We start from the raw sequence: 66478 nt of genomic DNA, 5'->3' as shown, positions 1-66478 counted from the left end.
TAGTACTGTGCTATGGTAATTTTCTAAGATTTTTCTAAGCTATAAAAATAGATGTTGCTACGCAAACCTATTATTAATTAGGGTTTAATCAAATGTTGCTTTATGTATGATTAAGAAATTAGTGAAGCTTTGGTGTATCTTTGAAGCATTTAATGAGATGTGTTGACTTAGCATATTAGTAGTAGAAGAGAATGCAGTAGATGACATGTGCTTGTAGTACATGTTCTTGGATGATGTTGACTACCTTGCATTCAAGCATATCCATTGTGTTCATTTCATCCGATGCACCTTTTGCATAAGCACTTACGCACCTGCATCATACAGGATCACAAACCGAGAGCCTAGTCGTCATACCCGAGGAGCCCAAGGAGCAGTTCGAGGTGCAGCTGCAGGAAGTGACCGAAGCAGACGAGGAGGACGTTGAGGAACTTCCGGAGTGCCCCGATCACCGCCCGAGCTCCTTCGAGAGAGGCAAGCCCTGGAGCATTTTTCTCCCTGGTTTGCGATTATTAATTAAATGCCTTACTTTAATTGATGCATTACATTCAGGAGTTGTTTGCAACCGTTGCTGCATTCTACCTTGTCTACCTTTGTTATACTATATCCTTGTTACCGTGGTATTCGCAGTCGAGTCAATGCTTAGCTGGCTTAGACCGGTACAAGTCGGGTGATTTCCTGTCACCTGCGAGCTATAGGTGGTTACCTAGATCTGCTTGGAGAACTATGTAGTCATGGTATAACTAAGTGTTAATTGAAGTTGAGACCGGGCGAAGACTTATAGAGTTTTGGACTGTAGTGCTTTCCGTCTATGTTGATTAAGGACCGACCGTTGTTGGGCCTCAGGTCATGTTGAACGCATGCCTTACATTTAGCTGGCCGAATAAAGTACCTTTCAACCGTGAAGCTGGGAGATTATTCGGGCCGAGTAGATTGCCCATAGCGCACTGTACCGGAGCAGGTGTGGTAGGACACGGGGGCACGATGATAAGACCAAAGGGCAGTCGGTCGACCCCCAGGTACATGTGGTTCCTGGCAAACTTGAGATTTTGCTGGATAGTTGACTCGGTGACCGATACCTCACTTTAGCGGGTGAGTGAGGTTTGTGTAAGGAATAAATCACCAGCTGGTTAGGAATCGATTTGAATCGCCATCGCTCCTGGATAGTGAGCACTTGACTTGAGTGACTTCATCGTAGTAATGTTGATGGAACACTTGGATAGTTATAAGGAATATGACATTATGGAAGTTGTTAATGATCATTGGTTATCATTATTTGCTTAATCACATGCTTGCTCTAGTATAGGTGCAAATGTAGTCGACAGGTTAAGAGTAATTAACTTGACAATAATGCTTTTGGAAAGGTTCTTGAAATGCTAAAAATGCCTCTTTTTGCAAATGAGTCAGCTAACCTACTATAAAGCCCTTCATAATCCTTGGTGTCACTTTATTTTCGGTTATGTCGGGTAAGTCTAGCTGAGTACCTTCTCGTACTCAGGGTTTTATTCCCACTTGTTGCAGATGGGCAGATGTATTACGGCTACTGTATCAACTGCCTTTATCCTACGATGGGTGATGCTTAGGACCATGGGCATGGTCATTCCTTACGTCTTGTCTGATGCTTTTGTTGGAGATGATTATTAGCTGGCACTGTATTTGAACTCCGTGTGAGTGGGTGTGGTTTTGAACAAATGGCTTCCGCTACTTCTATTTGATCTTGTTTTGTAATAACTATGTTTAAACTCTGATGTAACTGTGATGCGAATTTTTATGTAATATGTGATGGTGACCGCTAAACTTATTACGATCTTGGCTGGTATGTGAGTTGGTTTGAAATCCTTCATGATTTCACGGACTACCGGGTTATACGGGCTTAAGTTTGCTAAATCGTCTGCTCTGGCGGGTGATTTTCTTACTTAATTTCGTATAATTGGTCGGTTCTGTTATAGGTTTGATAGCCGTACTATTAAGAGGGGTGAAACTCGTATCGGAATGCGGTTATCAAAGTGCCACTAGATGCTCTAACTCATTGCATATGTAGTTAGGATCTAGTGCAGTGCTAACATCCTTGAAAATGTTTGTTGAAATATGCTAACACATGTGCATAAGGTGATACACTTGGTGGTTAGCACATTTGATCAAGGGTAAAGAAAACAGAGGAGATGCCAGCGTCGGTCAAGTGACCGAACGCTGGATCCAAAAGCACCGGACGCTGACTGCCTGCGTCAGGTCGCGCTGACTGGTGGTCTAGTGGCTAGGGTTTACCACCGGACGCTGTGCTATGTCCGGTCGAGGTGGACCGGACGCGTCTGGTCGAGGAAAACCAGTTTTTGACCCTTACTGTACTCGACCGGACGCTAAGGCTCCAGCGTTCGGTCAGTTTTGCCGAAGCATCCGGTTAGGTTCGTAGCCGTTGTAATCTGACGAATAGCATTTGAAGCTGGTGACGCGTGGTGTCCATCAGTGGACCGAACGCTATGTCTAGGGTCCAGTCAGTATGACCGGAGCATCCGGTCAAAGCGCAGTGTACCCAGTGAAGGGGTACAACGGCCCTATTTCGTGGGGGCTTCTATTTAAGCCCCATGGCCGGCTATGGCTCATATCTTTGGCCATTTTCATTGACATAGCAACCTTGTGAGCTAAGCCAAAGCCCTCCCACTCATCTCCATCATTGATTCATCATCATAGTGAGATTGGGAGTGATCCAAGTGCATTGCTTAAGTGATTGCATCTAGAGGCACTTGGTGTTCGTATTTCGCTGCGGATTTCGCTTGTTACTCTTGGTGGTTGCCGCCACCGAGACGGCTTAGAGTAGCGAGGATCGTCGAGTGGAGATGGTGATTGTCTCTGGCTCTGATCGTGGTGATTGTGAGGGGTTCTTGACCTTTCCCCGGCGGAGAGCCAAAAGGTACTCTAGTGAATTGCTCGTGGCTTGTGTGATCCTCATCTTGTGTTGGTTGTGCGGCACCCTATTGAGGGTTTGGCGTGTGAAGCCAATTAGCGCGTGAACCTCCAAGTGAGTGAATCGCCACAACGAGGACTAGCTTGCCGGCAAGCAAGTGAACCTCGGTAAAAATCATTGTGTTCATCAATGATTCTGAGGTGATTGGTCTTCATTGTTATTCATCCTTATGATTGATTGGTTCACACCTCTACATGGTGGTATAACTATCTTGATCACTCTCTTTACATTATCACAAACTAGTTGACAAGCTCTTTAGTGTAACTAGTTGTGAGAGCTTGCTTACTTGGTTGGTGTGGCTCTTTAGTTAGCTTTTGAGAGCACACTAACATAGGGTAGTGTCATACCTCTTGTGTGAATCGACACTATCTAAACTAGAATTGTGGTAGGTGGCTTGTATTTTGAGTAGGCTAGCGCAACACTTGCTTTGCCTCATAATTGTCTAACCTTTTGTTAAGTGTTGTTGTAGAATTTTTTATTAGGCTATTCACCCCCCCCTCTAGCCATTAGGACCTTTCAGTTGGGTGATGAAATTTCCAATCAGGTGTTGATGAAGCACACCCAGGCGTATATATTAGCGCACATGGATAGATGTGGATGTATAATTATACAAAGTGGAGAAAATTCGATATCTTGACCATGAATCGTACCAAAGGAAGTGCGATGGGAAATTGGTCAAGGTCATTATAGCTAAAGTGATACAAACCTGCGTAGGGTTAAATCATGAATTCATGTCTTGTCTCTTGGATCAGAGGCTACGGGAACCTATGGGTGGCTCTTTCTCAAGATACAAGTGATAGTAGTGTTTTTAAACTAAAATGACTTTTTCTACAAATGTGTTATTTTGAACAGCAAGATGATATACATTTGATCATTTGAGATGACTAGATTGCATTGCATTGATATTTATATGCTTGCTGAGTACGTTGTACTCACTCTTGTTAACTCTCCCTCTTTAGAAGATCCTCAAGAATGTGCACAAGGGTCTCTAGATGATGGTTATGCCTATGCAGATTGGGATGATGTAACACCTCGGGTGTTTAAATACTAAAACCTGCCATGTCATCATATGTATTGCACCTCATTTAGTGTTAGTAAATTTTTTTGATATGCATACATTAAAACAAGTTTACATCTTTGGATGTGTGTTGACTTGTATGGTTTGAATTAAGTTCAAAATCTTTGTACTGCTTTGAAATTTCCAAAAACCCTAATTTTCAGTGTTTAAATTCTACCCTAAAAACCTAATTCTAAATCTAAGCACATTTTGGGGTTGAGCCTAAAAGCAAAAGTGTAGAGCTTGTCAAGTTGTACAAAGTTTGTTTTTGGAGTTTTCAAAGTTGTTATATAAATTTTGAAGTAATTTGAAAAGGCGAAATGTACTTAAAGTGTCCCCTTTTGGATTTTAAACTTGCATTTCAAAATGTAGACATAATTTGGGTATGGTTATTAAAGCAAAGTTGTAGAACTTTGAATTTTGAACAATTTTTATTTTTGGAGATTTTTGAGTTGCCACATAAATTTGGGAGTAATTTGGAATTTAAATCGAGTGGCAATTCTGTAATTTTGGTGAACAGTAACCGCGGAAGACACCTCACCGCTGGCGACCTTCTTCTGGTTTCCAGGCGCGCCCGTGGCCTTCTCTGGCTTCGCGCTGGCACGAGCAAGCTGCTACGTGTCATCTCCTCGCTTTCTGGCCGCTCTACAAAGCTTGTGCCATCGTCGTTCTTCTCTTTTCCTCTCCTTTGTTTTTTCCGACGCCGCCGCCATAGCTCCGTTGAGCTCGCGCCGTCGCCGTAGCGCTGTTCCAGTCGCAGCAAAGCCGTCGTAGCTCCGCTTGTTCCTTGCGCACCCAGCCAACCAGCTCTGGTCGCTTGACTTCACCAGGAAATGCCGCTCGTCGCCTTTCCTCCTCACGGTCGGCAGCACCACCGTCGAGTGAGCGCCGTCGTGGCCAGCGCTCTATGGTGAGCCTTTGTCCTTGCGAAGTATTGTTCTAGCTTCACCTTGTTCCCGTAATGCTCTATGACCGGTTGATTGATCCTTTTGTCCACCGCAGTCATCAGAACACCACCGTCGATGTTGCTCGCGCCGCCATGGCTGCTGTGACCGTCGACCCACCTCTCTGCTGCTCCTTTGGTCCCGCTTTTTGCTCAATCGCGTTCGGGGTGAGCTGCTGAACCTTCCCATGCTGTTTGTTTAAGCTCTACCGGCCTTGTTTCGCCGGCATAGTGCAGCCGCTTGGCCGTGTCCGCCATGGCCGGCGTCATGCTCTGTTTGTGCAGCGAGCGATGCAATTAGTGCTACCCCTAGGTGCGCCTTGTCTTGGTGGTCATGTTGGTGCATTCGCCGTCGCCGTTGATATCACCGGCGGCGAGGAATTGCCGGTCAGCGCGCATCGTCGCCGTGGTCAACACGGGGATCGATGCTGACAGGTGGGGTCGCTCTGTCAGTGGCGGTTTGATTTGAAAATGGAAATTTTTCTTTTTCAGAAATGAATGAATAGTATGAGTTTTTGTTATTTTTGTGTAGAATTATTTAGAGCTCCAAAAATTATGAAAATTTTTGTGTGACCTCCCTGTGATGTATAATATTTAGGAAAAATATGAAATGTTGCTTTTCAGTACTTTTTGAATGTGATAAAAATTACTCTAATTAATTAATAAATGAGCTTCCATGATTTTTCTAGACTGTATTATTTATCCATAAATTATGAAAATTGTTTTGCCACTTAGTTATCATGTGATAAGCCTTCATAAAAATTTTGAGCTTATTTGGAGAAAGTTGATTTATTTCATAATGTTGAATTAAATAATTAATTCATAAAAGCAAATAGTAAACCTTAATGATTTAGGTTTTTGTTTGAATTTTGGATTGAGTGATGACCTTGGGTCATTAGTATAAGATGATCCTTGGTACCTTAAGTAAGTGTTTGGGTTATGAGAAATGTTTAGTAGTTGTGGATTTGCAACTGTACCGCAAAGGAAAGTTGTATTCGAATTATTAATTTTTGCATCCATCATCAAGCATCATATTTCGTATCACACATCATAGTAAACATGGCATTGTTACTACGTATAGTGAACGAAAGCGAGAACGTGGTAGTGAATCAGGTTGAGGAGGAGGTTAATCCGTCTATTGAGGTCGGGTTTGATAATTGTGGAACGTCTTCGGAACCTGACTTTTCCGACAACCAAGGCAAGCCCCGGATGCATTTAAACCTACCTTGTATTTTACAAGTTTTTATCGCTTTTGCTTTTCAATACTGCATTAAGTGGTTAGGAGTTGAATGAAAACCTAATTGGTGCATTACCAACCTTATTTTTCAATATCAACCTTGATACCTGTTTCAATTCGAGAATACTTATTTATGCTTAGCCATGCTTAGAACGGTACAAGTCGGGTGATCACCGGTCACCTGCGAGATATAAATGGTTTCTTGGATATGACTGGTTATTTATATGATCATGAGATATGAGCATGTGGAGTAATAAATCTAGACCGGGCGGACTCGGTGTATGAGAGCCACGAGACATGGAGGTCTTGTGAGCGGGTTCTTTCCGCCTGTGTCGATTAAGACACGTCCGTTGTTGAATTGCATGAGGTGAGACTTTGTAGTACCGATCACATACCCCGGTAAGCCTTAACTTGGCTATTCTATTACGAGAATGGCTACTCGCGCACTGGGAGTGGAGAGATGACGAGAATAGCGTGTACCCATGTGGCCATGTGGCCATGGGCTGGAATGGTGGAGTACTGTATTCTCGGGTGGCGCGGACCCGTTCTTGTTTTAGAGGATCTGAGGGTAGGTTGGTATATGGAGGTCGGGGACCTGCATATGTCGTGTGGTTGGGAATCCCCAGCTGGGTTATAATCGGTTCGAATCGTCGTTGCTCCTCGGTTATGGAGACTCAACTCACTGTTCATCATCGTAGTTAATAAATGAAACTTGAGGAAGATTTGAGAAAGAGTTTTGATATGAAGTTCATGATCTCATTACGGATCATGGCAGATTCATATCTGGTCTGTATGAAGAATTAAATGTTGAATGAATCTTTTTAAAGAGCTTTTACGCAAAAGAACTTTGAGTCTTGCTTAAGCCCTACCTTGAATCCCTAAGCCTGCATTCTTAAGTATACTCCGTTTATATTTCGGTTAAGTCTTGTTGAGTACTTTTGTACTCAGGGTTCGTTAACCCTTGATGCAGGCGAGCCTCATGGGCAGGTCTGTCTTGGACCGTGCTGCATGACTGTTGTTCAGGTCGATGATGATAAGTAAATGTGTGACCCTTGGGCAGGGTATTTCCTTTGTGTGTTATATTATATGTTAATTATGCCACTCCACTACTATGGTTTGTAATAATAATCGTACTTAGTTTGTGAAACAACTGTTTTGTACATTAAGTTATTGTAAGACTTCCGCTATTTTACTCTGATGTAGATATTTGAATAAATGTTGTAATACTGCAATGACTCTGTAATGGGATCCTGCTCGGAAATCGTGGATGATTCGGGGTTCCCTGGGGACACCCGACAGTTTTCTTAAGTTACCGGGAACATATGCATAGTTGTCAGAGGTCATTGGACAGTGACAGGTGCATGTGGGCCCTATAATTTAGGAGGTTCTGCCACAGATGACTATGAAGAAGCTAGTCGGGTTGCTGCCACCTTCTATGGTGGATGGGATGAATAAATGATCCCCTTAGTTCGGTTATGTATGTCGGTGGCGATATGTCTTTGTTGCTCACCTAGTAATCTAGTTTGAACTTCTATATGTCAGGCTTGTAATAATGTACAAACACGTGACGTTTCTTTAAAGACTTAAGTGCGTAGGATGGTATTGTAATAATTATTGGTACCCTCTAGCTATTCTCTATTGCCAACTTTATTATGGTTTATTCTTCGACAAATTCTATATCCGTGGAGTAATAAATCATAGGCCGGGGTTATTATGTAAAGTGATAATGACCCGGGTCGTCACAGCTTCTCACACACTATTGGAGATAGCAGTTTTTAAGGCCCTGATTAGTTCCCAAAATTTTTTGCGCAGTACCCATCACATCGAATCTTGCGGCACATGCATGGAGTACTAAATGTAGACGAAAAAAAACTAATTGCATAGTTGGGTAAGAAATCGCGAGACGAAACTTTCAAACCTAATTAGTCCATAATTAAACAATAATTGCTAAATAAAAACGAAACTACTACAGTAGTCAAAACCCAAAAAAAATTTTTGACCTAAACACGCTCTAAATATCACAGCACACCGGTGTATATAGCATAGTAAAAAAAGAAAATAGAGATAGTACTATTATCCTTTTGCCTGCGTCCTGTTTGTCTTTACCACCCGTCCGCCTTTCATGAATTGACACAAGTGATCCTGACTCTTGAGTGTTAACTCTGCACTCTTCTACAAAACAAAACAAAAAGCGCATGGCGGCCGTGATATTTGTGACCCGGTGCCTTTACCGTGTGGCACATCAACACGAGCTCGTAGTCATGGTACAAGCTCACGTCGTTTTCTATGGAAATATCCACCGCAGCTCAGCCAGCGCGGTTAAGATATTATACAGTGCACATCATCGACACACCTGAAAGCTGTGGAATTCGGCTTGTGTTTTGCCCAGTTGATCACATCGACTGGTCACGCATATATGGGCGCATGGCCGCCTCTTGCTAGTGGGGACAAAAAAAAAAGAATCTTCCTAGACTGTCTTCGACAATCATTACTCAAAATATAAGACTTATTTTATGTTTGGGTAGCGCAACAAATAAAGAGTTTATTATTTTTTTTTGTCTTCTCCAACAACAAGATCCAAAAGAAAACCATTTCTACAAATGGACCTCCATGAAAGAGGATACTCAGATTTGAGTTATACCTCTCTCCTGACACCTAAAATGGATCTTCCATATAAATACTACGTAGAAGACTATAGATATTCTATTGAAGATCCATTTCAGATTTGAGTCTCCTAGCGGGTCTCTGGGAAAGCCTTGTCTGCAGTCACCTCCTTTCCGGTACCGTTAGCCCCGTAAAGATGGGGGAGGAGGCTAGAAGCCAGAAGGATAACAAGTGTACGATCGGCAGGGGGACATGGGGGCAGCTGGTCGATAGCGCTACTATGGTGGCCAAACGACCAGCAGTGGGTGTCAGCGAGAAGGTCAGCCGCCGGGCGGGGCGGGCACGCGGTGCCCGTCCATGTGCCCATCTCATCTTCCAGGGCAAAGGAGTCGCAGGCCGCACCCGCCCAGGAGGCTCCAACGAGTGGCGGACGGGCGGAGTCGGCGTCTTCCGGCCATACGCGACGCCCCAGCTGGTGTCTGCCACTGCTCGGATGGAATAGCACAGCAGAAAGTCAGAAACTACAGTGTGCACCATTGTAGGAGTGCATTGAAAATGGACAGTGAAATCTGGAATTCTGTGCATAGGGATACACTGTTTTCCTGCCGTGTCAAAAGCAGGCTTGCAGCTGCCAATGTTGCCAGCACAAAAATTCATCCGGGTTGCTGTACAAGCAGCCTCCAGCCGCTGATCAGGGGCTTGGAGACTACAGATTACTCACTCTACTCTTTTTATCTGTCGTTCACTCGTTCCCAGTTTCGGAGAAGTCAAACTTACTTAACTTTAATTAAATATATAAAAAATATTAATATTTATGATACATATTTAGTACTATCGTTGGTTGAATCTATTTTCATAATAAATTTACTGAAAATATAAATGTTACTAGTATTTTTTATAAACTTAATCAAAGTGAGAAAATTTAGACATGTTTCTCGCTAGGACAAATAATAATAAAGGACAGAGGGAGTAAGTAATTGAACTACGATTGTCGCACATAAAACCAGATAGTACATAGGAGTACACGTTCCAGACTCCAGAGAGTACAGAAGTACTATTTACACAGTTCCAGGGCATGCGTGGAGTATGTACGAAGAGGGATGACGTCAGTAGTCAGCGTCAGGTGTTACCTGCAGATAGAGAGAACCACAAGCTACGGGGACTCCTGTACACCATTGATCGATCCTGTGCTAGTAGTGCGCACGCAACACCTGCTACATCGTGGTCTACAACTGGTCTCTCCTGCCGGCTTCCAACGCATCCAGTTCATGGCTCGTGCGGGCTCCGGCGGTTTCCGTAGAGCGCTGCGTCTGCGTTCGGCTCTCCTCTTCCCGCTCCTGCTCGCTGACGAACCTCAAGTGCGCGTGCGGCCACAACCCTGCCATCACGCAGACAGTCAGGTCAGCGGACGCGTTTGGTTTTAGCCTGCAAGACAGACGATGGGACGTGCAAGTGCAACTAGAGAAGCACAGGCACTGGAGTGTTTGTGCTGCAACTCAGGCGGTTTGCGTTTTGACAGTCAGGTCAACTGCACTGGAGTCAGGTTTGCGTTTTGACAGACAGCCGGTTTGTGCTGCAACCTCAAGCACAGGCACTAGACAGACATGTCAACTGCACTGGAGTTTCAGAGTTCTGCGACTCAGGCGGTTCGCGTTTTGACTCATATATAGCGGTCGTTATGTTTTCAGAGTCTCATTCATTTCATCAGCCAATTTGTTCGTCTGCAGAGGTCTAGTATATCCTTGATACAGCGCTCAGCCAGGATATTGTGAAATGTGAAGGGACTGCATTGTATTCAGGCAAGGGAAATAAACGAGGTATACCTTTCTCATCTGACGGAGCTGGGAAGAACTGGAGGTAGCAGACTGAAGCAACCACCAATCCTAAATAAACGAACATGACAAAACTCGTCATCAGCGTCAAGGAGATAGCTAGCTAGTTTACGAGCAGTTAGCAAGGCTTGTCGTCTTGTCGAGGCCCCTAAACGCCATGCGCTCATTCAGTATTCACGAAGCCCTGCACCTACCGAGGACGCCGCCGGTGCAGACGTCTTGCCAGTGGTGCCAGTAGTCGTCCACCCGCGAGATGGCGATCAACGCCGCGACGAGCAGAGGCAGGAGGACCACGCAGAGCTTGGCGACGTGCCCCCTCCGATCGAACACCGTGATCTTCCCCGCCAGGTACCACGACAGGAAACCCAGCCCGGCAAATGACCCTGCCACACCCACGGAACAAACATGGAAAATGTTGGTTAGCCACACTGCACAGCATCACAAGGGACTAAGAATATAAGCCTTGGTTCACTGGACGCAAGGGTTTGCTCTCCAATTGTGAGTAAAATTTAGCGTTAGTGTGTTGTTGATGCGTAACGTGAATTGCTTGCTTTTCCCATTAACTTAGGCTTTGGGTCATTGGGTGCAACATGTATATTGGGCATGTAAGTACTTCCACATTCTGTGGTAACAAAGGCAACCACCTAGTACAGCTCACGAGTTTGAATTTTAGCTGGCTAATTTAGTAAAGGAATTGTTGCCTGCATATTTTTATGTCTGAGGTCTGATCGTTAGAAGTTAGAACAAGCTTAAAAGAGTGATGGGTCACTTTCTGAATATAACTGTTAGTGCATAGAACTCGATAGTTTGTACTTGTTTTTTTGCCTAATTGGACTTTTATCAGAGTGTGTCCGGCTATTGTAGACCTGCCATTAATCCCAGTCATTCCCACTGTATACCAAGGCTATCTTTCATCTACTCCCTCCATTTCAAATTATAAATCATTCGAACTTTTATAGATACATACTAAAAGCTGTGTATCTAGATATAATGTATATCTAAAAGCTATTGTATCTAGAAAAGTCAAAACGACTTCTAATCACAATCAGAATTTGTAGCTTCTCCTAGTATTTAACATTCACCATTTAGCATGAGCCTTTCTCTACCAAATGCCTCCTATGGAGAATTCTCATGTGCTTGGACTAGTGTAGTGTTCTTATTACTACTTAAAACACTAGGAGAACTCCACCATTTTGTTAGTGAATTTGAAATAGAGGAGTAAAATAGAATATAAACCTTGGTCAATTGCTACGCTAGTTTTTGAATGCACTTGCATAACTCTTGAGAGCATTATCTTGTCAAGGTGTACAATCGATGCCATTTCACTTCACTATGCTATTTGAAACTAGTCGGTGGGTTTTTAGTGCAAGTGTTCGCCAGTACTTGTTCATTAGTAATACGAAGATTAATGGGTTTTTTTATGAAGAAGAGTTAGTTAATGAATTGGTAATGATATGTCATCTATATCTATATAACTTATATACAGATTGGGCCAATAGCAATCATTGATTGCTATATAAAGCTGAATTCTCAGCGTGCCATGTCATCACAAAATAGTGCCCGTTAGATTAGCGATTGGTTTTTGAACTGACGCACACAGCTTCCTACAGTCACTATGGGTGTCTTTGGTTCCCTTCTTCGGTCCTAGCCTGGCTAGGAAATAAGCCCGGCTTGTCCAAGCAGGAACTCCTTGTTTGGTTGTTGTGTACTAGGTAAGCCTGGCTTGGTAGATTTTTGTTTTGTTGCCTGGCTTGGTACGGAGGACGCGGAAGAAGGGAGCACGGCGGTGCGGGGAGGACCGGCGGAGACAAGCGGAGGCGAGTAGAGGCGAGCGGAGGAGGTGACGGGAATGGGCATCGGGCTGGCCCGAGCCTGGCCCCCAGAAAACGATTTGCATTTCCATTCTTCTGGAGCGCTAACAGGCCCATTTGGCTTATGGGGGGCCTGGCTAGAGGGCATGTCCAGACAACCAAACATGTCTAACTTAGCCCCGTGGAGCCTGGCCAGAGTGAAGACAGGGAACCAGACAGGCCCTATATAACTTATCACAAAATAGTGCCACTATATAACTTAGACTCATCTGGCCGTCCATTATCCTCAACCAGTTATGCTTAGCTTCCTAGCTTTTGAACTGACGCACACATACAGCACACGTTAACTTCAGGCACCCTCCAAAGCCGGAACAGCCGCATATGCCTACATCCACTCCATATAGGCGTTGCCTGCTTTCCTTTGTCTGTAGCTTTGTCACCTCCCCAACCAGGGACGAAGCTAGGAAAAAATTTAGGAGCAGCTAAACAACGGCAATTAGTAAGAAAAGAGGTTCAGCAAATTTCAGCCCCTCCTACCTATACATCTACAGCTAAAATTTCAGACGGCGGCTCTACGGGGCTTCGCTTGCTTGCGAGCGGTAGGGGGGCTAGCCCCACCGCTGGCTCCGTGCCTGTCCCCAACAATGGTAGAATCAATGCCAAGGGTTGTCATTCAACGGTAGAATATCATGTTCTCTTCAGTCCTGGATGCATGCCTGGTTTGGTCGATGGCTCTACGGTCTACACAGGTCCAGTACTCCAGTTACAGCAGCATAAATGTCAAGAGCCGTGACAGTGCCTGGTCTCTGAACAATTTTGTGTCCAAGTTGATGTCGTTCCTCCTTTTAATCGGAGTTAATACGTAATTAATATAATCATGAATCAATAAGTAAAGCTCTGTTAGGTTGCCGATTCTTCATATGGAACCGCTACTTTATCTCTCGGACAGGATTGGAACTCCAACGTCACAACTCACAACCCTCCATAGACGACAAGAAGCCACCATGCCGAGCTATAGACTGCAAAGTCCCTCCAATGCAAGGCTTCAGCCATTGTTCTTCACCTTCAGCTACATTGTGTCTGATTCTCTCTCCCAATCTCAGATCTATCTAGCTTTGGACTAGCAAAGACTAACGTTTTTCTTTGGTTTTCACTCTACTTTTTTTTTAAGTGCAACTTGCATCGTTTATCAAACTTCATATTAAAAATGATCTCTAAATGATGATTCACAACTTGCAACGCGCGGGTTTTTTACATAGTTATTATGTGGTTGCGAGTTGCAATGATGACTCACATGAGGTGTGGCCGCTGGGGAAGCTCTTGTGGCCTTCCTTGATGACGCTAGGATCACCATGGCATATGACTCCCGTTGTAATGTTGTTGTACACCTAGTAGATGGGACACCAGGTGGAAGTACTCTCAGGTTGGGTGGAAAACAAGTCCATTTAGTAGGGTGAGTTCGAGAGCAATATAATCGAGTTGCGACTTGTTACCGCTTTTCCATCAGGGAAGCAACGCCAGAAGAAGTTGGGGCGCGGCCGGCCGACGGCGTCCTTGATAGCGTCGGTCAGGACGCTCGTTATCAGCACAGCGAATAGGATGCCTGCACTTTGCCGGAAGGTCACCATGTGTAATGTAATGTATCCCTGGCTAGAACACAGTTCACAATATGCCGGAAAAGACAATGGCAGCAGTGAAGTTACCTAGAATCGCATGGTGCAGATCGTACACGTTCCTCCTCCTGATGTAGATGATGACAAAGATGATCATGGGCCCAATGACAGCGACGATCTGAGACAGATTAAACAACAGCACGATTTATATATATATAGTATATATCCTTGACCCTGACAAAATTGGTGAGCGAGCGAGGGTCGGAGATAGAGAGGAGTATTGTTGGCCGCACGTACCGGCACGGCCCAGACGGGGACGGTGTTGCTTTTCATGGGGTATCTGAGGTCCGTCATCATGCCGGCGCCGACGAACCGGTGGAACGGCTCGATGACGTTGAGCAGCACGTCGACGGCGACCAGGAGGAGCAGCGCGACCCAGTCCCACGCGTGCGACCGCGCCACCTTGCGCATCGTCGGCAACGACGAGCACGCCGGGGCGGCTGCGGCGGCGGCGGCGCCATGGGAGGCCTGCATCTCCAGGGGGACGGCGGCAGCTGCAGCTGCAGGTTGATGATGATGATCTTCGCTCGGGACCTCGCGGTACGAATAATGCGCCGACCACGAGCCCCTGAAGGAGGCGAGATCGAGCAATGCCGGCGGCGCCGGTGTCGTTGGCTTGCTCTTCACCTTGCTGCTGGATCCTTTTATTGGGCTACGAATCATGATGTTGCTTTTATAGGACCCCAGATCTGTGTGCGTCGATCCAATGCTAGGCAATGACGGTGATAGTGCGGTGTTGCGGTTGCGCGCGGGCAATTATTTTGGTGGTTGATTTGGGGAATTGCTTGGGAGTTTCCTTCTGCAGTTACGCCCTGCCTATAGATAGTTTTTATTGACGTGAATCGAGACCGGCATGTGAGTTGGTTTCGGGCGAGAAATTAACTTTGGCGCGCGCGGGGCGCGTAGGACGGTAGGAGTACGTAGAAATGGTAGGTTGGTAACTGGGGCGGGCAGCGCGGCCTGTTACGCTAGTGGTATTACGCAAGTTGGGATCGAGGTGAGCTACTGGTGGCACCGCGTCCAGAGCGTGTCTGCACCGCGGCAGCCGGCAGGTTCGCTGTTCGCGCCCCCACACGTTCGATGGACGATGGGACTGCCACTGCATGGAATCAGCTCAGGTTTCTGCGCAATTGCATGAATCCAAAAGCGGAAGACCCATCGGAGCCATGCGAAGTCAATGTGAGCATTTTCTCTCTCTTTCGAATATGCATAAACTTTACACATCATTTTAATTAAGAATTAAAGGTAGAAGAGTTTGATCGCGAAGTCAATGTGAGCATTTTTTTTCTCTTTCGAATTACACATCATTTTAATTAAGAACTAAGGTAGCACGCGTGAACAGTATCGCGTGAACAGTACCAGACAGAATAGATTAGACTGCGGAGCCAGCCCATGGACCGCGCGATACCGCAGCATGTGTGAACAGTACCCGATTAGATTAGATTAGATTGATTTGGTTTGTCAGGAAAGAGATAAGTTAAATTGATTCGGTTAGAATATTTTCTTAGAGGTAAGTTGTCTCTATAAAAGGGATAATCATGTATCAGTTAGAGTCGAGCAAGAAGAAAGCCTAAGATAGTCCCCATGGAAAAGCAGCTATCTGAGGTCTCTCTGATCCATCTATCTATAGCCATTCCATATCACATAGGAAGGGCATACCTAGTGCTATGCTAAAAGCTTAACATATGACCACTTCCGTTTAGCCATTATTCAGATAAAACAGCCACTTAAGCGAGCATATGGCCGTTTAAACGGGATAAACAAATGATTAAATTAAAGCAATGTACCACCATGCAGAATTCAAAACGATGAATATAGAAGCTAAATGACCATTTAGACGTACAGTAGGCATACCATAGCAATGAGATGGGTGGCATTTTTGTTGTGTGGGTGGCCTTGTTGTGTGCTAGTTCCTCCATTTCAAATTATAATGTGTTTTGGCTTTTCTAGATTCATTGATTTTACTAACCCGTTCGCTGGTCTGAAACTGGCTGAAAACACTGTTCCGGCTGAATTGTTGTGAGAGAAAAACACTGTACCGACTAGAAAAAGAAGCCGAACAAGTCGAATATGGGGTAAACCGAATAGGGCCATATGTACCTAGACATAAGTGTACATTTTAGATGCATAACAAAACCTATGCATCTAGAAATATCAAAATGTCTTGTAATTTGAAATTGATGGAATACCTTTTGTTGTAAATATCTTAAATCTAAGGAGCAAACTCAATAGCATTGAGGTGTGCTGCATTTAATTGCCATAGGCCAATCATAACCGATTCTTTTTACTGGCAAATACTCAAAAGTTAGTTTCGACTGATTTGAGTTGTAGTTTCATGAATTTAGCAATCTAACCAAACGGTTCCATGAAGCGATTGACTCAACAAAGAAACGTTTAGCAATCTAACCAATACGGTTCCATGAAGCGACTAACTCAACAAAGAAACGTTAGAATCGTTTCTAATCTAGTGACATTTTTATCGTGTGCCACTTTTGTTGAGGTGGGTGAACATTTTTGGGTGCCCTACCGCCTACCCTAAAGGACCATGCTCCCAAAACAAATTTGTTTATGATTGCCTAATTAAACCATACAACAGAAAATATCCTTGTAACATTTTTTATTTAGGACTGTAGGGTTTTCCCACCTTCGAAAAGGAGGAACCCTTCCAGAAATTCTCAGTGGCCCGAGGGCCAAAGAGGGGGTTTGGAAATAGTTTTCAACCAGCAATTGACGCGCCTCGGTATAACCTCATAAGCTGCGTCATTGCCCCAAGCGCAAAGATGAGTTTCTTCTGATCCCTGACCCCTCTTCTTATGGACTAATCCCTCTCTCGCCGGTTCCTCGCCCGTCGGTGTGGTACAAAATCACACAAACCATCAGTCATCAACCACCCAACCATTATTTGGGCCGAGTGGAAGCCCAGTCAGCACTATGGTCTAGTGGGTCACACGTCCGGCCCACCAGAGGCGGAGAGCTCAGCGGCCAGGTCGTCTTCCCTTCCCATCCCTTCCCTTGCGCGTCTCCTCCCTCTCATCTGGCTGCCGCTCTCCACACTCTTGGAGTCCTGGTCCTGGGGCTCCAAACCTCGCGTAAACCCCAACTGCCACGCGCATAGCCGAAGTGGTTTGCCTTGCCGGATGAAGACGAGGTCGCAGACGGCGCCGAAGCCTCTCAAGACGGTGGCGATGGCTCCCAGACCGAGCAGCCCCAAGCGGAAGCCGAGGCCCAAGCCGGCGGGGAAGGGCGACCCCCGCGCACCCAAGAAGCCACCCACCGCCTTCTTCTACTTCATGTATGTTCTGTGTTGTCCCCTTCCCTGTTAATTTGCCTGCTACGGGTTTCGTGTCTGCTGGGTGTTACTGCTCTGAACTCGGCTAAGCGATTGATTGGTTAGGGGTTCCAGTATGCAGCTCTCACCTATCAGGAAATTCTAGTGTATGCTAGTGTTAGGTGCAAGGTTACTACTTGATATCTCTGATGTGCATCGGTCGCTAGTCGCTGGATGGGCTCACCATTGTAGCTCAGCTTGTGCAATCAGGCTTTTGCCAAGTCTTTTTTTTTTCTTTTAACAAATTGCCATTTCTTGCTTTTGATTTGGGAATTGGGATGCTGGGAGGTTAGGTTTCAAGGCATCCTTTGGTGAAACAATTTGAATTTTCCTCGTTCGTGGCCAGATTTGCCCGTATGTGCTACATTTCTAAGAGTCAAGTAGGTTTATGTTTTTTTGTGCACTGTGATTTTGTCTTTCAGTTTCATTTAGGATTGAGATTATCAGTTAATGTCATTGCTGAACTTTCCATATGACGCTGGTGTGAAGAACATTTGATTTACCAAAGTAATCAGCTTACTGTACTCAGTCCAGGTCGACTTTACATGGGTTTGTAAAAAACTCATATGTGTTGTTACTTATCGAATTCTTATTTAACATAACTGTTTTATGCTGCAACCATATCGACACACCATCATTGAACATATTGTTTGCTCCTTGAGGTTTCTCCCATATTTCTAGGTGTAACACGAATGCGAAAGCTCTTTCAGTTGTTTGCCTTTGTGTTATACACCAATCTATAATGAAACTCTATGTTGTGCTGAAGGGAGGATTTTCGGAAGATTTATAAGCAAGAAAAACCAAGTGTAAAATCAATGCAGGAAGTAAGTTTTCATTGCTTGAATGTTGGACCTTCAAATCTTTAGTCTTGTAGTAATACACCTTGCCCTGCAGATAGGGAAGGCATGCGGCGAAAAATGGAATACAATGGCATTTGAGGTCAGTATTTCCTCCTTGCAGCCTGATAGTTGTGTTTCGTTAGTTATTTACCACCTTATGCTGCGTGCTGATGTAAATTGCTTGATTCCATAGTGGTGATGTGAATTTGAGTACAGTGGACTTGATATGTAGTTTGGTTTTTGCATATACTTCTTTTTTTCCTGATCAACCATTTTATGGGAAACACAGTATATAGGGATCAGAAGGTCTTGGTATTATGCTTTATTTGGTTAATATCCAGTTCAAAGAACATGAGCGATTGCCACCTTTTTATTCTAATGGTGAAGAAGCGATTTCCCTTGGTGCCCACGGCCCATCTCTTATTTAAGTTCTTTCACGAGTTTATACTTTAGAGGGTTTGAAGGGACAGATTGGCATGGATGCGTTAACTATGAACTTTTCTGACCTACATAGTCAAAATGAAGTTTTTGAGTACTGTAGCTTTGGTTCATTTGGATTATTGTACATCATTCACGTTTGCTATTATTTTGTATTTTACAGCAAGTGTATAGTTGCTACTTACTGTCTCAGTATTTTAGCTCCCCACTTGTGAGCTGCTTTAGGGGTCTTTACTGATAGTTTGACCAGTTTGGTCAAAGCAGATCAACACTCATAATTAACTTGGTGTGTACGCTGTTTTGTTGGTACTGGGCAGCTAGATTGCTTAGCGTGTATGGTTGAATGGTTTCAGCCGTTTTGGAACAAACCGGGATGTTCACCCCTATTTTCTGTATAGTACATCTCACTCAACCTTGGTTTGGTGCCCACAGGCCATTCTAGCTACTCTTACCGTGCATGCTAGCAAATGACTGGAAAAACGAAAATAGTAGGATTTCTGCGAATATAAAGATAAACTATGGATTCTTTAAAATTACAAATACTGAGTGCTTCTGCCTTCTATATACAACAACAACAACAAAGCCTGTCAGTAATCATAGTTTTCACTTAATTCATATGGTTATGAAATTTGACTTCTAGAAAACAATAGTTTTCACTTAATTCATTTCACAGGAAAAGGTCAAGTATTATGATATAGCTACTGAGAAACGTGCAGAATTTGAGAAGGCGATGATTGAATATAACAAGAAAAAGGTGTATATTATACTTTCCCCCCTCTTGGATAGTCTCCCCAGCCCCTGTTTTCTTATGGGTGAAAGCATAATCCTCGTTCATATTCTCATGCAGGAAAGCGGAGAAATGTCTGAGGAATCAGATTACGACGAGCTGATTAGCTGAATATTTATGTGTTCCAAATTCCTGATGGTTCGCCGTAACTGGATGAATCAATCAACTGTATATTATGGAACTGTGATTTGTAATGGAATCTTTAGATACTACTAGTTGGAACCATCAGCTCATGCAGATATGTATCTTCTGTAGTTGAGGTTGACTGACGTATTTGGATGACACCGAGTCTTTTACCGGTGGTTCTCATCTGGACATAATTTGTGTTTCATGCTAACTGCTCGTTAAATTGCTTATTATGAAGTTGTATGTATGATTGTGTATAATAATGTCCTCCAAGGCAATAATTTATCACAGGTAAATCAAATGACATCTCTACTGTCAAATATACTACTTAGACTACCAGATATTGATACGAAGCACACTTATATCGAATTCATTTATCCAGAAATCTGAGCTGCTGTGTCGCTTGTGCTAAATTGGTATGGTGGGTTTGCATGGATCATTTAAATGAGTCAATGAACTGTTTCATCAACGACTCCGTGGCCCAATGGATAAGGCGCTGGTCTACGGAACCAGAGATTCTGGGTTCGATCCCCAGCGGAGTCGCTTATTTTTTTATTCAGATTTACCATTTCTTCTTTTTCGTTCAGTGTTCATCCTCCATTCGCAATCCCATTTTTTCTACTAATATACTTTGGTGTCATCCCCAGCGGAGTTGTTCAGTGTTCATCCTCCATTTACAATCCCATTTTTTCAATAGGTGAAAACCCTGTCTTGTTGTTGTTCTAGACCAACGACGATGGCACAAATGGTGTCAAACCCCTCCTTGGAGGCGTCGTTGAAGTTTTCAATTCATGTTATCGCAAAAGCCTCTCGGGGCTTATGCATCAGCTGGGTTGGTTTCGGGGCGAAAACCCTTCAAGCGTGGTGCTCTGATCGTCGATGGTGGCGTCTGTGGACGTCACTCTCCTTCTTGAAGGCATCGATACAAGCAGGCCTGCTTCCTTCCGCGCCCGCCGTACCCTGGTGCTCTCTTCGGTTGCTCTCCCACCCCATTGTGTTTTTGTCTGGCTACCCTGCTACCCTTGGCTTTTGCACCCACCACTTGCTAGCAGGTGCTCGCCGTCAATGGCTTGCTCTGTCGTCCTCTAGATCACTTGAGCGCTTTGCCTCATCATATACTGGGTTGCGGGGACCTTGATCTCCTTCTCTGGATCTCCTCGTTTTCCTTCTGACGATCCTCCCCCTTTGAGGCTTTCTTCCCTCAAATGGCGTTGGTGGGCGTCGGTTGGAACCCAGATGCGTTCATAGGCGATGCAACTCACGGCTGCCGCCTGTTGGCTCCGACTCAATGCCTTACAATGTTGTCTGTTGGATCCCACTCAATACCTTACAGCTGCATGTGGTTTTGAGTTCTTCAGAGTCTGTCATTGGTGGTGGCATATGTTAGAAAGTAGTGTTGCACTCGCTCCGGTTAGTAGGCTGAGCTAGTAGCTGAACCATGTTGTTCTAACTGTTGTAATCCTTCTCTCTCCCACTTGTCATGTACTCTGACCTGAAGGGTCACCCCTGTATTAGGTGCTCGACACCCTCCATTTTTGACTTTGCCGGTATCAGTGGAAAATTATTTAGGTGGGGATCCCCCCCCCCCTCTGTTGACGTCTTCAAAAAAATACTTTTATTCACCATTTCTTCTTTTAGTTCAATGTCGTTCATCCCGCATTCACAAACCCATTTTTTCTACTTTTATCACCATTTCTTCTTTTTGTTCAATGCTCATCCTCCATTCAAAATACTATTTTTTCTACTATATTTTGGCGTGATCCCCCGCGGAGTCTTTCAGTGTTCGTCTTCCATTTACAATCCCATCATTTCTACTTTTATCCACCATATCTTTTTTTCGTCCAATGTTCATCCTCCATTCACAATCCTTTTTTTTCTACTGTATTTTGGCATGATACCCAACGCAGTCGTTTTTTTATTCACCATTTCTTCTTTTCGTTCATGTTCATCCTCCATTTGCAATCCCATTTTATCTACTATATCTTGGCGTGTCTCCGTTCAATGTTCGTCCTCCATTTGAATTCCCTTCTACTACTATATTTTGGCTTGGCTCCGGTCAATGTTCATCCTCCATTTACATTCCCCAAAACATGAGGGCAGGCTTTACTTTACTTTCGTGCACCGTGCGCGCTTAGTCCAGTCTCAATGGAAGTTTCATTGTATTAAATAGGCTAACATGACATGTAATAGATGAGGAAATGATCGACGAAAGTTTCATGGAATGAAATGAGTTTCGTAGAGATAAAACCCATCTACATTGTTCCCAACAAATAGAATCTTATAAACTGAGATAGGAAACGTTTCACTAAAATTTGCCACAACCATTCATTGTGTTGTGTTTGAATCCGAAATTTTCACATCGACCTGGGATTTGGGAACGCTCATCATCCGTGTGCTCAGCGGAGCATCACGCACCAATGACCGATCCATCAACAGCATCACACATTCACACTAGCCGCAGTGGCGGCGTCGGCGTTGCTTTTTTATTTCTCAGCTGCTACACAACTACACAGGCACACAGCCTACAGGCTCACTTGCGGCGAGACCGGCTGCGCCTGCGCGGCATAGAGCGACCTGAGCTGGCGGTCGATGAATTTGCTGTGGTTGAGCGCCACCTGCAGCTCCACATCGTCGGCCCACCACTGCTGCAGCCCGTGCGCATCGAGGAACTTGGTCGGCCCCTTGGACACCGTCACCATCCTCGCCAGCCCCGGCTTGCCCATGCCACCGTCCCCTCCAGCAGCCTTACTGCTCCCGCTCCCTCCTCCTCCTCTCGCCGTCACGGTCGCCGTCCGGGCCGCCGCGTCGGTGTAGTAGCAGCAGATGTAGTCGTTGGTGTTGATGTACAGGTGCGGCAGCCACTTGGCCGTCCCCGCGCGTTCCAGCGTCACTTCCTTGGCCTCGCCGCTCGCGTCCGCCGCCGCGGCTGCTGAGCCCACGTAGGGCAGCCACGCGCGCACGCGGTCCCACATCTCGCCGGCCGTCTCCGCGAAGCCCCTGAGGCTGGTGGCCAGCGACACGGACGGCGGGTTGAACACGTGGCACTCCACGAACACGCCTTCCTTGGCCAGCGCCTTGCCCACCTGGAGCGCGAACCCGGCGCCCAGCGAGTGCCCGCCCACGCACACGCTCCCCGCGCCGTGCCTGCGCGCCGCGGACCGCAGCGCGGCCAGCGCGCCGGCGAACCGCACGGAGCCCTTGAGGCTGTCCCAGGCCAGGAACCGGAGGTCGTCCACGACGTCGCGCCGGAACGTGGCCCCACTCAGCAGCGTGCCGCGGAGCGCGACGACGGCGGCCGGCGCGCCGGCTGGGCGGAACGGCGCGTAGCCAGCTAGCAAGGCCCGGCGGTCCCATTCGAGCACGGCGCCGTAGATGGAGCCGTCGCGCTCGTCGATGAGTGTCTGGGAGAGCCTGTACATGAAGTGGCGCCACCACTGCGGCGCGAGGCCGGTGCGCTCGTCGCGCTTGTCCTGCCGGTCCAGCTCCAGCAGGTACACCCCCTGGATGAAGCACGCGATCACCATGCGCCGGTAGTTGGGATCCTTCCTGAGAAAACCCAAGGCAAAGAGTGACACGGAGCTTTTGTTGTGCGCTTCGCAGAAACGAAGGTGTGACCGTGAGAGCAACTGACCAGCTTGAACGGAAGAGATCCCACCAGCTGGGGGACGACAGGTGTCGCGGGCCGTACACATGGAACTCGAACGGATTCGGCGTCGCCGTGACCTCGCCGGCTTTCTGGCCTGGCAGTGCATTGGCCATTGTTTTCCGGTGAGGTCGCGGTCCGCGGTTTTTGCTTCTCGGCTTTAATAGCGAAGAGGAATAGTTTGGAGGCGGCATGACATGCAGTCCAGCAAGAATTGCTTTGAGCAAGTTGGAGAAGAATCACAGAAAGGGCGAATGTACTTTTTATCCAATCAAGGGAATACAGAACCTGCTTCTTCCTCCACTCGTCTGTGAGTTATTTTTCAACTTTCAGACGACTAGAACCAAGACAACTATGCGAGCCTACAACATCCGTCTAAAATGGAGACACCCTAAACACAATGGGAATATATCCTCTACAATAGCCAAACATATAATGGGAATAAAGCTGAAGAAATATGGATTGATGGTCTAGCGAATGTCTCGGAAAATCATGATGCAATTGCCTAGATTTGTGTACAACAATATTCTGCAACACCAACTGTACTTGCAAACGTTATTTCCTGAATTTGACTGTACTGGACCAAAAGAGACTTACAGTAACCGTTCCATGATTGCATGAAAACACAGACTATTACAGCTGCTAGACTGCTACTTGGGAAGAACATGCAAGCACATATACTAGCTAGCTGGGTAGGTCATCACTAGCTGAAGAGGCCTGTTTTTCGGCAATCAACTTCTCCAACCGTTTCTTCAGGTAAGCTTGCCTGAGTTTCTCTCTACGAGCAGCATCCTGTTCTTGTCGTCGAGATCTTACTGTTGAAGCCTTCTGCCTTGCCTCAGTTACTTCCTCATGAACTTCCCTGCAGCGTGAAAGTCAATCAAAAGGTCACCACACATCATTGTGACATTGTAGAAACTAATAAGTGGGCACATAATATTGCAAGAGAAATCAAGGTGTTGAAGTCGAGAAGTTCAATGGTATATTACAAAGAGAGAGGAAAAATGTGTTGAAATCAAGAGGTTCAGTGATATATTGATATCACTAGTGGCAATGAAGTTCACTGTTCAGTGATCTCACCGTGTCACAAATATTGTCTGAAACTGATATAAGGAAGTACCAAACAATAGATATGCATGTTTTTTTTGGCTTGAGATTTCAAACCAGGTATCTAATAAATCAATCTGAAGTGACTGAACAGAAAAGTTAGTATGCCAAGGGCACATAACTTAGATGGCCCTTAACCCAAGCAGTGAAACTATGCCAATCCCCAGCAGCTGCACCACAAGGACATGGATAGAGAGGGAGATATAAAGTCTACATATATTTCTTGATTAACCACAATCCCATCTTCATATGGATGGGGTGACTCGACTTTTAAGAAACCAATCCCTAAATCAAGGAACCAACTAAATCTAATCTTATCTTTAAATAACAAATTTAATCCTAAGAACACCATGAACAGTACCTCACGGCATGAAAAATGTGCTAGCCCTGGCATAGACTAGGGCTGCTCCCTATCATGCGCCCTAATGGGCTGCACATAACATACTAGTATACAATAACCCAACACCTAAAATCTCAATAGCTCATGATGAAAGCTCAATTCATATTCATCGTGCTGTCTGCCTATGCACTAAATGCTCAGGTGCTAGGAATATAGTACCATTTTTTATTTCATTCTTCACCTGTCCTAGAGAAAGCTAAATTACTTTGATTTCTACATCTATAAAATAATAAAGGGCAAAATAAAAGTGCTTCATGCAAAATAACTTGATAAGAGTGTCAGCGCAGACAGTGCCCATAGAAAACAGTACCTCACAAAGCGCTTGTGCTCATCTCTGTCGATTGTAGTACCTGCTCGGCCAAGGCCCAACGGTTTCGCATTAGGCATAGAATCTTCATGATCATTTACTGCCTCTGCATCATCAGTGGCTCTGTGGCTACTCTCTGGCATCTGAGGCTCATAGACACGATCGAAACTTTTTTGGAAGAAATCCACACAGTATTTCTCTTTGTCTTCTTCATCAGGCAGCTCACCTCTGGATAATTTTTCATACAACTCTGCTTTCTTTTCTAGAGCAGCATAGCTCACAGAACCGTCTTTCACGGCTTTAAGCTCCAGCTTATCCCTGTGCCCAAAGCGCAATGACAGAGGACACATTTAGTTCTGGTCAATACTCAAAACTCAACAGCATGAAAAAAGGACTTATGGTTGCGTGAGGCTGAAAACAGAAGACAGTTGCATTGAAACCATGGCAACTGGAAATGCTGTATAAAGAGTCAAAAAACAACACAACTCATGTGGAATGGAAATACTTAAACTGTGAAGTAACAGAAAATTGTGGCCAGGGTAGCAGTTAACTGAAGAGAACAACATCAGATTTCTTTTTCTATATATAAGAAAAGGTACTTCATGCTATCTCTTGTTAGTTTAAATTCTAAACTGCCAGAGAAAAACTGGACTGTGGTTTGGGATAAGCATTGACAACAGCTCCATTGTTTTCTTTTGAGTTGGTTGTTACTAAGAAAATGCTTAAAAGGTGTTCACTTCTCATTCAATAAACAATGTGAATCACATTCCCTGAAATCATCATGTTGCAGAGTGATCAGGGTTAATTAGTCCTCGACCATCCTATTGGAGTAGACAAGTTTACAAGGTAACATATAATACTGATATGAAGAAATACTTATTTTCTTAGTTTTGTACATAGGCTACATAAAAAATCTTTGGTAAGCAAAAACTGCGAAATGCAACCAACTATTGTTTTTGGCGGTTCGAAAGTCCTCACATCACAGATATAAATTAGGGATATGTTTTTATCGTGAAAGGAGCTATTTGTTCCCCATCTTTACCAAAGCTCTCATAATACCATCTAGTCTAGGGCATCGAATTCCTAAATCAAGGGCACGACACAGGTTAATCAATTCAACCCAAAACTACAATCAAATAGTCATGGTACATCTGCACCAACTGACTGCAAATCGATACAAAGAGCTAACGAAACATACTTGTGGGCCCGGGATTCAACGCCGGAGTTCTTGGCCCCGAGGGGGTCGGTGGGTGCGGAGCGTATCTTTGCGCGGCGGAACTCCCCACCAGAAGCAGCGGCCGCGACGGCGCCGGGGGCGGTGGGGTTCCGGGCCTCCTCCTGGGTGCGGTAGAGCTGGGCCTTGAGGTCGAGGATGGAGGCGGCGCCGACGCCCTCGATGGCCTTGTGCTTCTTCGGCATCACCGCCGACTCCGTCAGCCACCCCAGCGACTCCATCCGCCGCTCCCTCGAGCCTCCCTGCTGCTCCGTGGGCCGGGGCTGGGGCTGGGGCTGCGTCGCGCCCGAGGAGGACGGCGCGGTCGCTGCCGGCGACGACATCGCGGCGGTGCCGTGCCACAGGGGTGGGTTCGTCGGCCGGCAGGGGAGAGGAACGAACCAGGTCGGTATGGGCTGGGCTGGTAGCTTCCGACGTCCGAGAACGAGCGATTGACCAAATATTAGTTGGGCCGCACTTTTTTCGGTCGATTTTAGGCCCACGAGGCATCCAATCGAGAAGGCCGGTGGTCGTTCCAGAGAAATATTTTGTGGCCCCGCCGTCCGCTAGATCCAAGGGGAGCTCGAACATGTGGTGCGCCGCGGCCGTGCCAACTCGCCGGCCACGGGCGTTTCTGTGGCGGAGACAGGCCGTGCCAACTCCCTTCAGCGTTCTTCGGTCGTTGCTCTGTAGTTTCCATCTACCTTCGTGGCAACCTGTGCCAGCGGCCTGAGCGCGTTCTTCGATCCTATCAATACCATGGCGCGCAGCTTCTCCCCTTCCTCCTCCGCCACGAGGCTCCAGGCCGTGGACGCCGCGGCGGCGGTGGCGGGGTGAAGAACGGCAGGGTCCCCCTCAAGGCCAACGGCGGAGCTACGTGGGGCCATAGTCCCCCTTGGTTCTGAAATTTTTCTTAAAGTCCATGTATTGTTCAGAGGGAATAGAAATACAAATACAAGGCCATGACTTAATAATAGTGCAGAGTCATGGTTGCGAGTAAGCAATCAGTCCATCCGTAAGCATGATAAACAACGCAATCCATATTCAGTCTCTATTTCTCTCTTTTGCTTTTCTTCGTCAGAGTGACGGTGCCTCCGTGGCTATATATCTCTCACCGTAGATGGCTCTGCACTTGCATACCACAACCACAGAGCTCTTGCCAGCCTACAAAGCTCTCGCCGCAAGGTGTCTTTACCCCCCGGGCTGCACGCTCCGCCACTGCTCAAGGCCTCCGTCGCCCCCGCCCAGAGGTCACTCGGACTCGGTTGCTGCAGGGCGACCCCGCGACAGGAAGGCGCTACACAGGAACCCAATGTTGCAGGTACTTGTTGCACTCAACTTGTCGTTTGATTGTAGTAATCCGTGCTTCCTGCTTAGCATGATCTGCACAAAATATGGTAATTTACACTTGATAAAAGTGTTTCCATGCTCGACATGTACTGTTATATGAGTGCACCACTGCCTCAGTATGAATTCTGTTTCCTTTGGAGAAAGCAAGTGAATGCCTGAAAGCCTGCAAGTACAGTTTTGTTTGTATCACATGTTTGATATATGTTTTCTTTCAATTGTAAGGAATCATAACTTCTATTATATTAATAATTTAATAACACAACAGAATCAAAAGAAGCTCTGACGTTCCTCGAGAGGGTCTAGAAATTTCGAGATTAATCGAAAAAGCCACCATTGGATTATGAAGATCTAACAGTCTATATTTAACCAAAAAGTTCATAAAAAATTATGCATGTTTTCCCTTTTCGTAACCGTTTCACCTTTTCCCCCTTTTTCCCTTTCCGTGACTTTTTTCCAGTTTTCTTTCATTTTCTGTTTTTTTCTTTTCTTTCTACAGATTATCTCCCGTCCGTTTTTTTTTGCTCCCATTCCATGACTTGTTTTTCGTTTCTTTAGTATCTTCCAATTTTTTTAATAAACATTAAAAATTATGAGATTAATTAAAAAAGAAAAGAATATGTTCTCCTTTTTTTACGAACTATCTCCCATCTTTTTTTTTCGTGCCTATTCTGTGACTATTTTGCATGTTATTTTTCGTTTTGTGAGTATCTTTCCATTTTTCTTATAAACATAGAAAATAAATAATAAACATAATATTATGGTCTTTGAATCCTTCCTTCTTCCTTGCTGTTTGGGCAACTACAAATATGTGAGCTAGGTACATCAAAATTTAAATTTATAAGAGGGCCAAAGAATATTAAATATCGTTAGAGATTTAGGCAAGAATTTTATTGAGCTAACCAAATAACCGAAGGATACCTGCACCTCACCATAGCGAAAATTGCATTTGGGCACTAGATATGAGTGAAATAAAAAGGATGAGGGGGAATCTTTGAGCAAAAGATTTGGTTGATGATGTATGGAGTTCATGCATATAGATGTATTTGGGAAGCATCAATAGAAAACAATTACCATCAAATAAATAAGCAAAAAAAATTCAAAAAAAAGTAATGTAAAAAATCTAATGTCTACAATAAAAAAAGAGTTAAATGCAATCAACTTGTACCGAAGTTTCACTTAGGTCCATCAACTCTGAAAGTGGATTTTTGGGTCCATTATCTTTGTCAGTGGCGCATTCCTGGGCCATACTGCTTTGTTCCAGTTTTTTAACCGACGTGGCTGTCCATGTGGCGTCCAGGTTGGATTTGGCGGGAGTTTTGGCGCCAGAATGGTTGGTGGAAGAATGCATTTAAGTCCTTACCTGAGTTATTAAATGGCAACCCATCCTCCTGTCTCTCTTCCTCACTCTCCACCGGCTGACCAAATCGTTCTCCTTCTCTCTGTGTGCTTACCGCCGGCGCCATTCACCATTTCATCCACGAGTATGGAGGTTGGATCCAGTGCATCAGCTTCAAATCCGCTGACATCAGTTGGTATACCACTGATTATTTGCACCGATTGCAATCGGAGGCGAGTGGTACGCCGGGTTTCAACGAAACCATGGAGCAAAGGAGAGGTGTTCTTCTGTTGTCCAACCCACAAGGTCAGTGTAGATTGTGTTCCTTGTGATTTCCTTCATTTTTGCTGTTTTGGCGCACTGATTTTGGATTACCACTTCGCATTGGTGATGGATCTGGTTTCCTGCAGCCCAATGGAATCGGGTGCCCTTTTTTCTACTGGAAGGATGAGTACGTTGCATATCTGGAGCAACTGAGAAGAGAAGGCAAGTTGGTTGATGATTCAGTCAATGTTAAGGACATTGGTGCAGATTCGAACATAAATAAAGCAGCAATGCTTGACACTGGTGGTGACTCAAATATTAAGGACTCAATAGCTGGTGCTTTGACTGAGATAAAGAAGCTGGTTGGCTTGTGCAAAGTGTTGGTTGGCCTGTGCAAAGTTGCTTGCCTTCTCCTATTATGTATCTTGTTTGTGCTTTTGTTGTTGTTGTGTGCCATTCTTGTAAAGAACTGAATGAATGTTGTTTGTAACTGAAGGAAGGTCATTGTAACTGAAATCATTTGTGAATGAAACCATATGTTTCAGCATACTACCATAACCAGCAAGCAAATTAGTCTGACAATGCACATTACTGCAGTGTAGTGGCTGATATACAAAAGCTGCTAGCAGTTAAGTTACTGCTGCACAAAAGAAGGAAGCAACAGACAGTGTTTTGCTGCTTTACAAAAGGATTACATATCACACATGCATGAATTTAGTTTTCAGCTTCAGTTGGAGCCTTCTTCCTTCCACCAGTAGCCTTCTTCTGCAAGTGTAGTTCTTGTGCCTTCATGGTTGCAATCCTTTTTCTCCCAGATTTGGAAATTGTGGTTAGAGGCACAGGTCTTGTTGCTGGAACGTTAGAGCTAATGAAAGCTAAGTCAGGAGAGGTTGGTTCACTTGTATCCTGCTCTGGGTTGATTGCAACATAAAATTATTTCAGTTAGAAATATAGCTATTGAAAGGCTAAGATGGGCTGGTGACTGACCTCTTGTTCCATATGTGATACCATGGTGGCACTGAGTTGGCTCATCAAAGAAATAGTGGAGTCTGACCACATAACCACCTATACAATAGTGTGCACAAAAATGTCAGTACACAAAGTACCCTTTCACATAGAGCATGGCAAAAAAAATTAATAGACCTGGCTCTGTATTGGCCCATCATCATACATCTCTTCTGGTTGGCGTCCTCCTGGATGGGCTTGTTCTTCTAGTTGGGCATTGCTTGTCTACCTTGGTGGCAGGACACCAGCCTTTTTCAAGGTACATCCCTTTTTATTATGGCCTGCATCTCCACAATATCTGTAGTGCATGGTGACACCATGTTTTGACAATCTTGGACCTTAGGGGCCTTGAAACTCATGTGGCTGCTTCTTTCTGGACTTGGGAGGCCTGCCCACCTTCTTGTCATAAATAGGAGGAAGTATTTCTGTTGCTGCCACCTTGTCCCATGTACTTTTGTCCCTACATGGTCTTATATGTTGTCCATAAGCAAGTAGGTAGGAAGTAGTGGAGTAGCATTCTGGTAGCACAGATTCAGGTGCAACTCTTTCATGCCTCAGACAAGAAATGGCATGTGCACATGGAATTCCAGTTAGGTCCCATCTTCTGCATTCACACTTTTTCTCCTTGATATCCACAATAAATTGGTAGTCTCTGTCCTGAACCTGGAAAATACCTTCTCCAGAAGGCATAGCATAGCATGTGGATGCCCACTCTGTGTTCTTGTTCAGTTTCTTCCTAATCTTGGGACAGGTGTGTCCTAGCCACTCTTCTCCCACCTCCTTCTGCTTTGTATAGTGCCTTGTCATCAGCTGACCCTTGATCTACTCAAGCATGCTTAGGATGGGCATTTCCCTTGCCTCCAGAATGTATTTGTTAAAAACCTCACACATGTTGTTTAGAAGAACATCACACTTTGGAAAGGTACTAAAAAATGCTCTAGTCCAAGTTTGTGGTGGCATCTTCTCTAGCCATTCATAAGCCTTTTTATCTAGTGTCCTCATCTTATCCATGTTTCTGTTCCACTGAGGAACTGAACTAGATCTAGCACAAGACCAGAGTTGGTTTTTTAGATTCTCACCTTTGAAGTGTTGTTGGAAATTTGAGTATAAGTGCCTCACACAGAATCTGTGCTCTGATTCTGGAAACACCTTTTGCACTGCTGGAATGAGGCCCTGCATAGCAATAAGATGGTTAGAATTGCAGTGCAATTGATTGTGGCACTTGAAATAAATAGATGCAACTAGTGTCGTCATCACCTTTTGTTTGTCTGTCATTATGGTCCAGGGAAAGGTGTTCGCAATACCAAGATCTGTCTTCAATGTCTCTAGAAACCATGTCCAAGATGAAAGTGATTCAACCTCAACAATTCCAAGTGCGATGGGATACATGCAGTCATTGGGGTCTATGCCTACTGCAGTAAGAATCTGTCCCCCATACTTAGTTTTTATGTGACAGCCATCCAGAAATATCAGAGGCCTACAAGCAGACAGAAATCCCCTTTTGCAAGCATCTAAGGACAAGTATAGTGTACTGAAGATGTTACCATCAAGTGTCAGAAAGAAAGAGGTACCAGGGTTTGATTTTCTAAGCTCATTGCCATAATCCCATAACAACTTGTACTGCTCCACCTCATCACCCATAACTGTTTGCATGGCCAGCCTTCTAGCTCTTTGCAACTTAGACCGTGATGGAGTTAGGTTCCACTCCTTTTGAACAACCCTTCCAAAGTTTGCTATGCTCATCTTCTTGTCAGCCCTGAATGATTCTAGGTACTTCTCTGCTAGCCACCTGGAGGTGCACCTCTTGACAACCCACTTCCTCTGGCAGTTGTGGGTACCTTGGTAGGTTTTTATGACCATTCCATTTGACCAGTTGTCCACTGATCCATACAGCAACCAAGGGCATCCATCTGCACACTGTGCCTTCAACCTCTTCTGCTCATTCCTTGAGAACCAGATGTCCACTCTTTGCTTCACACTATACTCAGTGACAGCCTTCCTAAGTACATCAACCGATTCAAAGAGCATACCCACCTTGAATATTGGATTGCCCACGTCCTGGTCTCTAAAATTAATGAACCTCAAGCCTCCTTCACCTTCTCCATCTGAGTCTGGCAGCTGCAAATCTTCATCATCAGTTGACATATCATCAACAATACTATGAATTTGTTTGCCCTTCTATGCCTTCTTGCCTGTGGCAACTCCCTCATCTGGCACTTGGTCATCCACACAATCTTCTAACAAATCATCATCATCCTGATCAATTTCATAGTCTGAGCCATGGAAGTCAGAGTCATCATCAGTCTCACTAGGAGATCTCAGATCGCAATAGAACTCTGGAAGTTTTTCACCTTGTTTACTGGGAACTCTGTCAACATTGCGAGGGCTCAGACCCTTGGGCAAGGATGCAATTGGGTTTACAACTAGGTCATCCCAATCTAGCCCACTGATAGTGTCATCATGGTCTAGATACAGAACAAAATTTTTAACCTTGTGCACTAGTGAAGCCATCACAATTGTGTCTGTATCTGTACTAATTTCTCTAAGTCCTTGTTCAAAAGTCAGTCCTGGTAGCAACCAATAGACCTTCATTACTGGATTCCTTGGGTAATGCAACTTAAAGGCTAACTCATCAAACCACCGGGGAGACCATGTAGCTACTTCACAGTGATCGAACCAATTGACCTTTTCATGAGCATAAGCTTTATCAGAACCTTGACCAACAAAGTACCCACCATGGTGAACCTCAACCGTGAATTCTTCATCATCATCACCTATATTATGAACGTACTAACACATCAGAAAAAACCCACTACAAAACCCCAACCCATCACCTCAAAAAAATCACAAACCCTAACAGCAACAAAATCATGATTTTTCGTATCTAAGCTCAAGCACAGCCAGAGAACAACAATCTACAACCATTGAATCCAAGGATTTGGGCATCGATACAGTACTTACCGTATTGGGGCGGTGCATCCCCTTTTCTACGGAACGTAGCCACCATCTTCTGGATTCTGCGAGATCAGCGTAGGAAGGCGCAAGCGGGAGGCGGATCGGATCCGAACTCGATGGTGAATCGGCGCCGCTCGCCGACGGCCACCGCTCACCACGCCCGTGGTCTCTCCTACCCCTTCGAGCTGCACCTCCTTGACGACAAGACGAGTGGGGAACGCAAGCGGGAGGCGGATCGGATCCGAACTCGGTGGTGAATCGGCGCCGCTCGCCGACGGCCACCGCTCGCCACGCCCGCGGTCTCTCCTACCCCTTCGAGCTGCACCTCCTCGACGACAAGACGAGTGGGGAAAGAACTGGAAGCGGAAAAGTCTAGAGGGGCTGCCTACAATTTTACCCAATGCCCTCCACCCTCACGTGACGAGCAGATGCTTATTGATCCACCCTGGACGCCACATGGACAGCCACGTCGGTTAAAAAACTGGAACAAAGCGGTATGGCCCAGGAATGCGCCACTGACAAAGACGATGGACCCAAAAACCCACTTTCAGAGTTGATGGACCTAAGTGAAACTTCGGTACAAGTTGATGGACTACTGTTGCATTTAACTCATAAAAAAAAGCCTAGCTAACTGTGCTATTTGCGCGGGTCACTTTGCTAGTTTTTTTTTTGTTTGTTTGTTTCAAGCATATGAGATTTTGCTATTGACGATGTACTGAAAAAATAATGTGAATCCAAGAGTAGAGATTGTGCTACTCATCGAATATGAATTCATTTATGCAAAGCTATATTTGAGATGAGACAAAAACACATCAGCTAAGTGACACATGTTTGAAGTGCAGTTATTGTTTCGACTTACTAATGCCAGATGTTTCAAGTATGACAATTGCTGTTTTGATTTACTGAATGAAGTGGCTAATAATGTTACCATGTTGTGTTCTGAAGTTTCTTCGGCCCGTGCACAGCTGGACCTCCTGGAACAACTGACGTCCCCTACACCTGATGGCATTGCTGATAAGCTTATATTGCACACAAGACTATAATACTTTGTTGTCATACCTGGTCCAAATCAACTCTCACGACAACTGCTCGTCAGGCCTAGAGAATGGCATGCCTACAGAACCGCGTCAGCGTGCTGCTACTATCCGTGAGCAATTGTCAGCGCTAGCCAATGGTAAGGTGGTCGACGAGTTCACCCTCCCACTGGGCAAGAAGCTGAAGGAAGGCCTGAAGAGCCTCAACAAACTCACCGTGTCACAGAGGAGGAACATCAAGAGGCAGGCCCTGCTTACCCAGGTCAGTGGGCGGAATGACTCGTTCTTCTTCGCGACTGTTGGGGCGTTTGTGCTTGTCCCGCCTTTCGCCATTCTAGCTATTGCTGTCATAACTGGTTATGTCCAGCTCGTTCCATGATCACAAAGATGCATGTTATTTAACTAGTTATCTCCAGACTGGCATATAGGAACATGCTTTTATGCTCTATATAATCATATATACATAGCAATATTTTGTGTGTGGGGTCAGTACGAAATGCAGAATACTGAATACCAATACAGATAAGGAATTAAGGAGAGTTATATAGAGGTGCAACTGTATCGATACAAAGATGCCATGTGTGTAACGCCCCAACTCGGGAAAACGGCTAAAATCCATTCTACACGTTGAATGGACCACGCCTGCTAATTAACTCTCTTACGCTTTCGTCCTCGCTTCGCGTAAAAGGTTCAAACCGAAGTTCTTTTAGCTTTCCAGACCGAGACAGGAAAACGGCTAAAATCCACTCTACACGTTGAATGGACCACGCCTGCTAATTAACTCTCTTACGCTTTCGTCCTCGCTTCGCGTAAAAGGTTCAAACCGAAGTTCTTTTAGCTTTCCAGACCGAGACAGGAAAACGGCTAAAATCCACTCTACACGTTGAATGGACCACGCCTGCTAATTGACTTTCTTACGCTTTCGTCCTCGCTTCGCGTAAAAGGTTCAAACCAAAGTTCTTTTAGTTTTCCAGACCGAGACAGGAAAACGGCTAAAATCCACTCTACACGTTGAATGAACCACGCCTACTAATTGATTTTCTTACGCTTTCGTCCTCGCTTCGCACAAAAAATTCAAACCAAAGTTCTTTTAGCTTTCCAGGCTGAGACTTTTAAGCTGGTTTGGCCCCCGTCCAGGTTGCAACGTGGTACTAAAGGCGTGTAGCTACAGTGCCCACGTGGTACAGTAATCGACAACCTTCCACGCCACAGTACCAACGCCCGAGCTACAGTGTTCGGCGGCCCAGCCCACCATCAGACCGGCCCGAGGCCTATTAGTGGGGTCTCACAATGTGTTACAATTTTTTAAGGTGTTAACTTCCTGTCTTTACCACAGTGAAATTTCACATATCCTACATTTCTGATGTGTAGCAAACCTGGGGAAAAAATGTATGTGCCCATGGAACATATACTTAGAACATGGACACAAAGCACAGTTCTGATCATTTCGTCCTGAAAACATGGTAGTATCATGCAAAATAAATGAAAAGTCGATGCGCAAGTTTCAACACCAGAGGCTCCGATCCTCTGCATTCTCAATTCAACTGTAAAAAACTGTACAATATATATTCTGGAATGCACACTCTCACATGTTCTAAAGAACGCCACACCTCTCAAAGCAAACAAGTCACCAAACCATTAGCAGCATTTAGCATCTTCTTCAGCAAATCTGAAAGCACCTCGTCTTCCTGCATTGCCTTTCTATCTATTTGGAGATTCACTCCTGCACCAGAGCCAGCTCCTTCCGAAGAGTGGTTGGATAGGTTCTGCGATTATCGGTTGGCCTTAGCTGCTCAACAGTGGCGTGGCCTTGCTTCATCATGTAGCTCCATCTGTCTATCATGAGGTAGAAGAAAGCCAGGAAGGTGACCTCAACGGTGAGGAGGCCGGTCCAGAGCCTCACGCTCTTGGTGGTCCTCTCATGGTAGGTGCGGAGGCCAATGTAGACGTTCACGATCCCCGTGGTGCAGATTGAGATTCCGAAGAGCCAGTGGATGAAATACCATAAGCTCCTCACCTTAACGCCTCTGCAGAAATGTGAGAAAGGAAATGGTTTAGATGGTGTAGGTAATTAGGTATAATAAGCTTTGTTGAAAATAGAAAAGGTAGCTTTTTTTATCCTAAATAGAAAAGGTAGCTGTGGTACAAATGGAAAGTCATTTTCTTCTACCTTTCTGGCCTGAAGAAACCGATAATTGGCTGAAGCCACATGACTCCATATAGCGCCAGTCCCACTCTTTGGTGACTGTTACTGAAGGAGTTTTCGAAGTTCATCAACGACAGAACAGCGCCACCGGTAGCAAGGAGGACAGCCACAGTCTGCACACTCAGTTGAGTACATAGTGTTTATCCTCTGATGCTCTACAAGAAACAGTAAAACAGAAACATTTCTAAGACAAAATATTATGTCACGTGGAAGATGGAAACCTGTGAAATGGCATGGCAGTAGAAGAGGGCTCTGATGCATCTGCCATTGTGACATTTACTTGACATTCTGACTAGTATTATTCCTAGAGGCATCAAGAAACCAAACGAAGACCAGTGGAACAATGCGTGTAGCTTGAGCTGAAATGATCCTTTCGGTGTCATCTGGAAGAAAAGCAACCTGTGCAATCAGTAATGAAGGTTTGTGTTTCCCAACATGACTCAGAACCAGAAATCCTAGAGTGTAACTGGAAGACCTAAAGACGAACGCTGGAAATTACGCTTATGCTGAAATTTGGCTTACGCTGATGTTTATGCTGAAACGTTGTGAGAGAAAAACACTGTTTCATGACTGAAAAGTGTTCTAAATAAGCTCAAGCGAACAGGGTGTAACTCTGATTTACCTCCAAAGTATGGCTGGTCTTGTTGCGGCTCTCACTGAGATTCTCCGTGGAATTCGATGCGCCATTGGATGGTCCAAGAAGTGAAAGAAGCACAAAGCTTGCGCACAGAAGGAGAAGCCTTCGTCTCCCAGACTCTAGCATTTGTGCTAACCAATTTGACCACCCCTCAAAAGCCACAAATACAAACCCCTGTTGCCTGTACTAATCAATGGCAGGAGAAGAGGAGCAGCAAGCTGAACCTGTATCTCTGCCTTCCACTCTCCACTCATGCCACCTCAAACTTGAGAGGCATCCTTCCTTCCAAACTTCTGAAATGCTCCGGGTCCGGCCTTTACCTCGCAAACGCTCTATAACTAACCCCAGTATCAGGGAAACAAAACACACCAATCTGAAAAATGAACAAAAGCAACAGCAAGCTGGACGGAGCACAGGCTTGTAGCGGGTTGCCCTGTGGGCTGTGGCTTGTGGAAGGTTTTGGTATGGTATGATGATCATGGAAGAAGCTCCCCTTTTGCTCGGTGCCCTGCAATATATTATGGTGCGCTCCGGTAGCTCTGCGTGGGGGGACCGACCGGGCCGGGTACGGTGCGAAATGGGAGGAGGGACGAGGCCTTTTGAGCGCATTTCGCCGAGCCTTTTACAGCCCCGGCCGAGGTGTAATGATGGTGTGGTAGGGCGACGAGGAGGAGGCTGGGTTTTCCTGTGGTCCGGCGCGGCGCGGCGCGGTGCAGTGGTGCGGGACGCGGCAAGGAACTGATTGCTCCGATCCGTTTTGTGCGGCTCTAGCTGAAATGCACGGTTTGGTTGGGTGCTCGCAGCTCAAGTGCCAGCCAGCTGTTCCCGGCGTCGGTCGGTCGGTGCCAGTGGAATCCGGCGGCCGGTTCTGTTCTGTCCCCGTTCGGAGCCGGTGGTTTCGGCTGGCGGCACGTACGCGACGTATGGGATACTGAACTTGCCCCTATGTGCCATTGCTCCCCTCTCACCAACTCCATGTCCCATCTTTTGATGCTCAGTTGCTCATGCATGGGCTTATCCAACCAAGATACCTCCTGGCTAGCTACAACTCAGATCTGGAGTTGCTGTCACTTTGATTCATGTGATTCTCCCTGACTCCTGACTCGTTGAGCAAAGAAGTTTAGGCAAAGGTGAAAGGAACAGATTGACAGGGGTCGGCAGATTTGTTGCATGGCGTAAGAGTCCGCAAAGCTAGTAGTCGTTGCTAATGGGAAGTTCTGTTAACGAGTCCTTGTCATCTCAACCTGGAGAAATTCCTTTTTCTGAATCTACCTATCGATTGCTTTTGCTTCCATTGTTTGGGTGCTATTAAGGTTTCAGTATACTAGCAAGACTGCATAAATAATACTATGATGGTCATGAAACAGTACAGAGCAATGTGCCGTTTATAATGTTATATAGGTTTCTTGATGCATCAGTGACTTATTATGTCCAACACGTGGTAACTGTGTTACCAAGATGATGTGACAGGTCTTTATCATTTCTGAATCTCAGACCCCGTTACCGTTAATGGGACTTACTGATTGTTCTTAACGCTTACTCGTCCTAGGCGAAACCTAGACTGTTCTAGATCGCATCACTCATTCACTCTGCACCATCTGCTGAATATACAGAAACTTTTGGAGGTTTGGAACATATTGTGCATTTAGCTTAGTGAGTTACATTAACGCAAATTGTACGTACCCTTTAAGCATTGAAACTTGCAAGGTTGTAGGCTTGTAGCTTGTAGGTCTAATTCTACGAGTGAAAAATGTGTGATGATTTTGCCTTTTGGATAACCACCTTGTAATGGAGCGAACAGTCCTTTTTCAGTTTAAAAATATGTAACCAAACTGGACCATGCCACCCTTTCCCTCTGAATATTTAACCCCGAGATTGCTAATGATGTGCTTTTCGAGGGAGATAATTAAAGCGCTAATAGTAATAACTGTTAGCAACTTTGGATCATCTCGTAGTGGATCCAGTGGGTGAGTCCTTTTTCTAATTGAATCATATAGACCTAGAGTTTGCTTCCGGAGTAGGAGAGAGAGAGAGAGGGAGATGTAGGAGCATCTGACCGTCGGAGGAGCTCCCTGCATTCGCTGGTTCGTCGATGAAGATCTACGCACGGGCAGTGACGTTTGGTGTAGCTGTGGAGACCGGCGGTGGTGGAGGCAGTGGCGCTTCCCGCCGCTGGCAGTGCCACCCTCTGGATCAGATTAGGGTTAGGATAGTGGGGCTGTGGCGGCGGTGAACCTCGTTTCTTGAGCCGTTTGCCCCACCTCCTCTTTATAGGCACTGTGCGATGGGGGCCCACTAGCTACTAGATGGCTGGACGTCCCCGATCAGGACGCGGTCAAAGGGTCCGTCTCGACCGTTGGGTCAAGACGGATGAGATCAATTCTAACATTCCCCCCTGATCTCAACTCATACTTTAACTTTAAACTTTGACTTTAATCTCTTTCACTTTTATTTGTTCCATCACAGATAAGTGCACAGAGCATGCTTCATCGTCACGGTCAATCGCCGATAGACTTAACAACTACAATACGCGTCTCTGTTCTGAAACAGATTCTTTAACTTTTGGGCCCTTTATTGTCCGGAAATCATAGGCTATATCATAAACCCATATTGACTGTGTGTTCTCCAAACACACTGGGTGGTAAGCCTTTTGTACGCGGATCCGCAAACACTTACTTGTTACTTTTATGTTCAATACTTTCAGTATGATTCCGGACTTTCTCCTTCACAACGTATAACTTTAACGTCAATGTGTTTGGCAGCACACTTGACCCGTTGTTATAGGAGCGGACTACTTAAATGGTTATTGCTGTTGTATACCATTATCAATTCCGGGTGTAAGTTCTTTTAACCATTTCGCCTGTCCTTAAGCCTCATAACAAGCTATACTGTGGGTATGCATCTTTGATGACACCACAACTGTTTCTTTGGAGCTTTTCCATAATAAAACTCCAACTGCGAGTGTTAGCTACTATGTGAGTTTCACTAAACATCTCGCCAAAATTTAACATTTGTACCACAACTATTTGAGAGTACTTATTCTTTCTTACTCACCATGAGGCATATAAATCTTTGCACAATTGCAAAACATTCTCAACTCCATTCCAGTGATCTATATCTGGACTAGACTTCTGCCAAAACATCCCGGATACATGAACTATGTAACAGAACCGATCAATTATACGAAATTAAGTAAAAAAATCATCCGTCAGAGCAGATGATTTAGCAAATTTAAGCCCGTATAACCCGGTAGTCCGTGAAATCATGAAGGATTTCAAACCAACTCACATACCAGCCAAGATCGTAATAAGTTTAGCGGTCACCATCACATATTACATAAAAGTTCGCATCACAGATACATCAGAGTTTAAACATAGTTATTACAAATAAGTTCGAATAAAAGTAGCGGAAGCCATTTGTTCAAAACCACACACACTCACACGGAGTTCAAATACAGTGCTAGCTAATGATCATCTCCAACAAAAGCATCAGACGAGACGTAAGGAATGACCATGCCCATGGTCCTAAGCATCACCCATCGCAGGATAAAGGCAGTTGATACAGTAGCCGTAATACATCTGCCCATCTGCAACAAGTGGGAATAAAACCCTGAGTACGAGAAGGTACTTAGCTAGACTTACCCGACATAACCGAAAATAAAGTGACACCAAGGATTATGAAGGGCTTTATAGTAGGGTAGCTGACTCATTTGCAAAAAGAGGCATTTTTAGCATTTCAAGAACCTTTCCAAAAGCATTATTGTCAAGTTAATTATTATTAACCTATCGACTACATTTGCACCTATACTAGAGCAAGCATGTGATTAAGCAAATAATGATAACCAATGATCATTAACAACTTCCATAATGTCATATTCCTTATAACTGTCCAAGTGTTCCATCAACATTACTACGATGAAGTCACTCAAGTCAAGTGCTCACTATCCAGGAGCGATGGCGATTTGAATCGATTCCTAACCAGCTAGTGATGTATTCCTTACACAAACCTCACTCACCTGCTAAAGTGAGGTATCGGTCACCGAGTCAACTATCTAGGAAAATCTCGAGTTTGCCAGGAACCACATGTACCCGGGGGCCGACCGACTGCCCTTTGGTCTTATCATCGCGCTCCCGTGTCCTACCACACCTGCTCCGGTACAGTGCGCTGCGGGCAATCTACTCGGCCCGAATAATCTCCCAGCTTCGTGGTCGAAAGGTACTTTATTCGGCCAGCTAAATATAAGGCATGCGTTCAATATGACCTGAGACCCAACAACGGTCGGTCCTTAATAGACACATACGGAAAGCACTACAGTCCAAAACTCTATAAGTCTCCGTCCGGTCTCAACTTCAAATTAACACTTAGTTATACCATGACTACATAGTTATCCAAGCAGATCCAGGTAACCACCTATAGCTCGCAGGTGACAGGAAATCACCCGACTTCTATCGGTCTAAGCCAGCTAAGCATTGACTCGACTGCGGATACCAGGGTAACAAGGATATAGTATAACAAAGGTAAACAAGGTATAATGCAGCAACGGTTGCAAACAACTCCTGAACGTAATGCATCAATTAAAGTAAAGCATTTAATTAATAATTGCAAACTGGGGAGAAAAATGCTCTGGGGCTTGCCTCTCTCGAAGGAGCTCGGGCGGTGATCGGGGCACTCCGGAAGTTTCTCAACGTCCTCCTCGTCTGCTTCGGTCACTTCCTGCGGCTGCATCTCGAGCTGCTCCTCGGGCTCCTCGGGTATGACGACTGGGCTCTCGGTTTGCGATCCTGTATGATGCAGGTGCGTAAGTGCTTATGCAAAAGGTGCATCGGATGAGATGAACACAATGGATATGCTTGAATGCAAAGTAGTCAACATCATCCAAGAACATGTATTACAAGCACATATCATCTACTGCATTCTCTTCTACTACTAATATGCTAAGTCAACACATCTCATTAAATGCTTCAAAGATACACCAAAGCTTCACTAATTTCTTAATCATACATAAAGCAACATTTGATTAAACCCTAATTAATAATAGGTTTGAATAGCAACATCTATTTTTATAGCTTAGAAAAATCTTAGAAAATTACCATAGCACAGTACTACCCTAAGTAGTCTACCATTAAATTTTTATGACATTTGAATAAGTGGAGTAGCCTACACAAAAATGACAAGCTATGGCATAATTATGAACATGAAAATACTTTGTATTATGAAAAGTGTCAAACAACAGATGTAATATTTTTCCTATGTTCTATACAGTAAATAATCATTGCACAAAAACTATCACATGCATGTTTTATACAAATTTTGCTCTCTAGCAAAAATAACAAAAATAAGCCATTGAAGGCACTTGAACTACATCTCACAATTTTTCTATAGGACATGCATGGCATATATTTTTCCTAGGAAGTACATTACACAAGAAGAGTAACAAACTTAGAAGCATATTTTTCTGATACATATAGGTTTTACTACACATTTTACAAGATATCAGCAATATCAAGAATTAAATAAAGCTCTACAGAAAAGTATCTCAAAAATGACATGCAATATTTTTATCATGTAGATCTAGTGACAAGGAACACAACAAAATTTGTTTGAACAAATTTGGAGCCAAAATGAGTACACAAACATTTTCCAAAGTATTTCTCTTCCCAAATAATAAAAGAAAAACCGAAAACATTTTTTCCTATTACTACTGGGCCGGCCCATGGGAACGACTGGCCCACGGCCGTTTTCGGCCTGCATAACCGAGCGGAGGGAAAGGCGATGGCCTGGCTCGGGGCTCCGGCCCAAGGCCGACCTGGCCCAGCACGGCCGAGGCGAGACGGCCACGCCACGCCGGCGTTCCAGGTGCCACGGCGGTGCGGCTACTGCCAGCGGGCCGACGGCCGTTGCCGGCCATGACCGGGGAAGTAGGCGTGCGTGCTAGGTCCGCAAGAAGATGGCGAACCCGAGCATGTCACTCAAGGGGATAGAGAAGGGACGGGGAAGCCCTTCCACGGCAAGGTCAAGCGCGGCGGCGCCATGACCGACGGCGGCGAAAACACGCGAGGTAGCTGTACCTTGCTCAAATGGTGTCCCTGCAGCGAGCACCGGGTGCCGGGGAGCGAGGCAGAGCGACGTGTGCTCGATTGCGGGCAATGGTGGACCACCGGCGACCAATTTCATCGGTGGGGCTACGGTGGCGAGGGCGGCGCGAGCATAGCTCGGTGCGGGGCGAGGTTGAGACACAGCGCGGGAGAGGAAGATGAGGAATGCTAGGAGAAGCGGAGCTGCGGGGCTTGAAAATGGGTGAGGCGCGTGCTCGCGGGGGCCACGGGACGCCACCCGGCTGGCGTCGCCGGCATGCGCTCGCCACGCGGCGCGGCATGCCTGACGTGGTCGGACGCGTCTGCGCGCGCGGAGGAGAAAGAAGACAGCGCGCGTGGTGGGCTGGGCCGAGGCGAAGGCGCGGGCGCGTGAGGATCGCTGGGCCGGCTTCGGCTGATGGGCCAGAAGTGAGGCGGCGGCCCGTTAAAAGAGATAAACAATTTTTCTAATTCCATTTTCAATGAATTTTCAAATATCAGTTTTCAAGTACCCTTTTGAGCAAGAAAATGGCTTCTTTTGAAAATGGCCCAAAAATAAAAGTTGCTTAGAATTTAATCCTCTACAACTTTGCTTTAGGGACCAATTTTCAAATTTTGCATAGTTTTTCAGTCTGACCATCTGTCTGAGGATGATAAGCGGTACTACGAATCAAACTAGTTCCCAAGCCTTTGTGCACATGTTCCCAAAAGTGAGCTGTGAACTGTGGCCCTCTATCAGATACTATAGTCTTTGGTATACCATGCAACCTCATAATTTCTGCAATATACTTCTCAGCATATTGAGGTGGTCGATAAGTTGTCTTGACAGGTAAGAAATGAGCGGTCTTGGTAAGACGATCCACAATCACCCAAATCGAATCATGTCCCTTTTGAGTAGTGGGCAAACCTGAGATAAAATCCATACTTATATCATCCCACTTCCAACTAGGTACGGACAAAGGTTGCAACAAACCAGCAGATTTCATATGAATAGCTTTCACTCTACAACACGTGTCACATCTGGCAACATAGGCTGTAACTTCTTTCTTCATTTTGGTCCACCAATAACGAGGCCTTAGTTCTTGATACATCTTACTACTTTGCGGATGGATAGATAGCTTAGAAAGGTGAGCTTCATCCATGAGTTTATTCCTAAGCTCTCGATTCTTGGGAACCACAAGACGGTCATCAAAACACAACACGCCCTGATCATCCACTTTAAAGTGCTTAGACGGATTTTCTTTTATTTTCTCTTTGATGTAGAATATTCCCTTGTCTATTTTCTAGCCTTCTATTATCTTACTCTCCAAAGAGCAACTAATCTGAATACTATGTAACACAGTAGGATGCATCAGATCGAACCCATCTTCAAGTAATGGCTGCATATTCAAGCAATGTGACTTTCTACTCAAAGCATCTGCCACTACATTGGCCTTTCTAGGATGATACTGCACATTCAAGTTGTAATCTTTGATCAATTCTAACCACCTTCGTTGTCTCATGTTCAGCTCTAGTCGGGTAAAGATGTACTTGAGACTCTTGTGATCTGTGAAAATATTGCACACATTACCAAGTAGATAATGTCTCCAAATTTTTAGGGCATGCACAACTGCAGCAAGTTCAAGATCATGTGTCGGATAGTTGACCTCGTGCTTTCTCAATTGACGTGAGGCATAAGCAATGACTCTTCCTTCTTGCATAAGAACACAGCCCAATCCAGTTTTCGATGTGTCGCAAAACACATCAAATGGTTTCTCGATGTCCGGTCATGCGAGAACAGGAGCAGTGGTCAACAGTTTCCGCAAGGTGTGGAAAGCTGCTTCACACTCCTCTATCCACATGAACTTATGATCTTTTTGTAGCAGACTTGTCATTGGCTTGGCAATCTTCGAGAAGTCCGATATAAAACGACGGTAGTAACCGGCTAATCCTAAGAAACTTCTAACCTCAGGAACTGTGGTCGGTGCCTTCCAATCCATAACCTCTTGCACCTTACTTAGATCGACTGAAACTCTATTTTCTGACAGAATGTGACCAAGGAAAGGAACTTTCTTCAACCAAAATTCGCACTTGCTAAACTTAGCATACAACTTATGATCTCTAAGTCTGGTCAAGACAATTCTTAGATGCTCTTCATGATCCTTCTCGTTCTCGAAGTACACCAAAATGTCATCAATAAACACAACCACGAACTTATCTAATTCTGGCATGAAAACTGTATTCATCAAAAACATAAAGTATGCAGGAGTATTTGTCAAGTCAAAGGACATGACAAGATACTCATACAACCCGTATCTGGTGGAAAATGCGGTTTTCGGTATATCTTGTGGCCTAATCTTGATATGATGATAACCGGATCTCAAATCTATCTTTAAGAACACCTTAGCCTTGGCTAACTGGTCAAACAGAACATCAATATGAGGCAAGGGATACTTATTCTTGATGGTTACAGCGTTAAGTGGTCTGTAATCCACACACATTCTCAACGTGCCCTCTTTCTTCTTCTTTACAAACAAGGCGGGACATCCCCATTCAGACTTGCTTGGCCAGATAAACCCCTTTTTCGATAACTCTTCTAGTTGCTTCTTCAGCTCAACTAATTCATCCGGAGGCATCCGATAGGGTCTCCTTGAAATCAGAGCTATTCTGGGGAGTAACTCAATTCCAAACTCAATATCCCTATCTGGCGGAAGACCAGGTAGCTCATCCGGGAATACATCCGGAAACTCACACACTATTGGAATCTAATGAATAGGAATGACTTCAGTAGCACATGTCACACTTATAAGGTCTGTTCTCCGAGGCAATGGTACTTGGAAAGTACCCTCACCCAGGGGATCCTTAAGGGTAAGTACCTGACTTCCTGTATCTATAACTGCTCCCTAATCCTTCATCCAATTCATCCCTATAATGACATCCAGAACTAGTCCAGGCATAACTATCAGGTTCACTCAAAACTTCCTGCTACCTAATTCAAGGGTCGCCCCTCGAACCATCTGATTGGTCAAAACATCAGCCCCTGCTGAACTTATATGGTAACCATAACTCAATTCTATGCATAGTTGTTCATATTTCCATGTAAATGCTTGACTCATAAAAGAATGCGATAATCCAGAATCAAATAGAACAACTGTAGGGTTTTGGTTGATAGGAAACTTACTAGCGGTTATGGGCTCTCCCTCAGGAATCTCATCCACAGTCGTACCATGCACCCGAGCATTATAGGTTTGCTGCTTCTTCTTGGGTGGATAAGGACAGAACCTTGAGAAGTGGCCGGGTTGGTCACAATTGTAGCAGGGTCCCCTTACTATACCAGCAGATCCCACAACTCCCTTGGAACTGCCCTGTACCGCAGTTGCGGTTGCCTTGTTAGACTGTACTGCCATCTTGTAAGGCTTCTGGGGTCCTCAGAAATTTTGACCTCTCTACTGTGGTGGCCTGAACCTAGCGCCAGGTGCAGATGGACGATAGGGAGGACGACCTCCCACATGTGCTCTTGCTTGGGATAGACCACCTTCTAGGGCTCTCTTGCGAGTCTTGGCTGCGGTGCTGGCGTTGTTGTTCTTTTCCTGCTTCAGACAATCACTAATAAAGTCATTGAATCTGGCGCGGGTGTTGGTACCCGCATGCTTCATCATCTTTGGATTGAGTCCTCTCTTGAAACTGGCGATTCTCTTAGCATCGGTGTCAACCATGTCGGGAGCATAACTACACAAGTTGTTGAAGGCATGCAAATATTGCATCACGGTTTTGGTGCCCTGATTCAACGCCAAGAACTCTCCTAACTTCATCTCGGTCAACCCGGGTGGAATATAAACTCCATGGAAGCCCTCAGCGAACTCTCTCCATGTAATCTGAGCATTTGGAGGGAAGGTGGTGCGATGGTGCTTCCACCACATTACCGCTGGTCCTTGCAACTGATGTGCAGCATACTCAGTTTTTAATACCTCAGTCATCCTCAACACACAGAATTTATCTTCCATAGTGTTGATCCATTCTTCAGCATCAAGTGGTTCTATTGCTTCCTTGAATATTGGTGGCCTGGTGTCCATAAAATCTTTGAAACTGCTATACTGATTCACCCCAATGCCACCACTCTGATTGTTACCGCACTAAACATTGTTGGCGATAGTACATAGAAAATCCTCCATGTTCTTCTAGGACTGTTCCATGTTGCGCTGACTCCCGAGCAACTGTGTGAGGAACACCTCTGGGGTGAGCGAGGGAGGAGGTGGCAAATGCGGTTCATGGGGGGCTCATTGTTGTTGCCGTGGTTTCCACCACCACCACCGGTCCCAGCACCATTAGCACCGGTCTTAGCGGCCTCATAAGTGGTACGGTGAGTATTTGTCATCTGCATATTTCAGCAACAAGTAATGCTTGAGTGAAGCTGTAATAATTGTGAGTGAATGAAAAATTATGCCGAACTAAATTTACTGGAAAGAATAAATTCATACAATAAAATAGAGGCACAATAATCACATCCCAATAAAAACAACACCACTAATTAAATTACTTTGAATTCAAACATTGCGTCTAATACAACCAAATTGCCAACATACATACACTGGACTTTTATGCGTTCAGATATCGCATTACTAGCCAAGTTCCAATCATATGCCAAGTCTCATAAGTTCGAAGCAAGATACATTAGGTTACATGCCAACAAAAGAAAGGTCATCGCGACAGGACCTAAACACTAGCGCAAGGCACTAGCCTACTCCTCGGGGCTATCGTCGGGGTTGGAGACGTCACCATCGCCCCCAGGTGAAACTATAGGCTCGTCCTCATTGTCATCGTCGATGTCCATGCCAGCGGCGTCTAGAGGAGCATATGGGCCAACCCCATTGTAGAGCGCGTGAAACTCCTCGTGCAGGTTGACGTTGTACTCCTCTAGCTCATCAACCCTCTGCAGCAGAAGGTCCCTCTCGTCCCAGGCTTCATTCCTTTCCTGAACCAATTGTCCAATCATACGGTCTGTATTGTTGTTGGCTTGAGTCAACGTATTCACCCGCTGCATAGCTCTATCACCTCTCTCTACCGCCTGGTCCCGCTGTAAGCTCATATCAGCCAACTACTCCTGCAAACTAGCTATAGCGTGCGCCTGCTTCTTCTTCTACTTTCTTACCTTAAGCTTATCATGACTATGTAAGCCAGTCAAAGTCTAGTAGGTACTCTCAAGACCCTGATACGCTCTGATAGCGGCAAACATAGCACTCATAGCATGGTTGTCGCTAGCCTGTCCCTCAGCTGGACCTCTGACCAAAGCACTTCCCTGAGGCTGAACCCAAATAGCATCACGAGGATCATCCCTAGGAAAGGTGCCAGCTAGGGTTGCTGCAAGCTCACTGGGAAATCTGCTTATGATATCCCTAATGACACGGAAAGCTGCTCCCTCTGCACCCTCAACAGGAGTGCGGCCCTCAAACTCCAAGTGCCAACCATCCCACTCTAGAGTATCACCAAGAGCAGGAACTATGATCTCTACCACTGCAAGTCCATCCTCTGCTAACTGGCTCTCATTCTAAGAGTACACCAGCTCTTGACCCTCTAGGTACCCCACATCATAGAGCACTCTCCAAAGCAAGGTTGGCATGCCAAACTCGCTCAAGAAGGTGTCCGTGGTGCGGTGCTCCCTTAGGGCCAACGGACGTCGAGGTGCTCTTCCTCCGGTGGACTTACGGGCGGTCTGCTTCGTGCAGGCCATCTGTAGCAAAATTTCTTTTATTACTCCATGGGAACATATTTTAGGTGATGCAACTTTTATCAAAATGAGATAATCAATTTATAAGGGGAGGAATGCGTGATGTGAATGAAATGCACAAGTAATATGATGTATGTACGTGCCGTATGTTCTCACAAACTTATGAAATAAATAATTTCTAGCGACGAATTCGGTGGCATACAAACGATCTCTCAAATACGTATACAATATGTTCTACACGATAACGTTGTTATGTACCTATAGAAGATTCATTTCAGCCAAATTCCCAATGAATGCATAAAAGCAGTAAATTTTATCTACACGCTCTACACGAATCCCCAGATACGTGTACAACGATAGTAACTACCCTGAACCATCGTCCTATTGACGGCATCGCCTCAACAGACGAAATACCCACACATGAGATACCTTTGTAAAACATGCGTAGAACATGTAATTACTCCAGCATCATATAAGCATTCACCCTAGATCGGCGGTGTATCCGATCATGCTCTCACAACTCACACTTACTGGGACGTAGAGGCAAATGATCCATACACTACCACTCAAACAAGTGGAACTCATACAATAGCACGCCGTATGAGAGACGAAAGAGAAATATGATGCAAGAACCCCAAGTCAGTACTTAATTAAGCCACCTAGAGTCCTTAACTGGGCATAAAGGATATGACCACTGGCACAATTTTTAGTTTGGAAATCACGTTTTTCAAATGCCTTTTTGTTTTAAATACACTTGTGAACAGTAACATGCTAAACCATGCTCTGATACCAGTTGTAATAGAACCGACCAATTATACAAAATTAAGAAAGAAAATCATCCGCCAGAGCAGACGATTTAGCAAACTTAAGCCCGTATAACCCAGTAGTCCGTGAAATCACGAAGGATTTCAAACCAACTCACATACCAGCCAAGATCGTAATAAGTTTAGCGGTCACCATCACATATCACATAAAAGTTCGCATCACAGATACATCAGAGTTTAAACATAGTTATTACAAATGAGTTCAAATAAAAGTAGCGGAAGCCATTTGTTCAAAACCACACACACTCACATGGAGTTCAAATACAGTGCCAGCTAATGATCATCTCCAACAAAAGCATCAGACGAAACATAAGGAATGACCATGCCCATGGTCCTAAGCATCACCCATCGCAGGATAAAGGCAGTTGATACAGTAGCCGTAATATATCTGCCCATCTGCAACAAGTGAGAATAAAACCTTGAGTACGAGAAGGTACTCAGCTAGACTTACCCGACATAACCGAAAATAAAGTGACACCAAGGATTATGAAGGGCTTTATAGTAGGGTAGCATGACTCATTTGCAAAAAGAGGCATTTTTAGCATTTCAAGAACCTTTCCAAAAGCATTATTGTCAAGTTAATTATTATTAACCTGTCGACTACATTTGCACCTATACTAGAGCAAGCATGTGATTAAGCAAATAATGATAACCAATGATCATTAACAACTTCCATAATGTCATATTCCTTATAACTGTACAAGTGTTTCATCAACATTACTACGATGAAGTCACTCAAGTCAAGTGCTCACTATCCAGGAGCGATGGCGATTCGAATCAATTCCTAACCAGCTGGTGATTTTATTCCTTACACAAACCTCACTCACCCGCTAAAGTGAGGTATCGGTCACCGAGTCAACTATCTAGGAAAATCTCGAGTTTGCCAGGAACCACATGTACCCGGGGGCCGACCGACTGCCCTTTGGTCTTATCATCGCACCCCCGTGTACTACCACACCTGCTCCGGTACAGTGCACTGCGGGCAATCTACTCGGCCTAAATAATCTCCTAGCTTTGCGGTCGAAAGGTACTTTATTCGGCCAGCTAAATGTAAGGCATGCGTTCAATATGACCTGAGGCCCAACAACGGTCGGTCCTTAATCGACACATACGGAAAGCACTACAATCCAAAACTCTATAAGTCTCTGTCCGGTCTCAACTTCAAATTAACACTTAGTTATACCATGACTACATAGTTATCCAAGCAGATCTAGGTAACCACCTATAGCTCGCAGGTGACAGAAAATCACCCGACTTCTATCGGTCTAAGCCAGCTAAGCATTAACTCGACTGCGGATACCAGGGTAACAAGGATATAGGATAACAAAGGTAAACAAGGTATAATACAGCAATTGTTGCAAATAACTCCTGAACATAATGCATCAATTAAAGTAAAGCATTTAATTAATAATTGCAAATCGGGGAGAAAAATGCTCCGGGGCTTGCCTCTCTCGAAGGAGCTCGGGCGGTGATCGGGGCACTCCGGAAGTTCCTCAACGTCCTCCTCGTCTGCTTCGGTCACTTCCTGCGGCTGCACCTCGAGCTACTCCTCGGGCTCCTCGGGTATGATGACTGGGCTCTCGGTTTGCGATCCTGTATGATGCAGGTGCGTAAGTGCTTATGCAAAAGGTGCGTCGGATGAGATGAACACAATGGATATGCTTGAATGCAAAGTAGTCAACATCATCCAAGAACATGTACTACAAGCACATGTCATCTACTGCATTCTCTTCTACTACTAATATGCTAAGTCAACACATCTCATTAAATGCTTCAAAGATACACCAAAGCTTCACTAATTTCTTAATCATACATAAAGCAACATTTGATTAAACCCTAATTAATAATAGGTTTGAATAGCAACATCTATTTTTATAGCTTAGAAAAATCTTAGAAAATTACCATAGCACAGTACTACCCTAAGTAGTCTACCATTAAATTTTTATGACATTTGAATAAGTGGAGTAGCCTACACAAAAATGACAATCTATGGCATAATTATGAACATGAAAATACTTTGTATTATGAAAAGTGTCAAACAACAGATGTAATATTTTTCCTATGTTCTATATAGTAAATAATCATTGCACAAAAATTATCACATGCATGTTTTATACAAATTTTGCTCTCTAGCAAAAATAAAAAAAATCAGCCATTAAAGGCACTTGAACTACATCTCATAATTTTTCTATAGGACATGCATGGAATATATTTTTCCTAGGAAGTACATTACACAAGAAGAGTAACAAACTTGGAAGCATATTTTTCTGATACATATAGGTTTTACTACACATTTTACAAGATATCAGCAATATGAAGAATTAAATAAAGCTCTACAGAAAAGTTTCTCAAAAATAACATGCAATATTTTTATCTTGTAGATCTAGTGACAAGGAACAAAACAAAATTTGTTTCAACAAATTTGGAGCCAAAATGAGTACTCAAACATTTTCCAAAGTATTTCTCTTCCCAAATAATAAAAGAAAAACCGAAAACATTTTTTCCTATTACTACTGGGCCGTCCCATGGGAACGACTGGCCCACGGCCGTTTTTGGCCTGCGTAACCGAGCGGAGGGAAAGGCGACGGCCTGGCACGGGGCTCCAGCCCAAGGCCGACCTAGCCCAGCACGACCGAGGCGAGACGGCCACGACCGGGCAAGCAGGCGTGCACGCTGGGTCTGCAAGAAGATGGCAAACCCGAGCAGGTCACTCAAGGGGATAGAGAAGGGACGGGGTAGCCCTTCCACGACGAGGTCAAGCGCGGCGGCGCCATGACTGACGGCGGTGAAAACACGTGAGGTAGCTGTACCTTGCTCAAATGGTGTCCCTACAGCGAGCACCGGGTGCCGGGGAGCGAGGCAGAGCGACGTATGCTCGATTGCGGGCAATGGTGGACCACCGGCGGCCAATTTCGCCGGTGGGGCTGCGGTGGCGAGGGCGGCGCGAGCAGAGCTCAGTGCGGGGCGAGGTAGAGACGCAGCGCGGGAGAGGAAGATGAGGAATGCTGGGAGAAGCGAAGCTGCGGGGCTTGAAAACGGGCAAGGCGCGTGCTCGCAGGGGCCACGGTCCGCCACCCGGCCGGCGTCGCCGGCATGCGCTTGCCACGTGGTGCGGCATGCCTGACGCGGTCGGACGCGTCTGCGCGCATGGAGGAGAAAGAAGACAGCGCACGGGGTGGGCTGGGCTGAGGCGAAGGCGCGGGCGCGTGAGGATCGCTGAGCCGGCTTCGGCTGATGGGCCAGAAGTGAGGCGGCGGCCCGTTAAAAGAGATAAACAATTTTTCTAATTCCATTTTCAATGAATTTTCAAATATCAGTTTTCAAGTACCCTTTTGAGCAAGAAAATGACTTCTTTTGAAAATGGGCCAAAAATAAAAGTTGCTTAGAATTTAATCCTCTACAACTTTGCTTTAGGGACCAACTAAAAATTTTGCATAGATTTTGAATTGGGAAGCAAAAGCTATATAGAGGGGATTTTTGACCCTTTCCAATAATAATTTCAAAAGCATATTTTGTCAAAAGTTTGAATACAAACTTTGCTCCAAAAATTGTGCTAAATAATTCTAGATGATTTACAAATATAGCCAAACATGTTCTACTAACCTAGCAAGCATAATTAGGGCAAAATAACTCTAAACAAGTGTATGCAACATTCATGTTTCACGAGCATGTTTCATATGTTTCGAAGCATGGTTTCAGTTATTATTTACATGATTAGGCATGTATGATTAGGATGCTTGATGATGCATAATATGCATGATTTGCAGTGCCTAAATGCTTGCATAACACCGGGGTGTTACAAACTATATTAGGGTAAGTTCTTACTTATAAGCATTCATTAAGCTTCCAACAGCTGAAGCATATTGGACGTCCTTTCGATCTCACATTGGTTTTTGGAACACTAAAAGTTCCCAAAACTATTACCCTTGACTATAGGAACAGACGTAGGTTTATTCACATATATACTTTATTTCTTTAGAATCTTCTCTAAGTATACACTGGAGATATTTCTAATACCCCTTTTCCTTTTGTCTCGGTGAGTTCCAATTTCTAGAACGAATGACGCTTTACCAAGATCATTCTCATTGAAACTTGAGGACAAGAACTGTTTCTTCTCCAACAGTAGATTAACACCACTACTAGCGAGTAAGGTGCTACCCACATGCAGGATTAGGAAAATAAATTTCCTATGTTTAAACTTTGTATAAATACAATTGTCCTCTATATTCTCTTTAAACCCAAACTTTCTTATTGTACTGTCAAACTTCAAATACCAATGTCTTAAAGCTTGCTTTAATCCATAAATGGGTTTGTTTAGGCAACATCCCTTATGTTCTTTTCCTTCCACGACAAAACCTTTTGAGTTATGCCATGTAAACTTTTCCATACAAATCCCCATTTAAGAATGTGTCTTTACATCCTTCTAATGTAACTGTAAATCGTAATGTGCCACTAACACCATTATGATTTTAAAAGAATCCTTGCATGCTCATTATAATCTATCACTTCTCTTTGTGCGAATCATTTCGCCACAAATGGCGCTTTATAGCTTTCCATATTCCCTTTTGGAGTCACATTTGTCTTGCAGACCCATTACAGCCTATTGTTTTGGCTCCACTGGGAATTTCTTCTAAGTCCCAAACATTGTTGGCATTTATCGATTTCATTTCATCTTCCTTTGCTTCGTGCCATTTAGATGAGTGAACGCCTCTCATGGCTTTTCTCTTAACATTGACTCCTTAGTCACCGGAAATATCTAATTTTCTTATTCTTTGAGACCTTCTGGAGCCTCGTGGCACTTCTTTCATATGGGGCTATTGTTACTCTTCATTGCCAAAAGGCAATTGTTCTATAGCCTCCTGTATCACAAGATCCTTGTTTACTTATTCATCTTCTTTAAGAGCTAACATCTGGTGTTGTATATGTCATACAACATCAGCATGTATAAAGCAATTTGTTGCTCTAAAAACACTGTAGTGGATATCTAATCCCACTTCTATTCAAGCCTTAGGTATCTTCAAATTTCTTATTTTGGGTTTAATCTGTTAAAAACTCATACATCGCGTTTAACACTGTCTTGATAACTCTGAACTCGTCCAGTATGAATACTAGCCGACTATGCTATCTTCCCATCGAAACTATAAAAAGTCCAGGAATTTAGCTATTTCTTTACTTTAGGGGTGTTAGTGTTTTGGACTGGGGGTCCTCAACCAACTAGTGAATTTGTTCTGCGTGTTCCCGATTCCAGATGGTGATGCAAAGAGACACAAGGTTTATACTGGTTCGAGCAATTCGAGCCCTACGTCCAGTCTGGGAGATTGATCTTGTATTCCTTGCACCGAAGTGCTTGCAATAGGGGGTTACAAGCTAGGTGAGAGAGGGAGCCAGTCCCAGGTCTCGGCGGGGAGTGATGCGGGCTGCTTGAGACATTGCTCTCAAGCGGCAAGGAAGTGCGCGTGTTATAGAGTGTTGCTCTTCGTGAGAACCTGTCTCCCCCCCAGAAATGGCATAAGTCCTTTCCTTTTATAGTTTGAAGGGAGGACAAGGGTAGTACATATGCTAACTATATGGTGTCGTGCGAACAGAGGCGGCGTGTCCGAGCCCTGTAGCCTATTCCTGTGGCGGCGTAGTCGTCGGAGTGGTCCGTCCTTGGAGCACTGGGGCGGCATGCTGGTCACATCCGATCCCATGCGTCATGGGAGCTCTAGGGCTGCCTCGGAGCAGGTGCAGCGGTCAGCATGCGAGTCGCTATGGATTGAGTGTGCGTGAGGCTGAGGCTCGGTCGGTGCTGAGGCCGAACCGCAGTGGGGGGTCTCGGTAGACGTGAATCCCGAGATAACCGAGACCCTGGTGCAGAGTGCCGAGGCCCGAAGGGAGCGGTTGATCTGGTGTGTTGGTTCAGAGGCGATGATGACATGGGCCAGGCTACCCACGTCATGTTGTTTTCGAGGCGGGGATCGCGGGGTATAGTGTAGTGCGGGCACCGATCGTGGGCACAGCATCAGAATACAGTGGTCGATAATCCCTGCCGTGCCCTGTCTTAGCCGGTATGGCACTGATGCGACCTCATGTCTTGTCGGCCACTCTATGGTGTCGAGCCATCATCCGGCTGAGATTGCGGGAGTGGTTGACGTATTAATGGGACATGACATGCTGTCGGGAAGACCGGTCGAGGCGGAAGCGACGGGTTGTTGACAAGTCGGCCTCGAGCGATATGGAGAATAGCTTTCTTATTCGAGGCTATTCGCACGGGGCCTCGGGCGAGACGGAGATTGGGCTCCTTGCCGAGACCTCTCGTGAGAGGCCTCGCGCGAGGCGGAGATTGTGTTAGGGCACCAAGACCTCCCGTGCGAGGCCCGAGGCGAGGTGGAGAGCCTGATGGGCTCGGACGGGGCTGGTGATGAGCCCATGGCTTACCCTCTAGCTTTGTTGTTGATGGGATTTGAGTGCCCCTTTTGGTGTATGCTCGGGGTACCCCATTTTATGGTACCCGACAATAGCCCCCGAGCCTCAGGGGGAGTGGGTGCACTCTCCCTAAGGGTTTGTCGAGACTTGGTTTGCAGCTGCTCCCGTAGGGATTATGTTTTGCTTCTTAAGGTTTCGGTGGGTGCGCGCGAGCGCACCCGCCGGGTGTAGCCCCCGAGGCCCTAGAGGAGTGGAGTTACTCCTCCAGGGGCTTTTTTCATTTTCATGTTTGAGTGAGGAGTTTTTATCGTATTTGCCGAGCCCACAAGTGTGAGTTCAGGTCGCGGGGGTCTCGGCGAGGTTGCAGAAAGAGCCCCCTAGCCTCCGCACGGAGCAAGAGGTCCGTCAGGGGTTCCCCTGGCTTTTTGTATGACCCTCACACTTCCTTTTCGCTTGGAAGGAGGGGTGGAATGTGCTAGGCTACCCTCGGTGGGCACGAGTGTTGACACTTTCGGTGAGCTATTATCGGGTAAGTCCGAGTGGAGGCCCACGCCCCATTCGCTAGGGGACGGCTAGCGGTCCAGAGACGCACTCCAAGAGTACTAGAGGGTTTCTCTAGTGGGTTCCGAGGCCGTTCACTAGGCCTCGGTGGCTCGGTGCCTCCCTACAGTGGGATCCCATTTGGAGACCTCCCTGTCAGTCTCGGACACAACTTGGGACGCCCCGAGTGACTGTTTGCTCAGGCCTCGACCATTCGTAGGCTCGCCCAAAGTCGTCCCTAACTCCATTGCCCTGGGGCGGCTATCGAAACCTTAGGGGGCCTAGCCTTCGAACCCCTGGACCATAACGGGCTCGGTGCCCTTTATCGTATTCATAACAAAACTTCTAGTGTGGGCTTAGATCGTTTGTCTTTGTCTTGGGTGCAGGAGGAGCCCCTGAGCCTCCGCCTAGAGCAAGAGGGCGGTCAGGGGTCCCCTGGCTTTTTTGTTAGACCCTCACATATCCTTTTCGTTCGGACGGAGGGTTTGTTTGCCGAGCCCATTCGGGTGCGAGCCAGAGCTGCTGGGTCTCGGCAAGGTTGCAGGAAGAGCCCCCTAGCCTCTGCATGGAGCGAGAGGGCCATCGGGAGCTCCCCTGGCTTTTTATACGCCCCTCACGCGTGAGGGTTTGTTTGCCGAGGACCCTTTGGGCATGAGCCTTGGTCGCGGGGTCTCGGCGAGGTTGCAGGAAGGGCTCCTTAGCCTCCGCACGGAGCAAGAGGGCCGTCAAGAGCTCCCCTAGCTTTTTGTATGACCCTCACGCTTCCTTTTTGCTCGGAAGGAGGGGTGGAACGTGCCAGGCTACCCTTGGTGGGCACGAGTGTTGGCACTTCCGGTGAGCTATTATCGGGTAAGTCCGAGTGGAGGCCCGCGCCCTGTTCACTAGGGGACGGCTAGCGGTCCAGAGACGCACTCCAAAAGTACCGGAGGGTTTCTCTAGTGGGTGCCGAGGCCGTTCGCTGGGCCTCGGTGGCTTGGTGCCTCCCTACGGTGGGATCCCATTCGGAGACCTCCCTGCCGGTCTCGAACACGACTTAGGGCATCCCAAGCATTTCGCTTGCTTGGGCCTCAGCCCTGTATAGGCTCGCCCGCGGTCGTCCCTGACTCTGTTGTCCTGGGGCAGCTGTCAAAACCCCTAGGGGCCCAGCCTTCGAACCCCTGGACCATAACGGGCTCAGAGCCTGGTTCCTTCATCTAAAAGGAATAGGGTGGGGCAATATCTTTCCCATCGGCTCGGCAACGGGTGGCGCGCCTTTTGAGGCAGTTTCCTGGGGAGGCGAAACAACGCCTGCTGCCATAGTGGCCGAGCACGACATGGTGGATGGGACGTAACTATTCCCATAATTAATGAGAAAGAAGTGGGCGTGTGGGCGGTAAAATCGGATCGTGGTTAACCGCGTCGGATCGAGGGGAAACTTCCCCGATTTCATCGTCCGTCCGTTTTCCTTCACCCTGCATAAATACTCAAAGAGTCTCACCCCTCCTCACCTTACCTTGCTTGCGTTAGCTCTGCCTCCATTGAGCCATTGCTAGAGCAGTGGGTGCCGGGAAGAAGAAGGGAGAAGAGCGAGCCAGGGAGAAAGCGAGAAAGAGCGAGAGAGTGAGAGAGAGAGAGAAACTCACCGCTGTATCCGATCCCTCCAACGCACTCATGGCCGGCGACATCGTTGTCATCGAGGCGGACCCTTGGGACCCTTCCGATGTTACCATGGAGACGCTCGAGTCACTCGTCGATGACGGACTCCTTTGTCCGGTGACGGACCCCAACAGGCCGGAGTGGATCACTCCGTACGGCGAGCCAGAGCCAAGGCCTCACGACGGCTATGTCGTGAGCTTCATCTCCTTTCACAAGCGCGGCCTCAGTGTCCTGGCGGATCGGTTCATGCGGGCGCTCCCGCACTACTATGGCGTGGAGCTCCATAACTTCAACCCCAACTCCATCGCACAGGCGGCCATCTTTGTTGCCGTCTGCGAGGGGTACTTGGGGATTGCTCCCCATTGGGAGTTGTGGCTCCATCTCTTCCGGGCGAGGCACACCACTAAGCCAATGGGCACGTTGGGCTCAAGGAAAGTGATGAGGGCCGACGGCTGCACTCTCCAAGTGCGCCAGGACCGCCAGCACCTCTACATCCCGGCCTAGCTCGCGTCATCCAATCGCCGATGGTACATGAGCTGGTTCTACCTTCGCAATGACGACGAAGGACTTCCCCCTACACTGGGTGGATTGTGGGGAGCTACCCGGAGAGGTGGAGGTACGGTGTCCCGAGGGACGACTAGCCCAAGCTACAGCCACTTCTGGAGGGGCTGGAGAAGCTACGGGGCCATGGCCTTACCGCAGCTATGGTCATGGCTGCCTTCCACCGCCGGAGAGTGCTGCCGCTGATGGCTCGGCGGCGGCTATTCGAGATGAGGCCGGGTGAGCCCATTGAGGGCATCCGGATGTCCTTCTCCACCCTTTCCGACGAGGAAATTCTTCGTCGGGTGGGGGAGACGATAGAGGCAAAGCTAAGGGGTGGCAACTTGACCCCCATCGCGATGTGACCATCGTGGGGGTTCCTCTCGCTGGTAAGTCATGCACCGCTGTAGCCCCCGAGTCTCCCCTGTTTCTTCTTACTTCTTGTTCCCTTATGCGCATTCGCCATTCCTGCAGGGGATGAGGGACGTGCGCTCCTCTCCGCCGCCCATTCCCGAGGACGCGAGGCAACGGGCGATCAACCGGGCGCACGCCGATGCATAGAAAAAACGGAAAGACGCCAAGGTGGCGAAGCGCACGAAGAAGATCCTCGCGCGCGAGGAGCTGGACAAGCGCCACCGTCAACAAAGGAAGGATGGTCTCCCATTGGAGGAATCCCCGTCGCCATTGCTGTTGACGGAGGCCTCGGATGGGGATGACGAGGGCAAGGTGGGGCGAGGTCCCCTAGACCATCTCCCTGACGTAGTGGAGGTGGTGCCCGGGGTGTTGGCAAGCAGCCCGACACTCCCAGGAGGAGGAGGAGCGGACTCAGGGTCGGCAATTGCCTGCTCCGGCGCCGAGGCTGACACGCCCGAGGCGCGGGCGTTGGGCAAACGCGCCGTCAGCCCGGTGGGTTCGGCGGCGACGATGGAACAAGTGGCGGCGGAGGCGACGCAACTGCCCCCGCAGAGGACCGAGGGGGCGCCGGGGTCCGTTGAGGACCAACCGGCGCCGATGGACACGGATGCGATGCCTCTGCCACCGCCACCATCTTTGCAGACGAGGGTCGCCGTGGCGAAGCGGTTGCCGCCCTGCTCGAGGTAGGTGTATTTTTGGTGGGGTCGTAGTGCCTTCCGTTCATTCTTTTGTCTTGTACTGACCCTGTGATCGTCTTGTCCTTAGCCGAAAGCGGCCTGCGGAGGTGCCTACCTTGGCGCCCCTTAAAGCGCTCAAGGTTAACCCTGGCTCCACCGCCCACTGGGTGGCAGAGGCGCAAGCCACCCTGCATCATGGCATGGTGTCGGCGAGGGCCGACCCGAAGGAGCTGGCCACTCCATGAGGGGCTGCCGAGGCGACCTTGACACAGGAAGGGGAGGTAGTGCCTCTGCCCTACAATGGCGAGGCTCGTGGGTCGGATGCGGCCGAGGTTCCCTTGGCCGCCGAGACCACTAGGACCGAGGTCCTCGGGGTTTCACAGGCCGGGGTGACGGAGACTACGGTGCCCGGGACCATCGAGGCCGCTGCGGCGGGCACTGAGGCCCTCACGACCGCTGAGGCCACGATGGCAGAGGCCGGAGCCCCCGGGACCACCGAAGCCACGATGGCAGAGGCCGGAGCCCCTGGGACCACCGACGCTGACGCGATCATGGCGGGGCTACCAGCCCAGGAAATGGAGATGAAGGCGGTGAAGGCCTTGGCGGCACCCTTGGATCAGGGCCCGCCGCCGTTGCGAGAGAGCGCTCGGGAGGTGGAGATTCTTCCGATCTCCTCCGATGATACTTCCTGGGCGTAGGAGATGGCCGGCGCCGAGGTGACTGGTGTCGTGGAACAGCCGGTTCCAACTCCAGGCGAGGGAAGCTCAGCCCTCGTGCGGGTGCTACCCGAACCCCGCGGGTGGAACCACCCGCGTGTCCTGTGGCAAAGCTGGGATGATCCTGAGGCAGAGCCTCTGTTTGCCCTCGAGGACGCGACCGAGGGTGGTCGCTGGGACATGTTCGAGCAGTACCGCCAGCTAGCGGAGTGGTCTCTACGGACGGTGCTGTCCGTGGTGGCCAACGATTTGCCCGGAATCGCCCAGGTTTGTGCTTTCTTTTCCCATGCGGTGGTCTTTTTCTGAGCTTTCTCTATAGGGATTGACCCCTGTTCTGTTTCCCCTAGGAGCTCGAGACCCGATCTCTTGGGAAGTCGGTCTTCCTCCACCAGGAGAGGGATGTCTGGGACCAGCTTCAGCGGTAGAAGGGCCTTCTTGCCGGCACCAACGAGCTCCTGTCGGCGCGGAGCATAGAGGTGGAGGACCTCTGCCTTCGTTGTGCCGACGCGAAGGTCGAGGCGGCCATGGCCCAGGAGCAGCTCGCCCCTCTAGCGGCACAGGTCAAGGAGCAGACGCCGAGGCTTCTCATGTCGAGGCCCAGCGCCTGAAGGAGAAGGCTAAGGCTTCCCGGGCCGAGGCCCTACGCTGGAAGGAGAAAGCCGAGGCCTGTTAGGTCGAGACCCGATGCTGGGAGCAGAAGGCCAAGGGTGAGTTCCGTAGGCTTCTGCCCCTAATTTAGGTTGTTTTTCCCTCGCTCAACCTCATTCCATTTTCCGTGGTGCAGAGTCAGAGGTGGAGGTTACCCGGGCAGCCGAGGCTTCCAGCGCGGTGCAGACGGTGCTGGAGACTGAGATCGGGGAGCACGAGGCACTGAAGAGTGCCGCCCGTGCCGCCTATGACGCCCTGGCAGTCGAGGGGGTTCAGCCAGGCAGCTCCCTTAGGAGCTGTCTGACTGCACTGAGCGGTCAAGTGCGTGAGCGGCTCCGAGGAGCACTGCACACGGGCATCAAGCACGCACTGGCCGTCATCGCCTCGCACTACGTTGGTGTCGACCTTCAAGCCATCAGCGATGGCTATGTCTTGCCCAATGATGATGACGAGGCCGACGAGGTGGTGTTGAAGCTATTGGAGGCGGCGGAAGGCCCTGGCACCACGCTGGCAACGTTGTTTGAAGAGGAGGTGGTCCCTCCCCCGCCGTCTACCGATGCCGGAGGTGCTGAGCCTTGACCTGGGCCCAAGTGGCCATGTAAATAGAGTAGGAATTAGATTTGTATCGTAACGCTTGTGGCCGTCGAGGCCTTTCTTTTTAAAGTACTCATGTTTTTTTAATCGTTTGTCTTGTATTTCCAAGCCTCTGCCCTCTTGTTGTCTCCAATCTGATTTCTTTGCAAAAAACCTCTTTGGAGCCTAAGCCGTCCCCTGGGCGAAAGGTGGTGAGGGAGCACCGTAGCCCGAAGGCTTAGGCTGTCTCGCGACTCAACCGGCCTTCTGGCCCTGAGTTGGGCTTTTGGTCCTTGGGTTTTCCGCAACCGATTCGTCAGAGCGTGCTAGAGGATTTGGCGTAGGAATTTTTTCGAAAGACGACTAAAAAATGGCACGTGGGACTTTAGGGGGAATCCCCCCTCTAGCCCCCGAGGGAGATTTGGTTCTGCGGAGGTAGAGCTGAGTCTCCCTTACAGTGTCATCATATTGCCGAGACCAACGATAGGCTCGGGGAACATCTCGAGAAATTAGAACAACTAAAAACGAGTTTCAATTGTATTCCGAGAAACAATATATACAATGCTTGGAATTTTAAGGATAAAAGCGATGTAGCTGTTCTATGTTCCAAGCGTTAGTGAAGATTTCGCCCTTCTCATTGGCTAGCTTGTAGGTCCCGGGCTTCAGTACTTGGGTGATGATGTACGGTCCTTCCCATGGCGGGGTCAGCTTGTGGCAGCCCTTGTTGCTCTGTGCTAGCCTCAACACCAGGTCGCCTACCTTTAAGTCTCGGCCTCGGATGCGCCGGGCCTGATAGCGCCATAGGGTCTGCTGGTATTTAGCCAAGTGTAGCAGCGTGACGTCTCGGGCTTCCTCTAATTGGTCGAGGGCGTCCTCTCGGGTGGTGCGGTTACTTTGTTCGTTATAGGCTTGTAGCCTTAGGGAACCATATTCCAAGTCAGTGGGGAGGATGGCCTCGGCCCCATAGACCAGGAAGAAAGGCGTGAACCCCGTGGCTCGGCTTGGAGTGTTCCTCAGGCTCCAGATGACCGATGGGAGTTCGGTGAGCCATTTCTTGCCAAACTTCTTCAACCGGTTGTAAATTCTTGGCTTGAGGCCTTGTAGGATCATGCCGTTGGCACGTTCTACTTGGCCATTGGTCCTTGGGTGTCCTACAGCCGACCAGGCCACACGGATGTGGTGGTCATCGCAAAACATCAAGAACTTTTTGCTAGTGAACTGTGTCCCGTTGTCGGTGATGATGGTGTTAGGAACCCCAAACCTGTGGATAATGTCGATGAAGAACAGCACCGCTTGCTCGGATTTGATTTGACTGACCGGACGAGCCTCGATCCATCTGGAGAACTTATCGATTAATACTAGTAGATGGGTGTAGCCCCCGAGGGCCTTTTGCAGAGGCCCGACCATGTCAAGCCCCCACATGGCGAACGGCCACGTGATGGGGATGGTTTGGAGGGCCAGGGCCAGGAGATGCGTCTGTCGAGCGTAGTACTGGCATCCTTCGCAGGAGCGTACTAGCTTGGTGGCATCGGTGACTGCCGTCGGCCAGTAGAACCCTTGGCAGAAAGCATTTCCCACGAGCGTCCGAGGCACCGCATGGTGCCCGTAGGCCCCTACGTGCAAGTCCTGAAGTAGGGCTTGGCCTGCCTCGGCGGTGATGCATCGTTGAAGGACACCGGAGGGACTTTGCCTGTACAATTTGTCATTGCAGAGGACGTAAGATTTGGCTCGGCACGCAAGCCGTCGGGCTTCGGTCCTATCACTAGGAAGCTCCCCCCAATTAAGCCAATCAAGGAACGGGATTCACCAATCCGCGTCTTGATCGGTCTAGGGGGCTTCAGTGTTGATTTCCATGACCTCAGGCTTGGTCGAGAGAGTTTTGGCAGCAGAGGGGGCATCGAGCCCCATCGTGGGTTCGATAGGTGGCCCCTCCTCTGTTACCAAGGTGTAGTCAATGGAAGGTTTGTGGAGGTCCCTGGCAAAGACGTTCGGGGGGACCGGAGCCCATGCCGAGGCCATCTTTGCCAGTTCGTCGGTGGCCTTGTTGTACTTCCGCGTGATGTCGTTTAGTTCGAGACTATCGAACTTGTCTTCTAGGCGACGCACCAACTTGCAGTAAGCCTCCATTTTGGCATCGAGGCAATTTGACTCCTTCATGACCGGATCGACGACGAGCTGCGAGTCACCCCGGACGTCGAGACGTCGTACCCCAAGTTCGATGACGACTTACAAGCCGTTGACGAGGGCCTCGTACTCGGCCACATTGTTGGAGGTGGCGAAGTGGAGCTACACCATGTAGCGCATGTGTACTCCGAGGGGCGAGACGAAGTACATGGTCCAGCATTCTGTCTGGACTTGAGCAGGTGGTAGTTGGGTGTTGGTCCACTCAGCCACAAAATCAGCCAAGACCTGAGACTTAATTGCTTTCCGAGGCGCAAAAGTCAAGGCTTCCCCCATGAGCTCGACGACCCACTTGGCTATCCTGCCTGAGGCCTCCCGGTTATGGACTATCTCTCCCAAAGGGAAAGACGATACCACAGTCACTGGGTGAGACTCGAAGTAGTGACGCAGCTTGCGCTGGGCTAGGACTACGGTGTAGACCAGCTTCTGGATGTGGGGGGTAACGTGTTTTGGTCTCGGAGAGCACTTTGCTGATGAAGTAAACAGGTCGTTGGGTGGGTCCATGCAATGTGGTCGCCAAAGACCTAGGTCTTGACCACGATGTCATCCACATAGGCCTCGACGAGATCCTCGGCCTTTCTGGTCTTGACCACGATGTCGTCCACATAGGCCTCGATGGTCCATCCAATGTGGTCGCCAAAGACCTAGGTCATGCACCGCTGGTATGTGCCCCCTACATTTCTGAGGCCGAAAGGCATAGTCACGTTGCAGTACATGCCAAATGGGGTGATGAAAGAAGTCGCAAGCTGGTCGGACTCTTTCATCTTGATTTGATGGTAACCAGAATACGCATCAAGGAAAGACAGGGTCTCGCACCCCACAGTGGAGTCAACAATCTGATCGATTCGGGGTAATGGGAAGGGGACTTTTGGACAGGCTTTGTTCAAACCAGTGTAGTCTACACACATCCTCCATTTCCCATTTTTCTTCCTAACTAACACGGGGTTAGCCAACTACTCTGGGTGGGACACTTCCTTGATGAACCCGACCGCCAAGAGTTTCTGCACCTCCTCACCGATGGCCCTACGCTTTTCCTCGTCGAAGCGGTGCAGGCGTTGCTTCACCGGTCTAGAGCGGGCCCGGATGTCCAAGGCATGCTCGGCGACCTCCCTCGGTATGCCCGGCATGTCCGAGGGACTCCATGCGAATATGTCGGCATTCGCACGGAGGAAGTCGACGAGCACAGCTTCCTATTTGATGTTGAGGGTGGCGTTGATCCTCAGCGCCCGGTCATCAGGGCAGGCGGGGTCGACCGGGACAAGCTTGATGGCCTCCACGGGCTCGAACGCCCCTGCGCGATGCTTGGAGTCAGGCGCCTCGCCACTGAGTTGGTCGAGGTTGGCGATGAGGGTCTCGGCCTCGGTGAGAGCCTCGGCGTACTCGATGCACTCGACGTCGCAGTCGTATGCATGTTCGTACGTGGACTCAATCATGATGATACCGCTGGGGCCTGGCATCTTGAGCTTGAGGTAGGTATAGTTGGGGACTGCCATGAACTTGGCATAGCACGGCCGCCCCACGATGGCGTGGTAGGTTCCTCCGAACCCAACCACCTCGAAGGTAAGGACTTCCTTGTGGTAGTTGGAGGGGGTGCCGAAGCAGATGGGAAGGTCGATGCGCCCAAGGGGTCACGTGCGTTTCCCTGGCACGATGCCGTGGAAGGGTGTGGCGTCGCCTCGGAGCCTCGATTGGTCGATCTCCAAGAGCTCCAGGGTGTTGGCGTATAGGATATTGAGGCCGCTGCCTCCATCCATCAACACCTTGGAGAGTCGGGTGTTGCCGATGATCGGGTCGACAACAAGTGGGTACTGCCCGGGATTCGGAACATGGTCGGGGTGGTCGTCTCGATCGAAGGTGATCGCCTCCCGAGACCAGTCGAGGTACCAGGGAGTGGCCACCTTGACCGAGAAGACCTCTCGGCATTCCCTCTTTCGCTGCCACACCGTAAGGCACACTGAGGGTCCACCGAAGATCATGAAGGCGTTGTGTACTTCGGGGAACTCGTCATCCTTGTCATCGTCCTGGTCGTCGGCGCCCTTCTGCTTGGCATCGTCATCGGGGAGCCCGAGCCTGGCATAGTAACACTGCAGCATGGAGCAATCCTCGAGGGCGTGCTTGACCGGGCCTTGGTGGTAAGGGCAGGGTTTCTTAAGCATGTCGTCGAAAGGTCTAGGGCCCCTAGGGCCTCGGGGATTCTTGCGTTCTGCGACCACGACCATATCGGCCTCGAGGACGGTCCGCTTCCCCTGGCGATCCTACTTCTTTCTTTTAGGGAGGCAGGGAACTGAGGCCTCGGGGGCCTCATCCCTCCGCTTCCCCTTGGCGTCGTCCATGGGGAAGATGGCCCCTATAGCCTCCTCACCTGAGGCAAAGTTGGTGGCGATGTCGAGGAGCGCAGCGGCCGAGCGTGGCACGTTCCGACCTAATTCTCGGACCAAGTCTCGGCAGGTGGTGCC

The 66478-nt window shown here is 47.2% G+C and overlaps 5 protein-coding genes, 1 non-coding gene and 3 pseudogenes across 6 annotated transcripts; 3 read left to right on the top strand and 6 right to left on the bottom strand.

Annotated features, from left to right (window-relative positions):
* Nucleotides 1-9772: 9772 nt before the first annotated feature.
* On the bottom strand, nt 9773-15068 carry LOC136456350 (lipid phosphate phosphatase 2-like). The gene is made up of 7 exons (XM_066456179.1): nt 14354-15068; nt 14147-14234; nt 13937-14046; nt 13738-13831; nt 10827-11015; nt 10624-10683; nt 9773-10178 (listed from the first exon to the last, which is right to left on the bottom strand). Exons 1-7 carry the CDS (start codon nt 14777-14779, stop codon nt 10027-10029), a joined length of 1119 nt encoding a protein of 372 aa, XP_066312276.1. The 5' UTR covers nt 14780-15068; the 3' UTR covers nt 9773-10026.
* Nucleotides 15069-16749: 1681 nt separating this feature from the next.
* LOC136462009 (U4 spliceosomal RNA) lies at nt 16750-16898 on the bottom strand (annotated as a pseudogene).
* Nucleotides 16899-17124: 226 nt separating this feature from the next.
* Nucleotides 17125-19845, top strand: LOC136458678 (high mobility group B protein 14-like). Its single transcript, XM_066458607.1, has 5 exons — nt 17125-17408; nt 18211-18268; nt 18339-18383; nt 19395-19475; nt 19569-19845. Exons 1-5 carry the CDS (start codon nt 17254-17256, stop codon nt 19617-19619), a joined length of 390 nt encoding a protein of 129 aa, XP_066314704.1. The 5' UTR covers nt 17125-17253; the 3' UTR covers nt 19620-19845.
* A 259-nt stretch (nt 19846-20104) lies between these two features.
* On the top strand, nt 20105-20177 carry TRNAR-ACG (transfer RNA arginine (anticodon ACG)). The gene has a single exon. It is a non-coding gene; the product is annotated as a tRNA-Arg (tRNA).
* A 1902-nt stretch (nt 20178-22079) lies between these two features.
* Nucleotides 22080-23605, bottom strand: LOC136456345 (GDSL esterase/lipase At4g10955-like). The gene is made up of 2 exons (XM_066456176.1): nt 23266-23605; nt 22080-23180 (listed from the first exon to the last, which is right to left on the bottom strand). The coding sequence occupies exons 1-2, from the start codon at nt 23469-23471 to the stop codon at nt 22157-22159; spliced, it is 1230 nt and encodes a 409-aa protein (XP_066312273.1). The 5' UTR covers nt 23472-23605; the 3' UTR covers nt 22080-22156.
* Nucleotides 23606-23753: 148 nt separating this feature from the next.
* Nucleotides 23754-26763, bottom strand: LOC136456347 (uncharacterized protein At4g18257-like). The gene is made up of 3 exons (XM_066456177.1): nt 26290-26763; nt 25095-25409; nt 23754-24139 (listed from the first exon to the last, which is right to left on the bottom strand). The coding sequence occupies exons 1-3, from the start codon at nt 26646-26648 to the stop codon at nt 23962-23964; spliced, it is 852 nt and encodes a 283-aa protein (XP_066312274.1). The 5' UTR covers nt 26649-26763; the 3' UTR covers nt 23754-23961.
* A 108-nt stretch (nt 26764-26871) lies between these two features.
* On the top strand, nt 26872-34825 carry LOC136456349 (uncharacterized; annotated as a pseudogene).
* Nucleotides 29969-31066, bottom strand: LOC136457287 (uncharacterized; annotated as a pseudogene).
* Nucleotides 34826-35693: 868 nt separating the features above from the next.
* Nucleotides 35694-37757, bottom strand: LOC136456348 (cytochrome b561 domain-containing protein At4g18260-like). The gene is made up of 4 exons (XM_066456178.1): nt 37077-37757; nt 36676-36837; nt 36419-36567; nt 35694-36275 (listed from the first exon to the last, which is right to left on the bottom strand). Exons 1-4 carry the CDS (start codon nt 37215-37217, stop codon nt 35966-35968), a joined length of 762 nt encoding a protein of 253 aa, XP_066312275.1. The 5' UTR covers nt 37218-37757; the 3' UTR covers nt 35694-35965.
* Between the last annotated feature and the right edge of the window lie 28721 nt (nt 37758-66478).

The sequence above is a fragment of the Miscanthus floridulus genome, chromosome 6, assembly GCF_019320115.1.
Source record: "Miscanthus floridulus cultivar M001 chromosome 6, ASM1932011v1, whole genome shotgun sequence".
Classification (NCBI taxonomy): Eukaryota; Viridiplantae; Streptophyta; class Magnoliopsida; order Poales; family Poaceae; genus Miscanthus; species Miscanthus floridulus.
This window is presented reverse-complemented; position numbering and strand designations above follow the sequence as displayed.

Excerpts from the sequence above, each read along its gene's own strand:
- LOC136458678 (XM_066458607.1), top strand. The coding sequence starts at position 17,254 with ATGAAGACGAGGTCGCAGACGGCGCCGAAGCCTCTCAAGACGGTGGCG. Across the intron at positions 18,384-19,394 it reads GGAATACAATGGCATTTGAG|GAAAAGGTCAAGTATTATGA; the intron begins GTCAGTATTTCC and ends TTCATTTCACAG. Across the intron at positions 19,476-19,568 it reads TTGAATATAACAAGAAAAAG|GAAAGCGGAGAAATGTCTGA; the intron begins GTGTATATTATA and ends ATTCTCATGCAG.
- LOC136456348 (XM_066456178.1), bottom strand. The coding sequence starts at position 37,217 with ATGCTAGAGTCTGGGAGACGAAGGCTTCTCCTTCTGTGCGCAAGCTTT. Across the intron at positions 36,838-37,076 it reads AGACCAGCCATACTTTGGAG|ATGACACCGAAAGGATCATT; the intron begins GTAAATCAGAGT and ends CTTTTCTTCCAG. Across the intron at positions 36,276-36,418 it reads GGTTTCTTCAGGCCAGAAAG|AGGCGTTAAGGTGAGGAGCT; the intron begins GTAGAAGAAAAT and ends ACATTTCTGCAG.
- LOC136456345 (XM_066456176.1), bottom strand. The coding sequence starts at position 23,471 with ATGCCGCCTCCAAACTATTCCTCTTCGCTATTAAAGCCGAGAAGCAAA. Across the intron at positions 23,181-23,265 it reads GATCTCTTCCGTTCAAGCTG|GAAGGATCCCAACTACCGGC; the intron begins GTCAGTTGCTCT and ends GGGTTTTCTCAG.
- LOC136456347 (XM_066456177.1), bottom strand. The coding sequence starts at position 26,648 with ATGTCGTCGCCGGCAGCGACCGCGCCGTCCTCCTCGGGCGCGACGCAG. Across the intron at positions 25,410-26,289 it reads GTTGAATCCCGGGCCCACAA|GGATAAGCTGGAGCTTAAAG; the intron begins GTATGTTTCGTT and ends CTTTGGGCACAG. Across the intron at positions 24,140-25,094 it reads GAGCACAAGCGCTTTGTGAG|GGAAGTTCATGAGGAAGTAA; the intron begins GTACTGTTTTCT and ends TTCACGCTGCAG.
- LOC136456350 (XM_066456179.1), bottom strand. The coding sequence starts at position 14,779 with ATGATTCGTAGCCCAATAAAAGGATCCAGCAGCAAGGTGAAGAGCAAG. Across the intron at positions 13,832-13,936 it reads GCTTCCCTGATGGAAAAGCG|GTGTACAACAACATTACAAC; the intron begins GTAACAAGTCGC and ends CCCATCTACTAG. Across the intron at positions 11,016-13,737 it reads CCCCAGCGGCCACACCTCAT|GGTCATTTGCCGGGCTGGGT; the intron begins GTGAGTCATCAT and ends TGGGTGTGGCAG.